Source organism: Cetorhinus maximus, unplaced genomic scaffold (genome assembly GCF_964194155.1).
Source record: "Cetorhinus maximus unplaced genomic scaffold, sCetMax3.hap1.1 HAP1_SCAFFOLD_1486, whole genome shotgun sequence".
Taxonomy (NCBI): domain Eukaryota; kingdom Metazoa; phylum Chordata; class Chondrichthyes; order Lamniformes; family Cetorhinidae; genus Cetorhinus; species Cetorhinus maximus.
Window position 1 is genome coordinate 333 of NW_027597427.1, and position 71,722 is coordinate 72,054.

Here is a 71,722-nt window from a genome sequence, read left to right on the forward strand (position 1 = left end):
AGTCCGTCTCTGAGCACGGAGGTCCGGCCCGGCCCATCGCTGAGCATGGAGGCCCGGCCTAGCCCGTCTCTGAGCACGGAGGCCCGGCCCAGCCCGTCTCTGGGCACGAAGGCCAGGCCCGGCCCGGCCCGTCTCTGACCATGAAGGCCAGGCCTGGTCCGGCCCGGCCCGTCTCTAAGCACGCAGGCCCGGCCCAGCCTGCCCCTGAGCACGGAGGCCCTGCCCGGCTTGGAGGATGCAGGCCCGGCCCGGCCCAGCTCGGAGGATGCAGGCCCGGCCCGGCCCGTCTCTGACCATGAAGGCCCTGTCCGGCCCAGCTCGGCGGATGCAGGCCCGGCCCGGCCCGTCTTGAAGCATGCAGCTTCGGCCCACTTTGCAGCATGGGTCCCGGCACAGCTCACAGCACAGGGAGCTGGCACGGATTCCAGCTTGGTGGCCCGACTTGCAGGATAGAAGCACAGCCAAGGTCACGGCCCAGTGGCCGGCCTGGCCTGGCCCAGCTTGGAGCCCCTGGGCTGGCGCGGCTCAGAGCAAGGATGCCCGGCCCGGCTTGCAGTATGGACACCCGGCCTGGTATGGCTCCCAGCACAGAGGCCCGACCCGGCCCAGTTTGCAGCATGGAGGTCCGCTGTGCTGGGCTCGCAGCACGCCCCTTCCAGCCCAGTTTGCAGCACGGAGACCCAGTCCAACCCAGCTTGGAGACCCAGTCTGACTAGGCCCGCAGCCTGGAGGCCCAGCCTGACCTGACTCGCAGCCCAGAGGCCCGGCCCGGCCTGACTTGCAGCACAGAGGTCCAGCTCAGTCCACATCAGCCCAGCTAGCAGCATGGGGGACCAGCGCTGCTCACAGCTTGGGTGCGCGGCTCACAGCACTGAGACCCGGCACAGTCTGGCTCACAGCACAGAGGCCTGGGCTGGCCCGGTTCGTATTACGGATCCCCGGCCCAGCCCTTCTTGCAACACGGCAGCCTGGGCGGCCAGCTCTGGTCCTGCGAGCTGTGAGCCTTTAGTGTGAAAAGCAGAAGATCCCAGGCAGAATCTTAGTTTAATCTCTTCCTATTGAAGAGAGTGTGATTGTCCGTGTCCTGAAGTTTTCCCTCTTGAATCAGTCTTACATTGAATGGGTTTCACAACCCTTACAGGCAAGTTATCGTAAGGATCACGGCACAGATAGCAGCAGCCGTCAGAAACTGCTTTCCCGATCTGCCAATGTGTGTGTCTTCCAGGAAAAAGACAAGCGAACACAAATATCCACAATGTCCTGCAAGAGAGCGAGGACACAGCTGGAGATTGAAGACTGGGTTAATGGGTTAATGGTTATGTTAATGAGACCATGATGATGATAATGATGTAACTGTGACATCAATAATCAGATGACCAAGAGGCTCCAAGAGAGCTCGATGCAGAATAGTCTGTATCCTGAATACCAGGTGCTTATCCTGAGGTCTTTGTAAATGGTTCTTAATAAAATGTTTGAAGTTAAACGACACCGACTATCTCAAGTCTGTCATAGGGAAGCAAAGCCTCATCAAGGTACGGTAAGACCAGAAAGTATGGGAAAAGTAAAATTTCACTAAAGCTCGGCAATAACATTAAAACAACTCCCTCCCCTCCTTTACTGAAGGTGCTGACTCCTCAGTTAGAGACTGTTCCACAGTGAGTGCCAGTCTGCTATCCCCCAGATGCAAGTCCTTTCCTTTTCCTCACTTGACTGTCACACACTCTCTGTTTCCACCAGGGACACTGGATAGTGACCAGGAGCAGACAACGTAGCTACTTTCTTTCCTCTGCCCAGTCCCCATCTTCCCAGGCACCGTGAGGACAATGGAAAAGACAGTCGGATAAAATGGGCTGTCAATTCACAGTGAGCTCAAATTGTGCTGGCAAAGACCAGTTTTACCCCAGGTTATGTGTTTGATATAAAAAACACTCAGGAGAAATGTTAATTCAATGGAGATTTTTAAATTTATCCCCTTGCTTTCCAAAATTATTTGAAAAAAGCACATTGGGCAGGAAGGGCTAGAAGCTAAGGAAAATATTGCTTCAGTGTAGCTGATTGAAGGGTTCTGGTTTATCCTGGGAAATTAGATACACTGCGCTCGCTCAGACTGCACATCCCAAATTCAGCTGCCAGACACAGTGCTGCACAAAACTATCAAATCCAAGCCCAGGCTTTTTGGAAAGATGGATGCCTTCAGATAACATCTATAATGAAGTCACGAAAAGAGATGTTTCCAGGTATGGCAGCCAAATTGCTGTGGTGCTGATTGGCATGAAGCTATTGATGGATATATTATTGGGAAATATTTTTCTTTTAAAATAAAAGTTTAGTCTGTGTGTGTGTGTTAATTGGATTAAAGCCAGCTAGTCTGGTTGCTTTAATGTGTATTAGTGCTGAGATATAAGAGAGGTAAGAGTGCATTTCATTTTTTGAATACAGCATTCAAGAAATGGGGTGAAATCTGGCACCTAGCTAGCAGAGACCAAGCAATATGTTTATATTACGCATAACATTGTTACTATGAAAGGGGTTTTATTGTTAGAAGAGGTGGGGCTCACAGAGACTGGTGATACAATGAGAATTTACATTCAATGGGATGTGCTGGATATGACTGATAGCAGTTTTGTATGTGCGGGCAGAGGCAATATAAGATCAAAGTAGCTGTAAGCCTACAACTGTCTCCACAGGAACCAAAATGTGAGGAACCTCGTTTTGAATTTGTAAGGTGAAAATGCTTTGCCTGCTGCCTGATTAAGCCTACGGGTGCTGTTGCCTGAATGGAGATTAGTTTGGGAATTTGTCAAAAGTTAAGACAGTAGTGATTTGCAGCCATGTATATATGTTTAATGTGCTGTAACTTAATAAAATGTTTCATTTAGTTTAATTCAAAACCTCTTGAGAACTGGTGGTCTGACTCCTGAATTTAGAGTTGCATCTCAAACATGCCAGTTAAAAATAGAGGTTAGGACAGCATATCCTTCTGTTCCTTTCTCCCTCATGTGCTTATCTAGTTTCCCCTTAAAGGCATCTATGCTATTCACCTCAACCACTCCATGCTGTGAAACTGAATTTAATACATTTCGGAATTTTTGAACACAATCAAAATAAAAACATTAAAACTTTCAGGTTGTCCTAAAAAACCCAAATATTGTCCTTCAGGGAAGGGAACCTGCTACAACTGTTTGGTCTGGTCTACATGTGACTCCAATCCCACAAAACATTGTTGACACTGAACTGCCCTCTGAAGTGGCTGAGCAAACGACAAAAAACAATGACAAAAAAGTCCAATAATAAGAGGGAAATCAGATAGATCTGGACAATCCTGGCATTGTGTCAGAATAAGATTAAGGTGATCTCAGCCCAGTGAAATCTGTAAAGTCTCTCTTACCAAGGTCTGAGGACAAGTACCCAAGTGAGGAGAACTGCCCCACAAGCTGGTCAAGTAGCAGTGATACTCGCTGAACCGTATCAATCTGTAAACATCCCAGACTCCTCCGTCACCATCCCAGGGTATGTCCCATCCCACTGGCAGGTGGGGAAGTCTCAATATTGTCTCCATGGAGTCCCATGGCTTCAGGTCAAACAAGTTCAAGGAAAACTACCACTCTCCTCCCAACTGATGAATGAGTACTTCACCATGTTAATCATCACTAGGGAGGTAGACTAAGGACAGGTCCCAAAACTGGGTATCCATGAAATGCAGTGAGCCATCAGCAGCAGCAGGATTGTATTCCACCACAATCTCACAGCCCGGCACAGCCCTCATTCCACGGTTATCATCAAACCAGTGGATAGACATGCCATGAACGTATTGCCGAGGGCTACATGCAGACTGAACACCAAGAGCAGCAGGTAATAGAGTTTCTACTTTATTCATAACATATCTGAAAGAACATTGCAAAACATTTCTAAATGGCCATCACAAAAAGCGCAATCATATTCAACTGTTTCCACATAGATCATGAGGTGCTTCAATACAATCAATGAATATTACAGACATTTCAATATGGTCATTACAGACACTCAGACAGTGCAATGGTATTCAAGTTATCTACATAGCTCATGTTGCACTCTGAGGTGCTTCAATACAATCTCCTTTTCCCTTGGGGCCTATAGGATGTTACGTGCTGACCACTGCCTGATGGACTTGTGGTCAAAGGTGTTTCTCTGCACAAATTTTTCCACGAGGGATAGGTGGTACGGCACAGTCCAACTACTTGGAGCGTTCCGCGGCAGCGTGGTCAGACCCATCCTTCACAACACCGGGGACAGGTACAACCTCAGATCCCACATACTGCAGCAGCAACACATCATCCCTTCTGCCATATCTAACTTAGTTTATTTAATTTATGGATGAATTACTCCAGTATCCCCGCTCTTTACACTTTATTGTAATTAATTATTTTACACAGGATCAATCTTATACTTAAAAAGCTATTTTTAAGAAAGAGAAAATAAAGACTAGAGACCTAAACACAAACTATAAACCTTAATTTTACTTTAAAGATTAGAAATACTCACCAATCCAACTCACCAATCAGCTGCTCTCCCTGCTCTTTGTTTACAATGAAGTCTCTGCACTGCAGTGGATGAAGTGTGAAGATTGAATTGAATGAGTTGGTGGGTTAATTAGCTTGAGCATGACAGCTTAGAAGAAAAACCCTTGCTGAAGTTTGAATAATTCAAACTGTCAGCTCTGTTCTTTAATTTGTAAATCAGGGTAAAGCACATACACAGTCCCCCACTAGCACAAATTTTGCAGTCAAGTATCCCACATTTGGGGACATTGCAGGAGTCAGCACACCCCGAGTGCAATGGGATAGCTTGGGGCAGCCGCCGCAAAGGCGCAACGGGGAAGGGTCGCTGTCTAAGACCTTTCTGCCATAGTGCACCGAGGGGCTGGGAACTGTTCAGAGCCCCTCGAGCTGTACAGCCCAAAATGAATGTCTGCAAATGATTGTAATATTCATTGATTGTATTGATGCACCTCCTGATACATGTTGCAAAAGTTGAACCTGATTGTACTTTTGTGATGGTGATTTTGAAATGGTTTGGAATGTTCTTCCAGATATTTTATGAATAAAGTATATTTTTCCAAAAAAAAAGCCAGCCCATATCAAGCACTGCCTCTCACAGTCACACACACTCATTTTCAAATCATAATGTCGCTCTTTTCGGAACCTGTTGCCACTTAGACAGGTCAATTCTTTCCACTGATTTCATGCTTGTCCATTCCTCTAGAGAAAAGGCTGCCCTTATTTACAGATTACCCTTGAAAGGAAATGAATGTTGTTTGCAATACGATTACTGTCCATCTGGTACAAAAAACAAAAAATGCTGGAAAAACTCACCACGTCTGACAGCATCTGTGGAGGGAAAGGCAGAGTTACCTACTCAAAACGTTAACTCTGTCTTTCTCTCCACAGATGCTGTCAGACCTGCTGAGCTTATCCAGCATTTTTTGTTTTTGTTTCAGATTTCCAGCATCCGCAGTATTTTCCCTTTACCTTACTCTCCATCTGCTGTGGCTGCTCCCTCACCTCTCAGGCTCACTCCTCACTCCTGACATGGCAAAGGAGCAGAAAAATCTCAATCTGTTTTTACATTGTTTTCACAGAAATCACAGAATGGTGACTGTGTAGAAGGAGGCCATTCGGTCCATCGTGTCTGTACCGGCTCTCTGAGTATTTTAACTTAGTGCCAATCTCCTGCCTTTTCCCCATACCCCTGCACATTGTTTCATTTTAAATAATCATCCAATTCCCTCTTGAATGCCTCAATCGAACCTGCGTCCACCACCCTTCCAGGCAGTGCATTCCAAACCCTAACTACTCGCTGTGGGAAAAATAGTTTTCTCACCTCGCATTTGCTTCTTTTGCAAAACACTTTAAAACTGTGCCCTCTGGTTCTTGATCCATTTATGTGCGGGAAGAGTTTCTCCCTATCGACTCTGTCCAGACCCCTCATGATTTTGAAAACTTCTATCAAGTCTCCTCTCTGCCTTCTCCTCTCCAAGGAAAACAGTCCCAACCTCTCCATTCTTTCCTCATAACTGAAGTGTCTCATCCCTGGAACCATTCTCATAAACCTCTTCTGCATTCTCTCCAATGCATTCGTATCCTTCCTATAGTCTGGCGCCCAGAACTGTACACAATACTCCATCTGAGGGCTAACAAGTGTCTTAAGTAAGTTCATCATAACCTCCCTGCTCTTGTATTCTATGCACCTATTAATGAAGCCTAGAATACTGTATGCTTTAGAAACAGCTCTCTCTACCTGCCCTGCCACCTTTAATGACTTATGTACAGATACACCCAGGTCTCTCTGCTCCTGCACACCCTTTAGAATAGTATCCTTTATTTTATACTGTCTCTCCATGTTCTTTGTACCAAAGTATATCACCTCACACTTCTCCGCATTGAACTTCATCTGCTACCTATCTGCCCACTCCACCAATGTGTCAATGTCCTTTTGAAGTTCTACGCTCTCATCCTCACAGTTTACAATTCTCCCAAGTTCTGTGTTGTCCGCAAGCTTTGAAATTGTCTCCTGCACACCAATGTCTAGATCATTCCCTTCCAAGTCACTCACCATCCTGACTTGGAAATATGTCGCTGTTCCTTCACTGTCGCTGGGTCAAAAACACGGAACTCCCTACCTAACAGCACTGTGGGTGTACCTACACCACATGGACTGCAGCAGTTCATAAGGCAGCTCACCACCACCTTCTCAAGGGCAATTAGGGATGGGCAATAATATCAAGAAAAGCAAGTCCCAATACCAACCCCTGGGGAACTCCACTTCAAACCTTCTTCCAGCCCCAGAAATACCCATTAACCATTACTCTCTGTTTCCTATCCCTCAACCAATGTTGTACCCATGTTGCTACTGTCCCTTCTATTCCACGATCTATAACTTTCCTCACAAGTCTGTTGTGTGGAACTGTATTGAACGCATTTTGGAAGTCCTTATACACCACATTAATGGCCTTGCCCTCATCAAACATCTCTTACCTCTCTAAAAAACTCCAGCAAATTAGTTAGACACGATTTTCCTTTAACAAATCCACGCTGACTCTTCCAAATCAATCCACATTTTTTCCATCTGACTATTAATTCTATCCCGAGTAATTGTTTCTAGAAGTTTCTTCACTGCTGAAGTTAAACTGACTGGTCTGTAACTGCAGGGCAGATCTTTACAACCTTTTTTGAACAAGGGCATAATTTTGATATTCTCCAGTCCTCCGGCATCTCTCCCTAATCCAGGGAACATTGAAAGATTATTGCCAGTGACTCTGCAATTTACACTCTCACTTCCTTCAATATTCTTGGATGCATCTCATCCGCTCCCAGTACCTTATCAACTTTAAGTACCGACAGCTTATCCAATATCTGCTCCTTATCAATTTTAAACCCTGCTAGTGACTGAGTTTCCTCCTCTGTCACCATGGCCTGGGCAGCATCTACCTCATAGGTAAAAACAGATGCAAAGTATTCATTTAACTCCTCCGCCTCTTGCCTCGATGTGTAAATCCCATTTTTGGTCCCTAATCAGCCCTACTCCTCCTTTTACCACGGGTTTACTGTTGATGTGCTTACAGAATACTTTGGGATTTCCTGTTATGTTAGCTGCCAGTTTTTTCATAATCTCTCTTTGCTTCTCGTATTTGCTTTTTCACATCCCTTCTGAACCTTTTGTATTCAGCTTGGATCTCAATTGTATTTGCTCCCTGACACCTGTCGTAAGCTCACTTTTTCTTCTTTAACATAATTTCTATCTCCTTTGTCATCCAGGGACCTCTGGGTTTGTTTGTCCTGCCTTTCCCTTTTGAGGGAACATACCTTGACCGTGCCCAAACCATCTCCTCTTTGACGGTAGCCCATTGTTCAGCTACTGTTTTTCCCACAAACCTTTGGTTCCAGTCTATCCGGCCCTGCTCCGTTCTTGCCCCATTGCATGCCGCTCTCTGCTTGTTGATTATTCTTACTCTGGATTGACCAATGTCACATTTAACCGTCATCCTAAACCTTAAGATACAATGATCACTGACCCCTAAATGTTCCCTCACTGTCACTTGATCTACTTGGCCTACCTCATTCCCAAGTACCAGGTCTAGCAGTGCCTCCATTCTTGTTGGACTGGACACATATTGCTGCAGGAAATTCTCCTGAACACAATCGAGGAACACTTGTCCCTCAATGCCCCTTACACTACCATTATCCCAGTCTAAATACGGGTAATTAAAACCCCCATTATAACTACTCCAAGATGTTTACATCTCTCTGTAATTTCCTTGCAGATTTGTTACTCTACATCCTTCCCACTGTCTAGTGGTCTATATATTACACCGAGCAATGTAATCGCACCCTTCTTATTCCTTAGCTCGAGCCAAATCGATTCTGTCCTTGAATCCTCCGACACATCCTCTTTCTCCAATACTTCAGTACTCCCTTTAACTAAAAACGCCACCCCTCCCTCTTTTCCCTGTTTCCTATTTTTTCTGAACATCTCGTATCCAGGTATAATTAACTCCCAGATCTGCCCTTCCTTAAGCCTGATCTCCATTATTGCCACAACATCATAATCCCACAAGGCATCTGTGCCTGTAACTCCCCAATTTTATCTATATATACCCTGTGCATTCACATACATGCAGTGTAACCCCTGATTTAATATAGAGACAGAACAGTTCATACAGCAACTCTGCTTAAGCAACATGGACAAAGGACATGATAAACCTCAATCTGTTTTTACATTGTTTTTAATGTAGAGACAGAACAGTAAATACAGCAAAAACAGAATTACCTGGAAAAACTCAGCAGGTCTGGCAGCATCGGCAGAGATGAAAAAAGTTGACGTTTCGAGTCCTCATGACCCTTCAACAGAACTGAGTAATATGAATACAGCAACCCTGCTTAAACCACACGGACAGGCAGAATTGCTTTGAACCGTATGCTTGTAAAAAGCTAACCCCTTGTTCACATTGTCAGGGATAAACATTGGGGAAGGATGTGAAACTTTAGATAATGGAACAAGATTAACACTTTCAGCTCGGGTTGTATTCCCTAGGGTTTAGAATGTCGACTGGTGATTTGTTTGAGGCTTTCAGGATATTAGTAGCAACATCTGGTGTCTTCTATCCATATGTAGAAGCAGACTGAAAGAATGCTGTTATTCTTGGTGTGGAATCAGTAAATAAAAGCTGAGAAATGAAGAAAGACTTGACTTCAGTGTTCTGTCATTCACCACCTGGCTATCTGAGCTTTGACAGCCTGGCTGATAGATACAAGATGGGACGACTTGTCACAGAGTCGTCATGTTCTGGTAGAAATGTCGGCAACATGAGGTGAGAGTGGGGTCACTCCAGTCTCTTCAATGAAAACGTGACCATTTCCTGAGAGAACATTGTCAGTTCCAGGGAGTTCGAGGTTCGGTTCTATTGGAATGTGACTCTCCTGGAGCCTCAAGGAGTAGGAGAGGAATTGTCGAGAGTTTTCCTGAAATGGTCACATTCCAAGAGACAGCATTCCTAGGTGGTGGGACAGCAGCGAGCATGTTGATGTTGTCTGCCAGATGAGACAAGCTTGATGGGTCTGATAGAAATGTACAAAATGATGGGTAATTAAGAGTATGTGCAGACTGTGTATTGTATCTGAGCCCTGCCTGGTGTGTGGTCCAGAGATTTCACCCAGTGTGTAGCTGAGCCCTGTGACAATCCCCAGACTGTAATTCCCCCATTAGCGAATTCAGCTCTTCCCCCATCTGTTCCTCACTAGGATCCGTGTACAAATTGGCTGACACACACAGTTCGTTCATTTTCCTTCCATGTTTAATTCCCGATCTTAAACTTCTTATGTTTAAGTCAAATAAAACATAAGAACATCTGAAAAATGACAGGCAGGAAAAGGTCCTCTGCTCCGTCCAGCCTGTCCCACACAAATGCAGCAAAATATATTGAATTCTCCAGCCCAACCGAGACTGTGTGACCTCCTGGGAGAGACCAGAAAACAGGTTCAAAACCAACGTTCATTTCAGAGAAAACTTTCTGCAAATTAGTAATCTGGCCTAGGTTTTATATTTTATTTTAATCGGCTTTAGTGTGCTTGCTTAACTCGGCCATTTTATACTAACATCAGGTGAACAGAAAAAGAAGCCATGTTGATGCTGTTGACCTTTTACAACAAACTAACCCAAAACAGTGTTACGAAGCAGTCACCAACTAGCAACAGATGATTTCATTAGAAGGAAGTGCCTCAATTACTCAGGTAATTGAAGGATAAGTAATTAATAATTGGTAGTTAATTAGAAGTCTGTTTATGTTATTTCTACATTTCTTATGAGAGAATTAAAGTGCTGTAACAGCTGGGAGAGAAAAGCCATAGGCCTAGGACTCCCTTCCTATCAAGAACATACCCTGTCCTTGGCTGTTGAGTCTGTCTAAACGAATGGGACTCCTGTAAAGACATCACGATAAGAGACAGGGCTTAAAGGAAGGCATTGTTTCAGTTCAAGACAAATGCGTAATTAGCTGGAACCAATGGAGTTAACTCAGCACATTATTGACAAATTATAAACCAATTAGCCATTTCCAAAAACTTGGCTAAACTGGGATTACAATATCTCTTCAATATAATAAAAGGATTGCAGGAACCATCTTTAGGAAGTTAAGGATTGTATAAGATTAAAAGAAAAGGCTTATAAAGTTGCCAGAATTAGTAGTAAACCTGTGGATTTGGAGGTTTTTAGAATACAGTAAAGGAAGACCAAGAAACTGTTAAAGAAAAGGAGAGTAGAATCTGAATGCTATCCAGCAAAAAACATTAAAACGGACTGTAAAAGCTTCTATAGGTATGTAAAAAGGAAGCGTTTGGATAAGACAAACGTGGGTCCATTGCAGGCAGAGTCAGGAGAATTCATAATGGGGAATAGAGAAACAGCAGAGAAGCTAAACGATTACTTTGTGTGTTTTCACTGAGCAAGATACAGGAAATCTCCCAGATTTAGAGATCCAATGGACGAGGGAGAATGAGGAGTTGAAGTACATTAGTATAAGTAAGAAGGTTGTATTGGAGAAATTAATGAGACTGAAAGTTGATAAGTCCCCTGGACCTGATGTTCTGCATCCCAGAGTGTTGAAAGAGGTTGCCATAGAGATAGAGGATGCATTGGTGATCATTTTCCAAAATGCTATAGATTCTGGAATGGTTCCTGAAGTTTGGAAGGGAGCAAATGTCACTCCACTATTTAAGAAGGGAGGGAGAGGAAAAACAAACTTCACATCAGTAATAGGGAAAATGCTAGGATTTATCATAAAGGATGTGATAAATGGATACTTGGATAATCTTGATCTAATTGGGCATAGTCAGCATGGATTTGTGAATGGGAAATCATGTTTGACGAACTTGTCAGAGTTTTTTGATGATGTTAGTAACAAAAATTGATAAAGGAGAATCAATGGACGTCATATACTTGGATTTTCAGGAGGCTTTTGCTAAAATCCCCCACAGGAGATTGATTAGCAAAATAAAAGCACATGGGGTACGAGGCAATATTGTGGCATGGATTAAGGATTGACTAACAGACGGAAAACTGAGAGTAGGAATAAACGGGTCATTCTCGTGTTGGCAGGTTGTGACTCGTGGGGTACCGCAAGGATCAGTACTTGGGCCCCAACTGGTCACAGTATATATCAATAATTTGATGTGGAGACCAAATATAATATTTCCAAGTTCGCGGATGATGCAAAGCTAGGCAGGAATGTGAGTTGTGAGGAAGATGTAAAGCAGCTACAGGATGATTTGGACAGACTTAGCAAGTGGGCAAGAACATGGCAGGTGGAATATAATGTGGAAGAATGTGAGGTTATCCACTTTGGTACAAGGAACAGATGTGCAGAGTATTTCCTAAATGGTAAGAGATTAGAAAGTGTAACTCTTTTTGGGGGTCAAATAATTAAACTAAATTAACAAAATAAGGGATAAAACAAACACAGCCCCTAAGTCAGGTCAGCTGTAAAACCAAGGACAAAGTTTAAAGGAAACTTACAAACATCAAACCAAAATGTGATTAAAGGGGTCGTTAAAACACCCCAGTTCCCACGGTGCCCACCGGGCACGGAAGGCCTCGAGGGTGCCAGCAGACGCCACATGCTCCCTCTCCAGGGACACCCGGCCGCGAACGTAGCCGCGGAAGAGGGCCAAACAGTTGGGCGGGACCACCCCCTCGATCGCCCGCTGCTTGGACCTGTTAATGGCCAACTTGGCCAGGTCCAGGAGCAGGTTCACGAGGAGGTCCTCCTCCTTCCCAGCCCCTCTCCGCACCGGGTGTCCGTAGATCAGGAGCGTGGGACTGAAGTGCAAACAAAACAGTAATAAAATAACTGAAAAGAAAGTGCAGCCTACCACACCCTATATAAGCACGGTCCACGGACTCCACAATACCACAAAAAGGGCAGGTATGCTGGGAGTCCGTAAACCTACACATTCTCCGATTATAGAGGACTGCTGCGTGCAACACCCTCCACCCTAGGTCCCCGATGGAAATTGGGAGGACACTTCCATAGAGGGCCTCCCAGTGGGGGCCTCCGCCGCTGGGCGGCAACAAGGCACGCCAGGGCGCGTCCGAGCGGCGGACGAGGGCGAGAAAATGGAAGGTGTGCAGCTGCAGTCCATACAGGAAACTCCTCCGCGCCGTGCCAAATGACACGGAGGGCATGTCCCCGAGGCGGCTGATATTGCGGGGCACCGGCACCCGAGGGAGGGTTCGGGGCTTGGGGCCAATGTGGAATTCCGTCCGAACAGGGGAACGTTCAGCAGGAAGACCACCGCGCACCTGGGCCACCTCAAGACCTAAAATTACATCGGGTCCGAGCACGACCGTCCTTAGGTTTTGGATGGCATCGGCCACGAACCGGACACTCACAGACGTGCGAGGCACCAACTCCTGCGGGAGCATCCAGCCCACTCCTCCACCACCCAGCACATCCCCGATCCTAGTCACCCCGGCAGCCACAGCCTTCCTCTGAGCCAGCCACTGAAAAGGACGGAGGGGCGGATTCTTGAGCAGCGCCTCTGTGACGATAGCCGCTACTCCTGACGGGGGAGAGCTGCGTCGCAAGTCGACCACATTCCAGACATTGATCAGGTCCAGGTAAAAGACGGGCAATGCCTGCAAGGAGCCACCGAGGCCCCTCTGTTCTATAAACAGGAGCTGCACGTCATAATTCAGGCCGTGCACCTGGCAGAAGAAATACGTCGCCAGGGCACACCATCTCGGAGGGGGCTCGACGTAAAGGTATCGCTGCAGGGTCTGAAGACAGAAAGTGGCCACCTGTATGCATAGACACACTAGCGCCTGACCGCCCTCCCTAAGCGGGAGACTCAGAACCTCAGCAGCGACCCAGTGCAATCTTTTGTCCCAGAAGAAGTCGACTAGCAGTCTTTTGATTTTCATGACAAAGTCCGGGGGAGGGGTCAAAGTGACCAGCCAGTACCACAACATGGCGACGATCAGCTGGTTTATAACCAGAACTCAACCCCGGTAAGACAGCACTCGGAGCAGTCCTGTCCAGCGTCGCAGGCGAGCAGTGACTTTCATCTCCAGTTCCTGCCAATTCGCAGGCCAGGATTCCTCGGCAGGACAGAGATGGACCCCTATGTAGGGGAGGCTGGTCCTGCTCCAGGTGAAAGACCTGAGCTCCTCGGGTAGGAGATCCATCTGCCAAGGGCCGACCAGGAGTGCAGAACATTTATCCCAGTTGATCCTGGCAGAAGAAGCGGCAGAGTAGACCTCCTGGCACTCACGCATTCTCCGCTGGTCAGCCGGGTCACTAACCACAAGTAGCACGTCATCGGCGTAAGCTGAAAGGACCACCCCGATGCACGGCCTGCGCAGAACCAATCCCGACAACCTCCTCCGCAAGGGGTGCAGGAAAACAGAAAGTTCCTTGACTGTCACAGAATGTATTTCCAAACCAAACTTTACCCAACCCCAGATGGGAATTGAACCCACAATCCCTGGTTTAGGAGACCAGTGCCTTATCCATTAGGTCACTGGGGCTGGACAATTAGAAAGTGCAACTCTTGTAGAGTTAAAACAATTAACTAAATTAACAATAACAAGGGAGAAATCAAGCACAGCGCGAGGGAGGGTTCGGTGCAACACCCTCCAACCCAGGTCCCCGATAGAAAGCGGGAGGACACCTCCGTAGAGGGCCTCCCATCGGGGGCCTCCGCCGCCGGACGGCAACAAGGCACGCCAGGGCGTGTCCGGGCGGCGGACGAGGGCGAGAAAATGGAAGGTGTGCAGCAGCAGTCCGTATAGGAAACTCCTCCGCGCCGTGCCAAATGGCACGGAGGGCATGTCCCTGAGGCGGCTCATACTATTGCGGGGCACCAGCACCCGAGGGAGGGTTCGGGGCTTGGGGCCAATGTGGAATTCCGTCCGAACAGGGGAACGTTCAGCCGGAAGACCACCGCGCACCTGGGCCACCTCGAGACCTAAAATGACATCGGGTCCGAGCACGACCGTCCTTAGGTCTTGGATGGCATCGGCTGCGACCTGGACACTCACTGACGCGCGACGCGCCAACTCCTGCGGGAGCATCCAGCCCAGTCCTCCGCCACCCAGCACGAGATAAGGGGCCTGGAAACAGGAGAAGCGCCAAGGACCATGATTTCTCTCCATGGCCCTGACTGTACCTACACCACATGGCCTGCAGTGATTCAAGAAAGTGGCTCACCGCCACCATATCAAGGGCAATTAGGGATGGGCAGCAAATGTTGGCTTGGCCGCAAAAGCTTTACCACAAACCTCACACCTCAAGGGTTTCTCCCCTGTGTGAATCCTCTGGTGTCTCAGGAGGATTGTCGATGTTGCAAAAGCTTTACCTCAAACCTCACACTTGAAGGGTTTCTCTCCGGTGTGGATTGTCTGATGGACCAGGATGCTTGATAACCGTGTGAAGGCTTTTTCACACACCTCACATCTGAACAATTTTTCCACTGTGTGCATACTTCCATGTCAGCAGAGATACGATAAACTCAAGAATGAATTGTCTCACACACTGCACATGAATGGTTTCTCCCCTGTGTAAATACGTTGGTATTCCCGGAGCGTTGAGGACTGCGAGAATGATCTATCACACACCTCACACATGAATGGTTTCTCTCCTGTGTGAATGTGTTGGTGTAGTCGGAGGTTCGAGAAGGCAGAGAAAGATTTGTCGCACACCTCACAAATGAATGGTTTCTCACCTGTGTGAATGTGTTGATGTTCATGCAGGGTCGATGACTGTGAGAACGATTTGTTGCACACCTCGCATGTGAATGCTTTCTTCCCTGTGTGAATGCGTTGGTGTACACGGAGGGTCGATGAATATGAGAAGGATTCATTGCTCACATGTGAATGGCCTCTCCCTAGTGTGAATGCGTTGGTATTTCACCAGTTCTGATGAATGTGCAAAGCCTACATTGTACACTTCACAGTTGAACGTCTTCTCCCTGGTGTGAATCCTCTGGTGCCTCAGGAGATCGAAGGAGTGGGTGAAAGCCATCTCACAGTCCTCACATCTGAAGGATTTCTTGCCCGTGTGAATGCTCTGGTGTATCAGGACGATCACAGATGTTGCAAAAGCTTTATCACAAAAGTTGCAGATGAATGGTTTCTCTCCTGTGTACACGCATTGGTATTTGAGGAGGATCAATGACTGTGAGAATGATTTGCTGCATGAATGGCTTCTCCCCAGTGTGACTGCATTTGTTCATGCAGAAGTACAATGACCCTGAGAATGATTTGTCACACACCTCACACTTGAATGGCTTCTCCCCAGTATGGACATGTTGGTGTTGCACGATTGTTGATCACCGTGCAAAGTCTTGGTCACATACCCGATGCTTGAATTGTTTTTCTTCCATGTGGTGGTGCATGTTAGATGGACGTTGCATGTTAGAAGATCTTATGAACCTGTGAATCCCTCCTCACACACCTCATATTTGACAGCCTGTCATCTGTAGGAGTGAGTCAGTGGTTCATGAGGATCCATAAATGATTGAAGCTCTCACGCTTGAAGCCCATTCACATTTCTTCCCAGCCTCACCCTGACCGATTGCCCACAGCCGAACCTTCGGAAAGGTTGGTTCACTGCCCAACCTTCTCTGTGTTGAGCAATACTGTGAAGGGACTGGATGTCTTCCCACAGTTGTGCAGTTGGTCCTTGGATGATGGTTAGGATCTATCTGCGATGTCCATCCTCTCTGCATTCTCTGATGCAGTACGGTGCAATCCTTCCTTCAAACAAAAAGAGAAAACATGATTTCCTTCAACTTGCTCTCCTCCTTCACTCAGTTAGTGACTGTTCCACAGTGAGTGCCAGTCTGCAATTCCCCTGAGTGGGTGTTCAGGTGCAAGTCCTTTCTTTTTCCTCACTTGACTGTGACACACCCTCTGTTTCCAGCAGGGACACTGGATAGTGACCAGGAGCAGACACATGGCTACTTTCTTTCCTCTGCCCAGCCTCCCATATTCCCAGGCACTGAGAGCAATTGGAAAGAGAGTCAGGACTGTAAAGTGGGCTATCAATTCACTATGAGTTTGCGAAGACCAGTTTCATCTTCAGAGTAAATAAATTGTGACGTTTGTGCAATAGAATCAAAATAAAAACATGAAAACTTTCCAGTTGTCATAAACACCAAACATTGTCGTTCAACTGCTACAACTGCCTGGTCTGGGCTACGTGTGACTCCAGTCCCACACATGAATGATTGACTCTTAACTGCCCTCTGAAGGGATGATAAACAAAGTCCAATAAGAAAAAGAAAATCAGAAAGTTCTGGATAAAAACAAAAAAAGCTGGGAAAACTCAGCAGGTCTGACAGCATCTGTGGAGAGAAAGAGACAGAGTTGTTTCAGATTTCCAGCATCCACAGTGTTTTGCTTTTATCTTAGTTCTGGACAATTCTCGGATTGTGTCAGAAAAACTTAAGCTGATCTCTGCTCCTTCACTCACTGGATATTCAGTCCTGAACATTAATGTGGATATTATGGGATACAATCTGTATAAACTCTGCTCCTTCATTCACTGGATATTCAGTCCTGAACATTAATGTGGATATTATGGGATACAATCTGTATAAACTCTGCTCCTTCACTCACTGGATATTCAGTCCTGAACATTAGTGTGGATATTATGTGATGTAATTATTATAAATTCTATTTCTTCACACACCGTCTCTTCACTTGGTTTTCAGTCCCGACAAAGAGGCGGAGGAGGGAATGGGCTGAGTGGCTAGCTCTATTATTGACGTCACTCCCAGCCAATCAAGGGCAAGACTACATTGAACTCCAGCCCACAATCAACAGTCGATCATTCTGCTGATCCAATCACTCCGATAGGGTGGGACATCAATGATCAACTGCTCCTTCGGGTTCTGCGCAGGCCCTTGGGGACACACACCGGAGTTTGGGAGTTCGAATCTGAGGAAGTGCGAGACCGAGCGTTTGCCACGTGGGCGGGACTGGAATTGGAGGTGCGCACTCGTAAATCCCACCCCGGGATCGAAGCTGTTTAACCCCCAGTACCTCATCCCTCCTCCTTCACCTGCCCATTTACCCCCATCCCCCCCTTCACTCCCACGCATTCCCCCCTCCTTTACCCCCATTCCCCCTCCTTTACTCCCCCCTTTACCACCATCCCCCTCCTCCCTCCTTCACCCCCCCCCGCATTCCCCCCCTTCACCCCTCCATTCCCTCTCCTTCACTCCCATCCCTCCCTCCTCAGCCCCCCCCCCCCACCCCCGCATTCCCCCCTCCTTCACCCCCCCATTCCCTCTTCTTTAAGGGGATATTTAAGAGGACTCAGAATAAGTATATTCCTACTATAAAGAAAAATTCTAAGGGGAGGACCCACCATCTGTGGTGAACTAAAGATGTTAAGGAAAGTATCAAACTTAAGGAAAAAACATAAAATGAGCGACAGGACAGATGATCGGACAGAGCATAAAGAACGGCCGAGAATGGCAAAAGGTTCATCAGGGGAAAGAAATTAGGGCATGAGAGGAAGCTAGCTAGAAATGTAAAAACAGATAACAAGAGTATCTACAGGTATTTAAAAAGGAAAAGAGTAAGTAAAGTGAGTGTTGGTCCTCTAGAGCACGCCAGTGGGGAGTTAATAGTAGATAATAAGGAAATGGCGGAAGAAGTGAACAAATATTTTGCTTCTGTGTTCACTACAGAGGATACAAAAAGCATTCCAGTAATAGCTGTAAATCAGGAGGTGAACGGAGAAAGGAACTTGGTGAAATTGAAATCACTGGGGATTTCACTGAGCAAACTGATCAAGCTGCAGGCTGGTAAGTCTCCATGTCCCGATAGACTACATCCTAGGGTCTTAAAAGAGGTTGGCTAATGAGGTAGTCAATGTGCTGGTGTTAATTTTCCAAAATTCGCTAGATTCTGGAAAGATTCCATCGGACTAGAAAGTAGCAAATATAACCCCTCTATGCAAGAAGGGAGAGAGGCAGAAAACAAGAAACTATAGTCCAGTTAGTTTGACATCTGTCATGGGGAAGTTATTCAGATCAATCATTAAGGAGGTTATAGCTGGACGCTTGGAAGGGCTCAAGGCAATCGGGAAAAGTCAGCATGGTTTTGTGAAAACAAAACCATGTTAAACAAATTTATTTGAGTTTTTTTGAAGGAGCAACATGCACAGTGGATAAAGGGGAGCCTGTAGACGTACTGTACTTGGATTTCCAGAAGGCATTTGATAAGGCGCCACATCAAAGGTCATCACAGAAAATAAAAGCGGTGGTGTAGGGGGTAACATTCGCATGGATAGAAGATTGGCTGGCTAGCAGAAAGCAAAGAGTATGCATAAATGGGTCTTTTTCTGATTGACAGGATGTGACGAGTGGAGTCCCATAGAGGTCTGTGCTGGGGCCTCAACTTTTTACGATTTACATCAATGACTTAGATGAGGGTAGTGAAGACATGGTAGCTAAATTGGTAGATGACACAAAGATAGGTGTGAAAGTATTGTGAAGAAGACATGGAGGTTGCAGATGGATATAGATAGGTTGAGTGGGCAAAGATCTGACAAATGGAGTTTAATGTGGGAAAATGTGAAGTTGTTCACTTTGGCAGGAAGAACAAAAAAGCAGAGTATTACTTAAATGGAGAACGGCTGCATAATTCTGAGGCGCAGAGGGATCTAGGTGTTCTAGTGCATGAATCACAAAAAGTTAGTATACAGGTACAGAAAGTAATTAAGAAAGCTAATGGAATGCTATCCTTTATTACAAGAGGGATTGAACATAAAAGTAAGGATGTTATGATTCAGTTATACAAGGCCCCGAATACTGTGTGCAAGTTTGGTCTCTTTATTTAAGGAAGGATGTAAATGCATTGGAGGTGATTCAAAGGAGGTTTACTAGATTGATACCTGAAATGAGTGGGTTGTCTTATGAGGAAAGGTTTGACAGACTAGGCTTGTTTCCACTGGAGTTTAGAAGAGTAAGGGGTGATTTGATTGAAGTATACAAGATCCTGAACGGCCTTGACAAGTTAGATGTCGAAAGGATGTTTACTCTTGTGGGTGATCCAGAACCAGGAGTCACTGTTTCAAAATTAGGGGTCGCCCTTTTATGACAGAGATGAAGAGAATTTTTTCTCTGAGGATTGTGCGACATTGGAACTCTCTGCCTCAGAAGGTGGTGGAGGCGGGGTCATTGAATATTTTTAAGGCAGATGTAGATAGATTCTTGCTAGGCAAGAGAATCAAAGGTTATCGGGTTAGATGGGAATTTGGAAATCAAAACACACGAAGATCAGCAATGATCTTATTGAATGGCGGAGCAGGCTTGAGGGGCTGAATGGTCGACTCCTGTTCCTATTTCTTATGTTCACCCCCCCATCACCTGTCGTTCACTCCCCCCATCCCCCTCCTTGGATTGATGGTTGATAAATCCCCTGGACCAGATGAGCTTCATCTCTGAGTGTTGAAGGAGGGGGGCTGAGAGAGATAGCGGATGCATTGCTGGTTATCTTTCAAAGTTCACTAGATTCTGGAAAGGTCCCTGCAGACTGGAAAGTAGGAAATGTATCCCCACTATTTAAGAAGGAAAAAAGAGGGAGAATGGAGAACTACAGACCTGTTAGTTTGACGTCAGTAGTAGGGAAAATGTTAAAATGTATTATGAAGGATGTGATAACTGGACATTTAGAAAAGATTGGTAAAATTGGGCAGAGTCAATGTGGATTTATGAAAGGGAAATCATGTTTGACAAATTTGTTGGAATTTTTTGAGGACATGTCTTGCAGCATAGATAAAGTAGAACCAGTGGATGTGTACTTGGATCTTTGGAAAGCTTTTGATAAAGTCCCACACAGGAGGTTAGTAAATAAAATTTTTAAAAATTGGATTGGGAAAACATACTAGCATAGATTGAGAATTGGTTAACAGACAGAAAGCAGAAAATAGAATAAACGGATCATTCTCAGGATGGCAGGCTGACTAGTGGGGTACCGCAGGGATCAGTGCTGGGGCACGGCTGTTTACAATCTGTATAAATGATTTGGATGTAGGGATCAATTGTAATATTTCCAAATTTTCTGATGGCACCAAACTGGGTGGGAACATAAGTTGTGAGGAAGATGCAAGGAGGCTTCAAGAGGATTTGGACAGGCTAAGTGAATGGGCTAGAACATGGCAGATTGAATATAATATGAATAAGTGTGAAGTTTTTCACTTTGGTAGAAATCACAGAAAGGTAGAGTATTTCTTAAATGGTAAGAGGTTGGGAAGTGCCAATATCCAAAGGATGTCTTTGTTCATGAGTCAGTAGAAGTTAGCATGCAGGTGCAGCAAGCAATTCGGAAGGCAAATGGTAAGTTGTCCTTCATCGCAAGGGGATTTGTGTACAGCAGCAAGGATGTCTTGCTGCAGTTATAAAGAGCCTTGTTGAGACCTCACCTGGAGTATTGTGCACAGTTTTGGTCCCCTTATCTCAGGAAGGATATACTTGCCATAGAAGGAATGCAACAAAGATTCACCGGATTAATCCCTGGGATGGCAGAATTGTTTTACGAAGAGAAATTGAGGAGACTGGGTCTGTATCCCTAGAATTTTGAAGAATGAGAGGTGACCTTATTGAATCTTACAAAATTCTTACAGGGTGGATATAGATAAAATGTTTGCCCTGGCTGGAGAGTCTAAAACCAGTGGACGTAATCTCAGAATAAGGGGTAAGCCATTTAAGACTGAGACGAGGAGGAATTTCTTCACTCAGAGGGTGGTAAATCTTTGGATTTTGCTACCCTCGAGGGCTGTGGAAACTCAACCATTAAGCATGTTCAAGACAGAGATCGATAGATTTCAGGAGACCAATTACATCAAGGGAAATGGAGCTAGTCCGGGAAAGTGGCAGTGAGGCCGATCAGCCGTGATCTAATTGACTGGTGCACAGGCTTGACGGGCTGAATGGCCTATTCCTGTTCTAATGTTCCTTCACCTCCCATCCCTCACCTCCATCTGCCCAACTTCAACCCACATCCCCCTCATTCACCCTCCAGCATCTCTTCTTCACTGCCCCATCCTCCATCTTCACTGCACTCCCGCATCTCAGACACATGGATAACACGGGACTACATTCTACATTGGTTTTCTGTGACTGGTGAGAGACTGTTTTCTCCAGACTGTGGAGTAAAAGTACAAAAGTTTGACTCTCCCAGTTTTGAATTCATCTCACTTACTGCTGCTGAAGGGCCTGTCCTCCATTTAGCCCCTGGCCCAGTTAAGATTGTAGATCTAAGGTGCTCCACTCCATGGCCCGATCCTCAAATAATTTCTCTCCCTCTTGAAGCTGTCTGCTTGCCATTCCTTTATGAATAGTTTTGTGTGTGTCTGGTGGTGAGTGGCATTTCTTTCTGACTCGAGGTAAAATGGGACAGATTGTAAGAGACCCTCTGTGAATCTGACATCAGGTCATCAGATGGTTTTACACTGGGGCAGTGTGTGGATGAGAAATAGGTGGGGACTGAGGATAGACCCTTGGTCGGACTCCAGAGCGATGGGGGTGGGAAGATTAACCATTGCAGGAAATTCTCTGGCTACAACTGAAGAGGCAAAAGGGGGCCAAATGATAGCAGTCCGACTGACTGGAAAACAGAGAAGAGTTGGAGGAGGAGGATAGTGTGGTTGGACATATCAAAGGCTGCAGAGAGGTTGTTTCTCTCTCCACAGATGTTGCCTAACCTCAGTCTTTCCAGCAGTTTCTGAACATATATATCAGATTTCCAGCATTCATGGTATTTTGCCATTGTATTCAGCGAGCTGGGTGTGTACACTTCACACAGAATCACAGTGCAGAAGAGGCCCTTCGACCCATCGAGTCTGCACCGACACGCGAGAAACATCTGACCTACCTACCTAATCCCATTTACCAGCACTTGGCCCATAGCCTTGAATGTTATGACATGCCAAGTGCTCATCCAGGTACTTTTTAAAGGATGTGAGGCAAACCGCCTCCACCACCCTCCCAGGCAGTGCATTCCAGACTGTCACCACCCTCTGCGTAAAAAAGTTTTTCCTCACATCCCCCCTAAATCTCTTGCCCCTCACCTTGAACTTATGTCCCCTTATGACTGACCCTTCAACTGAGGGGAACAGCTGCTCCCTATCCACCCTGTCCATGCCCCTCATAATCTTGTACACCTCGGTCATGTTGCCCCTCAGTCTTCTCTGCTCCAATGAAAACAACCCAAGTCTAATCAACGTCTCTTCATAACTTAAATGTTTCATCCCAGGCAACATCCTGGTGAATCTCCTCTGCACCCCCTCCAGTGCAATCACATCCTTCCTATCATGTGGCGACAAGAACTGCACACATTACTCCAGCTGTGGCCTCACTAAGGTTCTATACAACTCCAACATGACCTCCCTACTTTTGTAATCTATGCCTCGATTGATAAAGGCAAGTGTCCCATATGCCTTTTTCACCACCCCACTAACATGCCCCTCTGCCTTCAGAGATCTATGGACACACACGCCAAGGTCCCTTTGTTCCTCAGAACTTACTAGTGTCATGCCGTTCATTGAATACTTCCTTGTCAAATTACTCCTTCCAAAGTGTATCACCTCACACTTTTCAGGGTTAAATTCCATCTGCCACTTATCTGCTCCTTTGACCATCCCATCTATATCTTCCTGTATCCTAAGACACTCAACCTCACTGTTAACCACCCAGCCAATCTTTGTGTCATCCGCAAACTTACTAATCCTACCCCCCACATAGTCATCTGTGTTGTTTATATAAATGACAAATAATAGGGGACCCAGCACAGTTTCCTGTGGTACGCCAGTGGACACTGGCTTCCAGTCACTGAAGCATCCTTCTGTCATCACCCTTTGTCTCCTACAACTAAGCCAATTTTGAATCCACCTTATCAAATTACCCTGTATCCCATGTGCATTTGCCTTCTTTATAAGTCTCCCATGTGGGACCTTGTCAAAGGCTTTGCTGAAATCCATATAAACTACATCAACTGCACTACCCTCATCTACACACCTGGTCACCTCCTCAAAAAATTCAATCAAATTTGTTAGGCATGACCTCCCTCTGACAAAGCTATGCTGACTATCCCTGATCAAACCTTCCTTCTCCAAGTGGAGATAGATACCCTCCTTCAGAACTTTCTCCAATAGTTTCCCTACCACTGACGTGAGATTCACTGGCCTGTAGTTCCCTGGCTTATCTCTACAACCTTTCTTAAACAGCGGAACCACATTAGCTGTTCTCCAGTCCTCTAGCACCTCCCCCGTGGCCAGAGAGGAATTTAAAAATTGGGTCAGAGCCCCTGCGATATCCTCCCTTGCCTCCCTCAGCAGTCTGGGACACAAATCATCTGGACCTAGAGATTTGTCCACTTTTAAGCCTGTCAACACCCCCAATACCTTGTAACTCCCTATATCAATTTGCTTAAGAACCTCGCAGTCTCCCCGAGTTCGATACCTTCATCCCCATTCTCTTGGGTGAAGACAGATATGAAGTACTCATTCAAAACTCTAGTGATGTCCTCTGGCTCCACCCATAGATTGCCCCCTTGGTCCCTTACTCTACTCTTTCCCTGGTTATCCTCTTCCCATTGATATACTGAAAGAATATCTTGGGATTTTCCCTACTTTTACCAGCCAGAGCTTTCTCATATCCCCTCTTTGCTCTCCTAATTGCTTTCTTAAGCTCCACCCTGCACTTTCTGTACTCCACTAATGCCTCTGCTGATGTGCTTCCCTTGAACCTGCTAAAAGCCTCTCTTTTCCTTTTCATCGTAACCTGAATATCTCTGGTCATCCATGGTTCTCTGGGTTTGTTACTCCTTCCTATCACCCTAGAGGGAACATGTTGAGCCTGTACCCTCCCCATTTCCTTTTTGAACACCCCCCCCACTGTTCCTCTCTAAATTTCCCCACAAGTAACTGTTCCCAGGCTACCTTGGCCAGATCCTGCCTTATTTGACTAAAATCCACTCTCCCCCAATCCAAAACATTTTTTTTGCAATTTGTCGATTTCTTTGTCCATAACAAACTTAAACTGTACCATGTTGTGGTCGCTATCACTTAAATGCTCGCCCACCACCACCTCAGCCACCTGTCCGGCTTCATTCCCCAGAAGTAGGTCCAGTAATGAGCCATCCCTTGTTGGACCCTCTACATATTGACCTAAAAAGTTCTCCTGTACACATTTCAAGAAATCCACTCCATCCAAACCCTTAACACTATGTCTATCCCAATTAATGTTGGGAAAGTTGAAATCACCTAATATAATTACCCTATTGTTATTGTTTTTACTCACCTCCACAAATTGTGCACAAATTTGCTCCTCAACTTCCCACTGACTATCTGGGGGTCTATAATAAACACCTAACAATGTGGCTGCCCCTTTTTTTATTCCTAAGCTCTACCCAAAAAGCTTAATTCAATGCCCCCTCCAAGATATCATCTCTCGTTACTGCAGTAACTGACTCCTTAACTAATAATGCAACGCCTCCTCCTCTTTTATCCCCTCCCCTGAAGATTCTATATCCCGGAATGTTGAGCTGCCAATCCTGCCCCTCCCTCAACCACGTCTCAGTGATGGCTACTATATCACAATTCCATGTGTCAATCCTCACCCTTGACTCATCCGTTTTACCTGTAATACTCCTGGCATTAAAGTAGAGGCCATCCAGCCTTGCCTTACTCCCTTGAAGCTTAATGCAGCTGTACTCCGTCTGACTTGATTGTTTTACTATATTATGACGTGTCCCTATTCTGCTAACATTGTGTCCCCTCCCCCTGCTGAATTAGTTTAATCTCCTCCCAATAGCACTAGCAAACCCGCCCGCAAGGATGTTAGTCCCACTCTGGTTCAGATGTGGACTTTCCCGCTTGCACAGGTCCCACCTTCCCCCGAAACGGTCCCAGTGATCCAGGAATCTAAAACCCTCCCTCCTGCACCAACTCTTAAGCCATTCATTAAGTATTCATCTGTGCTATTCCTCTATTTCTGAGCTTGCTAGCACATGGCATTGAGAGTAATCCAGAGATTACAACCCGAGAGGTCTTGCTTTTTAGTCTACTACCTAACTCCCTGAATTCTTGATGCAAGACCTCATCCCTCTTTCTACCTATGTCATTGGTATCAACATGTACCATGACCTCTGCCTTATCACCCTCCCCCTTTAGGATGCCCTGCAGCTGTTCAGTGACATCCCGGACCCTGGCACCAGGTAGGCAACGTACCCTCCTGGAGTCACGTTGACGTCCACAGTAGCGCCTATCTGTTCCCCTGACCTTAGAATCTCCTGTTACTATTGCTCTTCCTCCCTTCCTGTACAGACAGGCTGCTTGTGGTGCCAGAAGCTTGGCTCTATCCGCACTCCCTGGAGGAACCAGCGCCCTCATCAGCCTCCAAAACGGAATACCGATTTTTGTGCGGGACCCCAGGGGACTCCTGAACAACCGCCCTGTTTCTCATGGACTGCCTGGTGGTCACCCATTCCCTTCCTTCCTCAAGTCCCTTCATCTGCGGTGTGACTACCTCTCTAAACGTGCGATTCACAATGCTCTCAGACTCGCAGATGCTCCACAGTGTCCCCAACCGCTATTCCAGCTCTGAAACCTGAGCTTCCAGGAGCTGCAGCTGGACACACTTCCTGCACACATGCTGGTCCCGGGCACTGGAAATGTCCCCGGCTTCCCACATGGAGCACGAGGAGCACACCACGGCCTTGAGCGCTCCTGCCATGACTTATCCCTTTAAATTAAAACTTTTAAGCCAATTACTCTCTGCCCTTCTGTCTTAATCACACCAAGGCATCATTAATACTTAGAAACCCCATTTATTACTTGTTCACAAGGGAGATAATACAATGAGAGCTACTGTACCATCTTGTAGCAGAATACACGCAGACCTGTTAAAAGCATTTTTACAGCCAATCAGTAAATTTTGCACAAACCTATCTGCTTATTTGCATAAGTTAACTGACCAATCCATATTTCAGTAAATTTTCATTCCCAGCACAACAGATGTTCCGCAAATGCTTATCACGATCCTGATTATATTCAGCCTGAGAAAGAACAAAATGGAATGTCTCAGGGCTCATCCTACAACTGGGGTCAGACAAGATGGTATTGTTCTCAAGGTTGCAGTATTTTTCTCTTAGGCCTAGGCATATAATTCAACTTCCCCATTAACCCTTTTAGCATTAAATGGGTTCTCTATAGTTGCCTAGGCCAGCACACTTCCCCCCTTTTGTCTTGCAAGGACAATCCACCACCCTTAGCCAAGTTCTAAGTATCCTAGTTGCTGGACTTCATCCTCAGTGGGGTCCTGATTCCTGAGGAGAGGGAGGGAATAGATAACTGGCTTGCCACTAGGACGCTGGAGGTTCTGTAGGTGGCAGACAGATCAGATGCAACAGAGGATGAGCATACAAAACAATAAGCAGGGCAAGACCTATGACAAGGTATTTGAGGAGGGTTTTGAAAAGGCCCCCAAACCACCCACCGATATTAGGGAGCCACCCCCACCAGTCAAAGGATTTTTCCTGGGCAACTGCATGGAGGAGGCGCACTTGGTCCTGAATGAAATGTGCATCAGTCTCAATTCTCTGATCCTTGTTAACGTAGAAACAACATGTTTCATTAATAGTTGCACAGACTCCCCCCTGCGCTGCTAGCAGGAAATCCAGGGCCATACGGTTCTGGAGGACAACCTTGGAAAGGGACTTAGCTTCCAACTGCAAACTCTGAATGGCATCAACAGTCTTGTTCTCAATGAGTTCCATTGTAGCAGAAATATTAATAATGGCCTTTTCCAGCTATGAGACCCCTAGACCTGGGATGAGGGCCCGGAAAAATTTGTGGAATCCGGTGTTGCAGGTGACAAGCGGGTTCCAGGTTGATCGTTTATGGCGCTTCACAGGCCCTAGATGGTTGTGAAGAGAGTGAATAGTAAGGCTCTTGACCCCAAATGGGCGTTTGATGAATGAGGGCCCCTGTATTACCTAGGGACCATGTAGAATCTGAGAAGAAAACCAAAAAATGCATCTCTGAGGAGGAGGGGTTAACAAATCCAACATTTAGTCCGATTAACTTGCGAGGCTACAGCCTGCATTCATTGAACCGCAGAATTGGTAGTCCATGCCCCCGCAAGAACCACGCAGGACAGGATCCACATCAGAGTCCACTTTCTGACGGCTCAGTTAAAGTTCCTGCATAAGCACTTCCGTCCGAGGCCAGCGTCCGCTTGACGTATGATACGTGGATCCACAAGGGTCGTCCTTCAACCTTCACGGCCATATGGGTGGTGAGCAGGACTTGGAAAGGTCCTTCCCATCGAGGTTTCAAACAGTTCTTTCTCCTGAAGGTCTTAACCAGGACTAGGTCTCCGGGCTGGTATTGATGGCAATCTTCAATGGTGGGCTTTTTCTGAGTTTTTCTTTCTTTCCACCGCCCCAGTAGACTGGGAGTGGTATGGACAGGAAAGGTGATGGTTGCATTGTAAGGACTTCAACAGTTCCTTTATCACTTTAGCGATAAAATGAGGTCCATTATCACTTGATAAAATCTCTGGTTTCCAAAAACTGGGTATGTATTCACGTAACAACAATTTTGCAACAACAACAGCATCATTTCGTCAGGTGGGATACGCCTCCACCCATCGCGAGAACAAACATACTATAACTAAAACATAATTACATCCCATACATTTAGGCATTTGTATAAAGTCCATTTGAAGGTGTACAAATGGGCCCCATGGCTGGGGACCCATACCAGCAGTCACTGTGGGCATCTTGCCTGGGTTATGTCATTGGCAAAGCAGACATTGTGAAGGTATTTTAGCTGCCATGGTGAAAAACCCAGGCGCAACCCACATCTGCTGTGCCATTCTGTTCATCCCCCCTTTGCCCCAATATTTTCTACTCTATATAATGTCCTGACATAGGTATGACAGGTATTACTAATACAATGCCTATTAGTATATTACTATTCACTATACATTCAACATTCATTCTATATACGCGTGTCAAACCTCTGAGCTGGCAACCGGTCAAGTCATGATTCTTGTGTCGTGAGAGATTCAATAAATGCTCATTAGTTACCCATAAAGGGACTACTCCTTCATTAATTTGTATTAAATTTTCTCGGGCTTGTTCCGGTGCCCAAGATCCATAGGTGCTGCATACATCATTTCTGCTCGCTTCGTCTGTAATATCTTTCCCTATTTCAATTAATTTATTGATAGTCCCCACATGACTTTCGAGCAAAGTAGCCAGGCTTTGGATTAACCGTGTCACGTCCTGGTCCGTATCTAATTGGGTATCCTAGATTCCCCTGTCCCCGCTCTAGAATCTCCTTAAGCTTAAAGCTCAGGGTACAGACCTTCTGGTCAACAGTTGCCAGGTTCTGAATTAACCACTGATGTCCCTATACTGAATATCATAGCGGCATCATTTATCAGGCTGCGCTTAACGCGGTTCCCTCCCAAGCCTGATCGCATCTTGCCATTGAACTGAACTGCTTCAGTCATCAATTGGCACGTCAGAGCCATATAGAGTGCTTGTGTATGGGTTGAGCACCATTGGGGCAGAATGACACCGGATACATTCAAGACTATGGGTACCGGCTCCTGGTGTACACTATCATACAAAACTTCTGATTAACCAGTACCAAACCATTTGTCAGTCCTGGATGCATAGTCAGACAAGATGGATCAGTCGGTGTGGTTTGAGGGGCTTCAATTATCTCTACTCGGACTGTGGAAGTAGGTGTGGAAGGTGGCTGGGTAGTGGCGGACCTCCCATGCCCGATCTGAAGCAAACCCTTACTACAATTTGAAAGCATTTGTTCTCCCACTGTTACATTTATCATTCCCCATTGTGTGTCGCATTCAGCACTGTCCGTGCTGTACCAAGGTTCCTCCTGCAGTGCGGGATGAGCAGTGATGATCCCTGACCTTGTTGCCAGTACTGATACGCCCACGACCAGGATCATAGATCTGTGGAGACATTAACATTGGCTCCCGTTCTCCAGGTTACCGCTTGGTCAATTGTCATGTATCTTTAACTGTGTGTAATGCCTCCATTTACTTCCCGTTCTCATATCTACAAGTGCGCATGTATCACCTGTCATAATTACCTCATATGGTCCATGCCTGTTCGCTCCGAGCTCACCTTGACCATCACCTTATTCCCCACTTGGTCCATTGTTGCTCTTTGGATTTGCCTGTTTCCATATCCTTAATCACCTGTCGGTCTCTGACTTCCTTCCTTAACTCATGCAATTGCTTACTTAATTCCCTTACATAGTCCGTATTTTTCCTTTCAGTGGCCCTACATCTCCGTATCCCACTAAAATGCCTTCAGGTAATTGCATGGCCCTTCCTGTCATCAATTCAATGAGGTGAACCTGGTAGTTCTATTTGGTGTAGCCCTAAGGCACATCAGAATGCTGGGCAATACCGTGGCCCAACTGTTGCCTGTCTCCTGAATTGCTTGGGCTATAGATGTTTTTAAAGTTCAGTTCATCCTTTCCACCATCCCTGAACTCTGGGAGTGGTAAGGAATATGGAATTTCTGTTTAATCTCCATAAGATTACACACTCTTTAATGACTCTCCCTGTGAAATGAGTTCCCTGATCTGAATCCATCTGGATAGGCACCACCACTCCTTCCAGTTTACTCTCTCCTGCTGCTGTCTCATGTCAGACCTCAATTCCTTAAACAACTCTACTATGCACCTTCTTATCCTATCTTTCAATGGCTCAGTATCTTCACTTCCAGTGATGGTTCTCTCTGGGAACCACTTAACTCTGCCTGTCATCAAGGTGTTAATCCTGTGGTCTTCCTTTTTGTAGCTCGCAGGCACATTAATATAACCAGTAATACATCTATTTAGCCTTTTTCCAGCTTTCCATTTACCTGTATCCATCCTGTGCTAAATTGTTGTTAAGTATTATTTCTCCTTACATTTCAATTCCTGAACTACAGATTCCACATAGTTTTACCTCTAAGTTTTTTTTCCCTGACCATGATCATCCTAAGATTCTCTTGAGTTCAGTTTCTCTATTGTCAACGAGGATCTCTGTCTCTAAATCTTTGCTTATCTCCCCCTGTGCAGTTCCAATGCCTCAGATGATGGCCAAATTATCAAATTAATTTCCCTTAAAACAGTTTGTACATTATGTCCTCTTTCCCTGACTCATTCTCCTACTTGCCTCATACCATTTTACACATGCAACAGCTACCATCTTATCTTGTTCAGGTTGCCTGGAGAGACTTTAAAATAAATAAAATATTAAAATTAAAAACAGAAATCAGGTATTGACATGTTTTGCTTCCTTAACTTCTTCTCAAACATTTTATTGTCTCAAAAGTAACCCACTAAATTGTGTCTGACCCTTTTCTTTGAGAATTATCCCAGATTCATTAACTCGGCCAAAAATTGGATTTCTGCCAAACTTTGTCAAGGTCTTGAGCTTAGCTTCATATTTTGGGAACAGACTTTACAAATACAAAAGCTTGCAGCATTTGAATTAGTGCCAATTGTTGGCAAACCTTTTAAAATGAAAATTCCCTTTTGAGAACTTTATCAAGAACCAAACCTCAAAATTTTAAACTTTGTAAGAACTGTAATTTACACTATCAAAATTAAAACAACCTCTTTTTCATGTGTAATGATTTGTTTCCAAGTTATAATTTCCATGTTTATCAACACATTCTTTATCTGAGATAGCATCCTCGTTATTCAAAGTAACCTGTTAAATTACACTGCACTTTACATCTCAAGATTGTCCCAAATTCAAATTACAGTGCTGTTGGGATACAGATTTCGTTTAATATTTAATTTATCTCCTCAAAAGAAACCCCTTTTTTATCCATTGGAACCACCTAGACCGTGTGTTTATGTCTTTTGATTTTCCTAGAATCCTTCTGAATTTCAAGTAATTTTTTTTTCTCAGAATTTTAGAATACTAACTCATATGTGTCAATCCCAATCAGCTTGGAAGCTGATGATGAGGGTTATTCCCTACTAGTCTTCAAGGGGGTGGTACAAGGGTTGGTTCATCTCAAACAAAGGCAAGCCCTGTTTTATCTTTACACTACCTTCAAATTGTGATTTTGCCAGAAATCTCAACTCAAACCTTATACCCAAAACTTTGGAATGCTTGAATGTACTTTTCCTTTAATCTAATATGGGGTTTTTGACTCTAAAGTGCTCAACCACACACACAGACAATTTAGGGACCAAAACACATTAAAGCTCACATACAAATGCTTCCCTGCACACGAACACATATATAAAGGTATGTATTTTTTTTCCTATAATATTGAACTTAACTCTAAATGAAGCTTCGAGAAGCAGTGGGGAAATAAAGGGATCTTGAAGGGTCCACCTATAGGGACCTGCAAACTGACGAAAGTTCACATTTTCTCTGCTGCTGCTTGTCAATTGCTCATTAACCCCCTAGGGGTACCCTTTCTCTCTCTCTCTTCAGCACAAACAGCTCTTGTAACTTAGATCAATTCATTTTTTTTTAAAGTTACAGAAAATTCAGTAGCGGACCTTTCGGGTCCATAATGGACATACATATAAGCATTTGGGGTTCCCTTTGGAGGGGGAACCTGGGGTTTCTTTGATGCCATATTACCTATTTTCTATCTAATAACTAAAAAAAAGGCCAGTCCTTGGCGGGTCCTCGAACCCCAATCTGTTCGCTTTCACCAATCAGTCCACTCACACGCTCAAGGTGTCCCAGACCCCGAGCTGCAATCACGCACACACACAGCGTTCCAACTCCAGGGGCTACCGATCCTGAGCGCACACACTCAGCGCCAACTCCAGGGGCTCCAACCCCGAATATATTCTGGCCAGAGCGGTCCCGGACCGCGACAACTAATCTCCAAAACACTTAAATAGATGACTTACCCTAAGAGTCAGCCACAGGCAGGTGAAGGCAGATCGTGGGTCAACGAACCCCAGAAGCCCAAATCGGGCTGCCGCGGACTGAGAAGTCCTTGAACCGTGAGGTCCTAACGCTGGCGCCCCGTGACCCAACCCTAGGGGTTAGTCATCTCGGTGGGACCTCCAAGAAACTGTCGGAGATTAATCACACCAAGGCATCATTAATACGTAGAAACCCCATTTATAACTTGTGCACAAGGGAGATAATACAATGAGAGCTACTGTACCATCTCATTGCAGAATACACGCAGACCTGTTAAAAGCATTTTTACAGCCAATCAGTAAATTTTGCACAAACCTATCTGCTTATTTGCATAAGTTAACTGACCAATCCATATTTCAATAAATTTTCATTCCCAGCACAACAAATGTTGTGCTTACGCAAATGCTGATCATGATCCTGATTACATTCGGCCTGAGAAAGAACAAAATGGAATGTCTCCGGGCTCATCCTACAGTTGGGGTCAGACAAGATGGTATTTTTCTCTTAGGCCTAGGCATATAATTCAACTTCCCCATTAACCCTTTTAGCACTAAATGGGTTCCCTATAGTTGCCTAGGCCACCACACTTCTTTCCTGATCCTCGTTACTGTAGAATATCGTAGAATATACAAACTATAAACCACAAAAAGACCTTAAACTATAAGTAATTAAAGTAGTAAATATCTTACCCACTACTTACCAGTGATTCCTTTCCCTTGTAGCCTCTACTGCTGCAGCATGCTCTGAAGATTTAAGAAGTTGGATAGCAAGGAAAAAATGCAAAGAGCACCTTATCCCCTATGCACCGAATTCCCGCTTTGCACCAAATTCCCGCTTTGCACCAAATTGCCAATACCCACTCTGGCTGTGCCCCACTCAGGATGTGCTCTCTCTCCTGTTCGTGTGCAAGCACACTGGGAAGCGAACACTGTGAGGTGATTTAATGGAGATTTGAAACTAATAACAGTTTGTGTTCATGGCTTCATGTGGACAAATTATTTCAATTGGATAGGTTAAGGAGGACCAAAGGTCATATTTACAATTTGTGCAAGGGCAGAACTACAGATTCACCAATTGTTAAAAGTCACAAGATAGGTCAACAAGGTCATTTAAAAAAATCAAACAACAGCACTGGGGTCCATTTTTCGAGGAATAGAATTGAAAAGCAGAGAATTTATGTTGAACTTGTATAGAACCTTGGTTAGCCCACACTTGGAGAGCTGTGCACAGTTCTGTTCTCCAGAATGAAAAAGGACATAAAGGAACTGGAGAAGGTGCAAAAAACATTGGGGATGATAGTGAGAATTGAGAGATTGTAACTGCCAGGAAAGACTGAACAGGCTAGCACTCTTATCCCTAGAAAAGAGAAAGGTGAGAAGTGACATAATAGAAATCTCTAAAATGATGAATTATAAAATGAAGAATTTGGGGGTAAATGGAGAGAAGATGTTCCCACTTGTGTGGGGGGGGGCGGGGGGCGCAAAACTAGGGGTCAGAAATATAAGATGGTCAATAATAAATCCAGTGAGGAATTCAGGAGAAACTTCTTCACCAAGAGAATGATAAGAATGTGGAACTTGCTACCACAGGGAATGGTTTGAGGTAAATAGTTTCTATGTATTTGATGGGAAGCCAGGTAAGTAGATGAGGGAGAAAGGAATAGAAGGATCTGTTGATCAGGTGAGATAAAATAGTGGGGAGAAAGCTCATGTGGAGCATTAGCACCGGTAGAAAGCAGATGGGCCGAATGATCTGTTTCTGTGCTTTAAATACCGAGCAGGTTAGGCACTGGCCCGTCCCCTCCCCCCAAAGATCCCATGGTCAAAGTGTCCCTTATTTTTATTCCTCAGAGTTGGTCTCCCTGGAGTCACATTCACTCCCCAAGCAAGAGGAAATCCCCAAGCACAGTTTCAACCCTGAACAGAGTCACTCTCCAAGTCAGTGTTATTCCCCAAGTCAGAGTAACTCCACTAGCCCCAGAGCCACTCCCTGAGTAACAGAATTACTCCGAAGCACCTGCTTAATGTCCTCTCCACTGTCTTCTCTGTTCCTCCCTCTTGTACTCCCCTCTTCTTGGATGCTGTGGGTCTTCCTCTTCTGATCTGCTGTCAAACACATCGGAGGCTGCACATCCCACACTGATGTTGTCAGTTTGAAAGCATCTGAGGATGAAGAATGCTATTCCCAAACTAGAAATCTCAGTCAAACATTTACCAGGGGAACTGAGACAGCAGCTGCAATAAGTGAGGTTTTATTCAGATGGGCCAATGATAAGTTTAAATCCCCAGCTGATCTGCTGCTCAAAGTCGCCTCCGTTTCACCGGTCAGTTTCCCAACCTCTGGAAACTAAATATTTGGAGCCATGTGAATTTTAAACAAGGGCGGCGCAGGGGCACAGTTAGTGCTGCTGCCTCTCAGCTCCAGGGACCCGGGTTTGATCCTGACCTCAGGTGTCTGTCTGTGTGGAGTTTGCACGTTCTTCCCATGTCCACATGGGTTTCCTCCGGGTGCTCCGGTTATCTCCCACTATCCAAAGACATGCTGGTTAGGTGGATTGAATACGGTAAATTGACCCTCAGTGTGTGCACGTGTGATAGAGGATTGGTTAGCTAACAGAAAGCAGAGAGTCAGGATAAATGGGTCTTTTTCTGGATGGCAAGCTGTAACTAGTGGGGTGCCACAGGGTTCGGTCCTTGGGCCCCAACTATTTACAATCTATATTAATGACTTGGATTCAGGGATAGAAGGTACTGTAGCTAAATTTGCAGATGACACCAAAATAAGTGGGAAAGTAAGTTGCAATGAAGAAATAAGAAATTTACAAATGGATATGAACAGGTTAGGTGAATGGGCCAAAATGTGGCAGATGGAGTTTAACGTGGATAAGTGTGAGGTTATCCATTTTGGTCAGAAGAATAAAAAGGCGACATTATTTAAATGGAGAGAAGCTTCAAAATGCTTCAGTGCAGAAGGATCTGGATGTCCTCGTGCATGAATCGCTGAAAGCTAGTATGCAGGTACAACAGGTAATAAAGGATGGCAAATAGAATTTTGGCATTTACTGCTAAAGGAATAAAGTATAAAAAAAAAATGGGGAAGTGTTGTTGCAACTGTACAAAGCATTGGTGAGATCACACCTGGAGTACTGTGCAGAATTTTGATTCCCTTACTTGAGGAAGGATGTAGTTGCACTGGAGGTGGTTCAGAGGACGTTCACTAGATTGATTCGAGATGTGGGGCTTGTCTTATAAGGAGAGATTGAGCAGTTTAGGCCTATACTCGCTAGAGTTCAGAAGGATGAGAGGAGATCTAATTGAGGTATACAAGATGCTAAAGGGGATAGGCAAGGTAGACGTAGAGCAGATGTTTCCCCTTCTGGGGCATTCTAGAATGAGGGGTCATAGTTTTAGGCTAAGGGGTGGTAGATTTAAATCAGAGATGAGGAGGAATTACTTTTCTCAAAGGGTCGTGAATCTGTGGAATTCACTTCCTCAGAGTGCAGTGGGTGCCGGGACGCTGAATAAATTTAAAAAAGAGATAGATAGATTTTTAATTAGTAATGGGTTGAAAGGTTATGGGGAGAGGGCGGGAAATTGGAGTCGAGGCCGAAATGAGATCAGCCATGATCGTATCGAATGGCGGGGCAGGCTCGAGGGGCTGAATCGCCTACTCCTGCTCCTAGTTCTTATTATGTTCTTATGTAATCATAGCCAGAGAAGCACCAGCAATGATTTCTTTTCCCACTTCCACATTCATTAGACCTATGCTATCTATTCAGGATCTATTCTTGGTGCCCTTCCAGTGCTCATCCAGATGTTGCCCCTCAGAGATATCCTCTGAAGGCACAACATTAGTTTTCACAAGTATGATGGCACCCAGCTCGACCTCACCAACTCTCTCAATTCCTCCGCTGTTGCTAAACTATAAGATTACTTATTGCACTTCCAGTACTGGATGAGCGGATAGAAGCCATTGTCTTCAGTCCCTCCACAAACTCCATTCACTCACCATCAAAACCATTCCTTGCCCTGACAAATGCCTAAGGCTGAGCCAGAATGTGATATTTGAGCCTGAGCTGCACTTCTGACTGTACATCCGTGCCATCACCACCTCTAATGTTGCCCAACTCCGTTCCAGTCTCCACTCATCTGCTGCTGAAACCACGATCTTATTACAGCTAAACTTGGCTATTCCAATACACTTCTGGCCAGTTTCTCATTCTCTACACCCCCCCCACCACCCCCCACCCCCCCCCCACCCACCCCCCCCCCCCCACCCCCCCCCCCCACACCCCCCACCCCCACCCCCCACCCCCACCCCCCCCCCACCCCCACCCCACCCCCCCACCCCCCCCCCCCCCCCACCCCCCCCCCCCCCCCCCCCGCCCCCCCCCCACCCCCCCCCCCCCGCCCCCCCCCCACCGCCCCCCCCCCCCCCCCCCCCACCCCCCACCCCCCCCCCCCACCCCCCGCCCCCCCCCACCCCCCCCCCACCCCCCGCCCCCCCCCCCACCCCCCGCCCCCCCCACCCCCCGCCCCACCCCCCACCCCCCACCCCCCCCCACCCCCCACCCCCCACCCCCCCCCACCCCCCACCCCCCCCCACCCCCCCCCCCCCCCACCACCCCCCCCCACCCCCCACCCCCCACCCCCCACCCCCCCCCCACTAAACTTGAGCTCATCCAAAATCTGTGACCCTTGTTCTGCTGAACCACATTGTCGTTCGACTGGAAACCATTGCGATTTTTAAATGTTCATCCTTATTTTCAAATCCCTCGATGGCCTCACTCCCCCACTATTTCTTAACCTTTCAGCCCCACTACCTTCCCCATCTCTGTAACCCTTTTCAGCTCATCAACCTTCCCCATCCCTGATGATCTCAGGTTTGTAGTGGCTGCGGAAGGGTTACACTGCTCCTCTAGATCTGGATTTTTGTATTGGCAGCCATACCTTCAGCCCTATGCTCTGGAATTCCTTCCATAAACCTCTCAACGACCCCACCTCCCCCCTCTCCTTTTTAAATCCCTCCCTGAATATGGACCCAAAAATCCCCATTACCCATCCTCATTATTACCTCCCATTGCTCCTCCCCCCTCAACACCTCCCCATTACCCCATTTGGGGCAGATAATTTCCAGAATGTCCTTGGTAAATTTTCCAGAAGCTCCAATATAGACGGGAAGTCAGATTCTGAATTAGAACTTTTAAAACTGCAAGCTAGTTCAGAAACCAATTTTAGCAGAAACTGCCTAGCAGTGGTGGTTATTGATCAATCAAAAGTGGTTACATGAATAGTTGTTAATTACTGTACCAGAAAGCTAACAATTGCAGCTTGTGTGTCGGTCATCAGCCCTCTGGAAAAAAGACAGGTTTGGAGAAATTCCTTTTCACACCCTTTCTTCATCTCCAGTATCCGGTGAGCATTTTTTTGTCTCAGACTAGGAGACATGCTGGAACTTTGCGGGCAGGGGGAAGATTACCCATCCACTTTGTTCTGGGAGGCAGTCACACTTCTCAGTCTAGGTAGACCTTTGGAGCAGGTCAAAGGCCAGGATCAGGAGGTTAATACGAGGACTCAGGCAGGTATGGAAATTCAGCAGGTGCTGATGGAGGAGCCTTGGACCTTGATTTTAGCCAACAGGTACACGGTACTTGCTACCTGCGTAGATGTGGAGAAGGACAGCCAGCTGGATGAGCAAACTGACTGTAGGACCCTGTTGAAGGATTCCATTAAGTGGAATGGTGGGGGGGTGGAGTTGAAGAGAGAGAGAGAGAGAGGCGGGGCACAAATGGGATGTGATCGTGATAGGGGGATAGTCAGGGGTTGGGGGGTTGACACTTATCAGCAACCATGGCTGGAAGCTCCAAAAGGTTGAGCTGCCTGTCCGGTGGCAGTATTAAGGACATCTCCTCATAGCTGAGGTGGGATCCATTAGTAATCTCACAGTAAAGCATCCGCTGGGAACTAATTTGCAAGTCTGTAAACGTTAAAATCCAAACAAAAACCAGAAGCTTAATCAAAGCCAATTACATTAATCTGTTTCGCCAATATCCCCTCATACCTAAAACACATAAATAGTGGGAAATATTTAAAGAAACAATCAAAAGTGTGCAAGAAAAACACATTCCATTTAAAAACAAGAACTCAGCAAGGAAGATCCATTTTCAACTTACTCAGGGTGTTAAGGATAATGTTAGATTAAAAGGAAGAAGTTTATAATATTGCAAAGAATGGTTGCAAGTTTGTGGATTGGGAATGTTTTGGAAACCAAAAAGGACCATCAAAAAGCTGATAAAATACCAGTGCAAAATAGCTAGGAAGAACAAATTGCAAGAGCTTTAAAAGGAAGAGAGTAGCTAAAGTAAATGTTGGTCCCTTAGAAGGAAAGGAAGGATAAATTATCATGGGGAATGAAGAAATGGCAGAGACATTGAATAAATATTGTGTCTGTCTTCACAGCAGAAGACACCAGCTACACATCAGAAATAAATGGTAACCTAGGTGCTAAAGAGAGAGAGTGAAGAATTAGGGAAATTAATATCAGTAGATAAAAAGTACCCGAAAAGCTAAAGGGACTAAAATCAGATCCCCCGCCCCAAAGTAACTGATGGTCTATATCCTAGAGTTCAAAGAGATATAGCTGAAGAGGAAATGGATGTGCTGGCTATGATTTTGCAAAATTCTCTAGATTCAGGAATGGTCCCAGCAGATTGGAAGTTAGCAAAAGTAACACTTATTCAAGAAATGGAGATAGGGAGGGTGGGGGTGGAGGGTGAAAGAGCAGAGGAAACCTGGAACTACAGGTCAATTAGCCTGACAGCCATTTGGAAAGTGCTGGAATCAATTAAGGAAAATAAAGCATTTAGAAAGTCATAGTATGATCAGACAAAGTCAACGTGGTTTTAAAAAGGGAAATTCTATTTAAAGATTGATCAGAGTTTTGAGGATGTAACTAGTAGGTTAGATAGAGGGGAAACAGTATATGTAGTCTAACTGGATGTCCAAAAGGCATTTGATAAGTTGCCACACAAAAAAAGGTTAACAGGCAAGATAAGGGCCAATGGATTTGGGGGTAACATTAGTATGGATAGAGAATTGGTTAACAGACACAAAGCAAAGGGTAGGCATAAATGGGGCATTTAAGCTGGCAGACTATAACTAGTGGAGTGCCACAAGAATCAGTGTTGGGGCCTCAATTATTTATAATCCCTATTAATGACTTAGACAAGAGACAGGTACATAATTCTAAAACTTTCTGACAATACAAAGCTAGGTGGAAATATAAGCTGTGAGGAGGATACAGAGGCTACAGAATGATTGACAGGTTAAGTTAGTGGGCAACAAGGTGACAACAAAATGGCAGGTGGAGTATAATATTTGGAAGTGTGAGGTTATTCCTTTGGTCATAGGAACAGAAAAGCAGAATATTTTTGAAAGATGTGAAACTTCTAAATGATGACATTCAGAGAGACTTTGGCGTGCTCGCACTAGGAACCCAAAGCATGCATGCGCATTCAGCGAGCAATTAGGAAGACAAATGACATGTTATCCTTTCTTGCAAGTGGATTGGGGCACAGCAATAAAGAAGTCTTGTCACAGGGCATTAGCAAGGCTCCAGATTGTCCAGCACTCGATTGGGCAGCACTTGCTGAACACCATAAAGTGAGCCAATAGCAACACGAACGACCAATTTAAGAGCATGCAACGTGGCCCATTTATGTTTGCTAAAAACAACAGAGACCCATTCGCTGCAATGAGAAGGAATATTTTCAATCCTTGCGCTTTTTTTGAATTAGTTCTGTTACTTTTTCGATGGCAGTGCCTCAGCCAGAGTCAACATGCCAAGCAATCAGCACCCTTTTTCCTATAGTACACAGTTGTGATCATTTGAAATTTGGCATTCTTGCATTTATCCTGAGTGCAAGATTAAAAGCTTCTGCATCATGCCCCTTTTTTTTTTTAAAAGCAATATTCAACCTAAAATTTGTGGAGTGAGGTTATGTGTAAAACTGCATATAGTGCAGTTACAGACAATAGAGCAGGATTGCAGATGCTGTTTCACTGGGAACTGAGTAATTCACCTTGGTTACAGTCTGTTGATTCACAGTTCTCAGTAACTGGACTGTGATAGTTGAGCAGAGGGGTTGAGACATGAGTGGGGTGAGGGGGGAGTGGGTGGCGGTGTTACGGAGATGAAAGAGAAAACATGAGAAAAGCAATTTTGCTTTTTGACAAAGATGAAATTTATTAATCTTACATTTCATTGTAGAAAAGATGTGGGTTCCTCTAACAGATACACTGAAACATCAGCCCTGGAAACCGAGTGGACAGGGAGTGTGAATTGCATGGACAGTAGGAGTTTGGTGAATACACATTCCCTCACCCATTGGACTCACGCTAGCGATTGAACAATGCAGATTAGGGTGATTCTATTAATTCATTCTTCCCAGTAACGAGTATTTTTATTCATAGAAACCTAGGCTTGAGCAGCCAGAGCTGAATCAATCTTTAAAGACACAGTCAACTTAAGGAAACTACCACGAGAGGAGCACCATTGTCTCCAGTGTCATTCAAACAGGGGCAAAAGTAAGGGAACATTTTCTCGGTAAATGTCTCTGTGAAAGTGTAGAGATGAGACAAGTCAGCAGCATTGTAAAACGACACTTGGCCTCCCTCGTAGTCCAGGTAAACACCAAGCCGGCTGGGTTTCTCCCCCAGAGCCAGCGGGGTGACTGTCGGGGAGGTTAGAGCACAGTACTGCTCCCCATTGCTTAGAGACAGTGCCAGGTATCCATTCTCGGGCTTCAAGGCGATGTCTCCCTTCCTATTGATGGACTCTCTGGCCACACCCAAGTCCCATTTGGACTTGCCGCTCACCTCAACCTCCCAGTAGTGCCTCCCCACCGTGAAGCCCTCAGCAGCCAGGACGGAGACGCAGACGTCGAACCTGGCCGGGCTGTCAGGGAGCAGCTGCTTGGTTTCGATGGCAGTCACGCTGGTCAGGTCCTCAGTCAGCAGCAGCCAAGGGTTTGCTGTTCGAGGGTCCAGGGTCAGGGCGGCTGGAACTGCAGAACAAAGTCCATGGGTTACTGGAGTTCTCGGTCATCAGTGGATGATCAAGAAGGTGGGGGAAGGAAGCAAGTCAGTTTTCCCTTTACTAAACCTTGTCCAGTTTAATTGAGACATGGGCAGGGTGGGATGGAAAAAGGATAATAGCTCAGACATTTGCATCATTTTCCTGCCATCAAAGAGGGCAATTTTGGAAGCCGTTTAAGAGGATGTTAAAAAAATTCACATTGTTAAAACAGATTTCATTTAAAAAAAAAAGTTGTTCAGAAATGACCAAATGTTTCCAGCCAGATTGTTGTGACCCAATTCACCGAGAACAGGTAGAACAGCAGCCCCACCAAAATCTGCACCACTTCCAACTGGGCAAAGAGCACTGACCTTTGCTGCCATTCTTGGTTACCAAAGTCACTGCTTCATGCCTCTTTCAGTGCAGACATGGGATGTGGAGCGAGTTGAATACAGCTGGCTAAGTAGGTGCCTTGGGTAAGTTACACAACCACATCACCCGATCTCAGCTACAGATAACTCCCTCAACCAAGATCTTTTTGGTTTAAGCAATAGACTAATTTTTTTTCTGCTGATTTTGTCTAGACATCTTCTCCCCCTTGCCACGCTTCTGTGGAGCTCAGGGCCCTCTTCTGGACAATGTTGTGATTAAGTCACCAGCAGACAATAGGGACTTAAATCAGATCTTGTGTACTCACACCTGGGTGTGGCCACAGGACACACACCCACCCCCCCCCCCCCCACCCCCCTACACCCCCGCCTCAAAGGAATGTGTAGGCTCATTTTTTTGAGATTAGAATCACAGCTTTGGGGACAAACCATCCACTGAGTGTAGGGGGCAAATTGCATTAGCACAAACTAAGCAATAGGGAATGTGTTTCAAATGCTATGAAGTGTAAAACGGGATAAAAATCAAATTACTTACAACATCGCACATACAAGTACCATCAGACCATATTCATTGTTTACCCCTCCCGCTGTTCCCACTCCATAATAGTCCAAATCTCACACCCTCCACCCAGCTCACTAACCTAGCTTCGAATGGCGATAGCTTGTGTGTTGAACTACAGACTGCATCTGCAAGTGAATTCTATAGATAACTAGCAAAAAAAATGGAATAATTTACAGTTCAGAGGCTGGGTGTTAGATTACCCCTGTTGACCTGCATGGTAAAGTGGAGTACCATGTACCTTTAAGAGAATGCAAGTGTACTAACTATGTGACAGTACTGACCAATGTACAGCGCAGGTGACCTGTTAACTAAGTTTAGACCTGTAGCTGGTTGTGGGAGCATGCAAGGATTTAGCGCTCTGCCTTCTGTTGCAATAAACAGAGTTTGTTCTTAAATAAAAGCAAAAAACTGCTGAGGCTGGAAATCTGAAACAGAAACAGAAAATGCTGGAAAAACTCAGCAGGTCTGACAGCATCTGTGGAGAGAGAAAAACAAAAAGTTAACGTTTTTCATTAACTTTGCTTTTCTCCCTCCACAGATGCCTCTCCACAGATGCTGTCAGACCTGTGGAGTTTTTCCAGCATTTTCTGTTTTTGTTACAGTTTGTTCTTAAGTCGGTCTCTTTTCATTATCGATAGCGAGCATCAACTGACAAACGTATGTGAAGGCGTGTGATTCGCGTTTACTTGACTAGTGAACTCAGACACAAGACTCAAAAACCTGGCTCCAAGATCACTGGTGGGGGCAATGCCATTCATTCATTTACCTGGATGGACAATTTTCTTCATTTCCCTCCACAGTTTGTACTGTAAAGGGCCTCTGTACATCCCCAGGCACATATTCCTCGACAGAGTAGTGGGTGTCTCTTCAGAAAACCTGCCAACATTAATATCAGTTAGGAAGTACATGAGAAGAAGAACAAAGAAGTTAGAGCAGGAGAAGGGGCTACATCCCCTTCAGCCCACCCAGTCATTCAATGTGATCATGGCTGACCCGAACTCGACTTTTCTATGCAATCCCCATACACCCCAGCCATTAGATTCCCAAAATCTATATTTCAGCCTTGAATACACACAACGACTGTTCTGTGGGGTAGAGAATTCCAATGACTTACAACGGTCTGAATGAAGAAACTGAAGTGGCTAACCCCTTATCCAGAGGCTGTGACCAAGTTCTATACTCCACATTGAAGGAGAACAGCCTGTCTCTACCCTGTCACATCCCCCTAATTCAACAGGATTGAGGCCAGCTCACCACCACTCAGAGGCTAACCCTCTCCTACCAGAAACTAATCTAGTCAACTCTTTCTCCACCCGCCCCCATTGTTACGCAAATAGGTCCTTTGGCATGGAGACCAAAGCGGCACGCAGCGCTCAAGTGTGGTCTCACCAGAGCCCTGCATAATTACAACAAGGCTTGCTACTCTAAGCACCTGCAAAAGGCAAAATTTTGTATTATGCAAGTTAGCACTACAGGATTCAGGGTAGAGAACACAGTGGGATTTGGAACAGCTACATCAGCAATAGTCCATTATTGGTAATACATACCTGTCCCTCCAAGAATTAACCTCCTTGAAGAGAAAACAGAAACAATGTTAGCTTGTTACTGCAGCTAGCTGGAACATAAAAGGACACTTAAGTGAATTAAACTGAGCGAGATCAAAAGTTGGGATAGTGCATTCTCGATCCACATTCATTATACCTTGGCCAACCATTCATGAATGTATGCAATGAATACTAAATATATCATAATTGTATTGAAGCACCTCAGAGTGCAACATGATGTATGTCGATAACTTAAATACCGTTGCACTGTTTGCATTGACCATATTGAAGTGACTGTAATATTCATTGATTGTATTGAAGCACCTCATGATCCATGTGTAAAGATTGAAATGACTGTACTTTTTGTGATGGCCATTTAGAAATGTTTCGTAATGTTCTCAGGTATTTTATGAATAAAAGTATATTTTTCCAAATAAAAATTCACAATGGATTATCACTACACTGAAGTTTCACTTCTGGTTTGGTGTAATATTATTCCACTTTAGATCAAGTCCTCTTTGAACAGTTAAGAAAGAATATTGTTACAATCTCAGTAGGGAAGATGAATTCGCACACCCAGTGATTAACTGAAAGAGCCACGCCACAAGATTTCACATTTTTAAAATGGAAACAAACGTTACTGTATACAAGTTAAACAAAGCTAGCGCTAAAGTAATGCAAATGACAGGTCATAAATCTTTTTACCCCCCACCACTTTCCCACCCCCTCCCAGAGCTCCCTTCTCCTTTACAATATCTTGAAGATCCCTTAATTTGCTCTGGGACCAACCCATACTGTGCAACAGCTCCCTGGAATGTACTTTGATTTCTCCTCAATGTTCCAGTTATTCCTCAAATTATGATCTTACAGGGAGGACCTTTCCACTAGACAGCTAAGTAATGCTTCAACTTTCCTTCAAGACCTTCCAACCATGGACTTCTCAGCTCAAGCATAGGAACGCCCTTTGTTCCTGATGGCCCTCCATGCTCCCGGCCCTGTCTTTGAACATGCCCAGACTGCTTTTACCAGTCTGCTCCCACAGCTGCCCATTCAAAGCTAAAACAGCTGCCTGAGAGTAAACAGAAATTAAACAAAGGAGCTTCTCCATGGCAATGTGGCCTGCTTTGCAATGCTCCAAAGCAATTTTACCTTGAATACAGACTTTCCATTTTATGAGCCTCATGAATAATTGATATCACTAATGGATAGTTCGCCTCTCTCCAGACTTGCTGGGTCCAAGAAACCCGTTTTTTTATTTTGATCTGGGGCAACATTAATTCGCTCACCAGAATAACTGTACACGTGATGACTCTACCAAAACTCAAAAACATAGTTCAATGATTGTTTAAGATTCTCCCACCACTAACTCTGGCCTTATTGAACACACAGGTTACCTTTCAACTCTAAGATAAAAGCAAAATACTGCGGATGCTGGAAATCTAGAACAAAAATACCTGGAAAAACTCCGCAGGTCTGACAGCACGACTCTTCCAGACTAGAAACGTCAACTGTATCTCTCTCCACAGATGCTGTCAGACCTGAGTTTTTCCAGGTAATTTTATTTTTTGTTACCTTTTAACTGTTTGATTCACATTTACATCAGATGTTTACCAGCTTCCCCTACCAACTATATCCATTTAAGAAAAATCCAATTCCTAAACTAAATGGTTAATCTCGAAACACAAAATGGGGAGCAAGCTCGAAAACATTGTGAACCAGTGCACTTGCTCTTTGCTATTCCACTGCCAAATACGCCTGCCCTGCATGGGAAAGATCTACTCATGCTAAAATGGATGCCGTTCTGAATGCAAGCTGCCGACTTATCACAGGTTGTTTAAAACCAACAAACACCAACAGCCTATATATCCTGGCGGGTATCGCTCCCCCTGATATAAGAAGAACGGTAGCCAGCAAGAAAGAAAGAGCGAATCCGTCAAACATCAGATGAGAGGTACCCTCTACATGGTCATACATCTACACCCAGCCGCCTGAAGTCAAGGAAGAGCTTCATGAACAGTGTTGTTCCATTACAATCAACCCCATCTGAAGCCCGCATCGCCTTGTGGAAAGACCGGCTCGCCAGTCTCGAACAACCCCCAGCAATGGAAATTCTACAGGATGAAAGCCTTCCCCCAGGAGCTAATTGCAACTGGGCAACCTGGAAGTGCCTTAACAGACTTAGGACTGGTGTAGGTCATTCAAAGGTGTCACTAAGCTAATGGGGATATTCAACCAGCCAGACAATGTGAATGTGGAACTGAGCCACAGACTATGCATCATCTCCTGCAATGCCTATCGCTAGAGGAACACTGCACTGTTGCAGATCTTGCCGAATTCAACAAGGCGCAAAAACGGGTCCAGTTCTGGCTGGGCCATGTATAGACTGTCCGTGGACACAATAAGATGATCTTGAAAACATACAAATTCTAAAACTAGATTTTTTGCAACACCATGGGCACAAGAAATCATATTCTGGATTTGGAAAAAAGATGGGATGAGTGTGTCACTGGCAAGGCCAGCATTTATTGCTCTTGGGAAGGTGGTGAGCTGCCTTCTTGAATTGTTGCAATCCACATGGTTTTGGTACACCAACAGTGCCGTTTGGCAGGGGGATCCAGGATTTGACCCAGTAAGTAAAGGAACAGCGATATAGTTCTAAGTCAGGATAGTGTGCGACTTGCAGATGGTGTCCCAGGCATCTGCGGGCCTAGTCCATCCAGGTGGTATAGGTCCCAGGATCTGGTTAGATTTCCAGGACCAGCACAAAGCTGCTTTGTGCACATGAATGGTCAGATTGGCAGCTCAGCTCCCAGTCAGATGTAGAACTCAAGATGGGGAATCAGGGCAAGATGGTAAGCAGTCCAGTGTTGAAGGTTTGCTTGCTGCCAGAGGTGATACATTCATTCAGCAGGGCCAAGCCCTCTCGCCCTTCATTCAGCAGGGCCAAGCCCTCTCGCCCTTCATTCAGCAGGGCCAAGTCCAGCTCTCTCACTCCAGTACGGTAATTAAAATCACACCACGGAAGATTCTATTATACCACTGTATGCTGAAGTTATGCTAAACATCTAAGCCCCAGGCATAGTATGTGTGTCCAATTCTGGGCACCACACACCAGGAAGGAGATGAAGGGTGTGCTGACTGAACAGGACAGATTTACAAGAGTAGTTCCAGGGATGAGTTTGTTATAGTTACATGGAGAGACCGGTGAAGCTGGGGTTATTCTCCTTAGAGCAAGAAGCCCGAAAGGATATTTAATTGAGGCATTGAACCATGAACGGTAAATCAAGAGAATCTGTTTCCATTGGCTAAAGGACTGAACTGGACCAGCCATATAAATACTGTGGCTACTAGAGCAGGTCAGAGACTGGGGATCCTGCAGTGAGAACTCACCTCCCCAAAGTCTGTCCACCATCTACAAGGCACAAGTCAGGAGTGTGATGGAATACTTTGCACTTGCCTGGATGAGTGCAGCTCCAGCAACACAAGAAGCTTGACACCGTCCAGGACAAAGCAACCCACTTGATTGGCACCCCAACCACAAACATTCACTCCCCCAACCACCAAGGCACAGTGGCAGCAGTATATACTATCTACAAGATGCACTGCAGGAACTCACCAAGGCACCTTAGAAGTACCTTCCAAACCCACGACCACAACCACCTAGAAGGACAAGAGCTGCAGATACATGGGAACACCACCACCACCACCTGCAAGCTCCCCTCCAAGTCGTTCACCATCCTGACTTGGAAATATATTGCCGTTCCTCCACTGTCGCTGGGTCAAAATCCTGGAACTTCCTCCCTAACAGCACAGTGGGTGTACCTACACCACATGGACTGCAGCGGTTCAAGAAGGCAGCTCAACACCACCTTCTCAAGGTCAATTAGGGATGGGCAATAAATGCTGTCCTAGCCAGCGATGCCCACATCCCATAAATGATTTTTTTTTTAGTATTTCACACTGTTGCAATTTTTAAAGGACATTGGGTAAGCGAGTTAATTAATCTGGGTGAGGTGAAAGTGCATTCTCAGCTTCCTCTGCCTTCTCCTCTCCCCATCCATCAGCTCTCAGGGTTCAAGTGGATTTACTCTGCAGTTATTGGTATAATAAAGATTTTTTTTTAAAAAATGTATAGATTGACAATATTTTGATAAAGTGCACGTTCAATTAGTTTTGCAAAATTAAAAGGTGTCAATGGCTGCATCAATAGGTAATTGGTTGAGGGATTAAAAGCTGAGTAGTGCTATTTTTCAGTTTGGAGGTCAAGATACACAGTGGTATCTGCCAGAGTCTCTATTAGGAACCTATATTCATGACTGGTAATTGACTCTACAAAGCATTGTTTCAAAGTTTACCAATGACAGGGACGGATGAAATTCACTGCAAAGAAGTGCAAGTGTAAAGCCACAAATTTTGGCAACACAACATGAACCCAGAAAAACTAATGGACGTCAGCAACAGAAACCCTGGCTAAGGTTAGAAGCCAAATTACAGGATGTTCACAATCCCCATGATGGTAAGTCTCTGTGATGGGACTGATAGCTTCCAGAATCAAAAGGAGGAAGGAGGAGAAAAGCAAAGCGTATACCTTAAGGGAGGTCAGGTCACCTCGCTCCAGTTTGGCCTCTATGTTAGTGATGTCCAGCTCAGTAGAGAAGAGTATTCCACGGACTTTTGACACATTCCTTTCCATTCCTGCCAAGTTGCTTTCCACCTCAGCTTCCAGTTTTTCTATCAACCGTTGCTCTTGCTCATTGAGGAACTGGTGCAGCTCGGCAAACTGCTGTGCAACATGGCAAATCAGATTACAGCCCATTTCCTTAAGGAAAGAGGAAAGAGGATCAAACATGTACACGGACTTTAGAATTCAACAGGACCAACAAGAGAGATAAGTTCCTTCCAGTCAAGGCAGGCAATTAAAAATCTAGAAGTCCTTCAATATTCTCAGCATTTTCCACACCAAACAGTTATGTTGTCTCAAGGCCAATTGGTTGCCTCTCTGTTGAGTGGGTCTTGAACCCAAAACCTTTCTAGATGACCCGAGTACTGAGGGAGGACCATAACATCAGAGGGGCAGAACTGAGGGAGTGCTGCACGGTTTTTTGCCTAAGATATCAAACTAAGGCCCTGTCTGCTCTCTCAGGTGGGTGTTAAAGATCCATTGGCGGTATTGAAAAGAGCAGGGAGCCCTCCCAATGCCCCAGTCAACCACCTTCCTTCAGCTTCAGAAACAAAGTAGTGGTTCATTCCTTTGCTTTACCAGCACTGTTCAAAATGGCTACCACATCAAAGGAAGACTTGCATTTATACAACACTTTCTACAGGCTCGGGACATCCCAAAGCACAAAAGCACCGTCACAGTTGTCACGGAGCCATTAGCCTGAGAAACAGGCACACCACGTGACTGCAGAATGCAAATGCAAACTTGAGCAGGGATAGGTCAGGCCAACTTACTTTAGTTTGTGCAATCTCGAGTCCTTGTTTCTGCAGCACTTCTTTCAAAGAGACCACCTTCTGGTTTAGTGAGTTTAAGGAAGCGACTCCTTTGTTCTACAGGGGAGACAGGAAGGAAGGAAGTGTAATGAGCTGTGTGATACCTGGGCACCAGACTAAATTATGGAAAGCTGTTAAATAGGAGAGAAAGCAGAACTCCCACCACAATAAATTCTACAGAAGGGAGACAGGAGGTCCCAGTACACCTTCATGCACTGAGAGTTATACATTTGCTACTTCACCTTTCCAACATTCCCCCATCACCATCCTCCCCTTTGAACAGAGATCCCATACCTTACATGTTGTGAGGAATTCATTTCGCTCCCTAAATTTGTGCTGCTGGTGAAGCTTCGAGTCCCTACACACCGAACAGATGTACATCCCGTCTGTCTCGCAGATAAGGTTCAGTTTCTCTTGGTGCTCTTGGCACAGACATCTCTCCTTCTCATCCCCCTCCTGCGGGCTGGTCAGCCTGCGAATCTTATCCGCCACATTCCTCAATACACGGTTGGGCTGGAGGGTCAGGTCTGCAGTGTACTTGCCACACTGGGGACAACAGAGAGAGCCCCCCTGATCCTTCCTGTAGGACACAATGCAGGAACAGCAGAAATTGCGGTCACAGTCCACAAGGACAGGATCAACAAATAACCCAAGGCAAAGAGGACAGATGAGGGATTCACCATAATTCCCAGTCTCTGCACTGTAAGCCATAAAACAATCAATCCTGACTCTAGACAGTTAGTAACATCAACCCAACAGCTCTTACCCTCATCTTAAAAGACTGTGCACTCACAGCAAAGGAATGAATTAGGTTCATTCCTTCCACCTGAATCTGTTCTACATGCTCGTTCCATCTAATTGAGTTTAATTCATTCCTCAGTGCTGCAAAATTGGGCTGCCTAGTAAAGCAGTTCCAGGAACTGACTCCAACGATGATTGACAGGTGTAGCAACTTCCCCTTCATCCTGTCAGTACCTTGGACTGGAACTTCTTGAATCAACCCAACCCAATCTCTCTGGCACAGAAGCAATATACAACAGACAAGTGTTCCCTCCCTGAGATACAATTGGACCTGACAAACTAAAATGAGGTTGATGCTGTGCAGGTGGGTTTTCGAAAGGCATTTTGACAATTTCCACATGACAGATTTGATTACAAAATTAAAGCTGATGGGATTGAAGCTTGGATAAAAACACATTTCCCCAAGAACAGAAAGCAGAGGAGAGTGGTGGACAGTGTTTTTCAGATTGGAGTGAAGTATACAGTAGTGTTCCTCGTGGGTCAGCCTGAGGGCCACTGGTCTTTTTGATCTACTTGAATTACCTCAGATTGGTTATACGCAGCATAGTTTCAAAGTTTAAAAATGATACACTGTAGTAAGCAATAATGTAGTTATTGAGATAAAAACGAAATACTGCGGATGTCGGAAATCTGAAACAAAAGCAGAAAATGCTGGAAAAACTCAGCATCTAGCAGCATCTGAGTTAATGTTTCGAGTCCGTATGACCCTTCTTCAACGTAGTACTGATGTCAGAGAGGGCATTGGTAAACTATTGAAATGGGCAGACTCGTGGCAGATGGAAGTTAACACAGAGGAGTATGGAGAGATACATTTTGGTAGGAAGAATGAGGAGAGGCAATATAAACAAATGGCACAATTTTAAAGTGGGTTCAAGAACTGGGCCCAAAAGAACACCAATCTTTGAAGGTGGCAGGACAAGTTGAAAAGGCTGTTGGGGTACGAAGGCAAGGAAGTTATGGCAACCTTAATAGAACATTGCTTCTTTTTCAGCTGGAGTATTGTGTCCAATTCTGGACACCGAACTCTAGGAAGAATGTAAGTGCCTTGGAGAGGGCACAGAGGCGATTTGTGGGAATGGTGCCAGGGATGAGGGAGTTATGTGGAGAAATTGGACGAGCTGGGGTTATTCTTGTTAGAAAAGAGAAGGTTAAGGGGAGAATTTAATTCAGGTCTTAAGGATCATGAAGCGTTTTGATAAAGTAAACAAGGAGACACAGTTGCCACTTGCATGAGGGTCAGTAACCAGAGATCACAGATTCAGGTGATTGGTAAAAGAGTCAGAAATGACATGAGGAATATTTTTTTTAAGCACAGTCGGCTATTTTGATACGGAATATCTGCCAAAATATGGTGGAAGCAGATTCAATAGGAACACTGAAAAGAACATTGGATAAATGTTGCAGGGGAAATTAGGGAAAGAGCAGGAAAGTAATGATTAATTGGATAGCTCAACCAAAGGGCTAACACAAGTATGATGGGCTCAATGGCCTCCTGCTGTGCTGCTTCGTTTTGAGTTTAACCCCCTTCTGGATCTTTTTGTCAATTCTCTTAAACCTGTGTCCTCTGGTTATCAACACTGTTGCGATTGAGATCTGTTGTATCTGCCTGTGAGCGCAAACAGGACCTTGGTTAAAAAAAACTCATCTGTAAAGAAACAGCCCAGACGTTGCAGCACTTCCTCAGTACTGCACCTCCAGCAGTGCAGTGCTCCCTCTCACTACTGCCTCGTTACCAGAGCAGCACTCCCTCAGCACAGAGCCTCTAGTAATGCAGAGTTCTCTCAGTACTGCCCATATTACAGTGCAGCGCTCATTCAGAGTAACCCCTCTGACAGTGCAGCACTCCCTTGTTGCTGAGTCTCTGAGTGAAACATGCTCTCAGTGCTACCTCTCTAAAAGCGCATCAATTCCTACCTTGTCTCAAACAGTGCAGCTCTCCCTCAGTGCTCCCCCTCCGTACAGCACTCCCTTGGTACTACCCTTCTAACAGTGCAGCACTCCCTTTGTACTGACCCTATGATAGTGTAGCATGCCTTCAGTTACAGACCCTCTGGGAGTGCAGAGTTCTTTTAGCACCTCCCCTATAATACTGCAGCACTCCCTCATTGCTGAACGTCTGACAATGAAACATTATTCATGCTACCTCTCTAACATTGCAGAACTCCCTCAGTATTGACACCCTGACAGTGCAGCGCTCCCTCAGTATTGTTGCTCTGACAGTGCAGGACTCCCTCAGTATGACCCTCTGGGAGTGCAGTTCTATCAATACTGCAGCACTCCCTCATTGCTGACCCTCTGACAATGAAACACTATTCATGCAACACTCCCTCAGTACTGGCCCTCTGACAGTGCAGCACTTCCTCAGTACTGACCCCTTGACAGTGCAGCACTCCCTCAGTACTGACCCCCTGACAGTGCAGCACTCCCTCAGTACTGACTCTCTGACAGTGCAGCACTTCCTCAGTATTGACCCTCTGACAGAGCATCGCTCCCTCAGTACTGACTCTCCGACAGTGCAGCACTCCCTCAGTACTGACTCTCTGACAGTGCAGCGCTCCCTCAGTATTGACCCTCTGACAGAGCAGCGCTCCCTCAGTACTGACTCTCCGACAGTGCAGCGCTCCCTCAGTACTGACCCTCTGACAGTGCAGCATTCCCTCAATACTGACCCTCTGACAGTGCAGCACTCACTCAGTACTGTCCCTCTGACAGTGCAGCACTCACTCAGTACTGTCCCTCTGACAGTGCAGCGCTCCCTCAGTACTGACCCTCTGACAGTGCAGCGCTCCCTCAATACTGACCCTCTGATAGTCCATTACCGAACAGGGAGGGAGTGGGGGAAATTGAAGGGCGATGGTCTCCATTATAAGCTTATTAAAATAAAACATAAATATATAAATAATCGTTAATAACAATACATGGACACAAAAAGAGTTTTGGCAACTGCAGCATTTTGTTTCTTTTTCAAGAACAAGTTTATTTCTCGCTAAGCAGCTGAGAGTACGGAGGAATCGAACCAGTGGAGGAGGAGGAGAGACTGCGGCTGCTCCTCCCCCCTCCAGTGCTGCAGGGGCCGCTCTGAAATTCCTCCTGCCCCATTGTCAGCCGCTCCGCCTAGGATGGCCTCTCGACTTTTCGCTGTCATCTCCTTGGCCCCTCCCGGGTGGTCCTCCGGATGTCACCTCTTGTTTCTTTCCCCGCCGATCCTTGTCACATTGCGCCCCGCTGTAATTCCGAATAACACAACGACAGCCGCCCTGCTCGTGCGGACCGTGAAATGCATGCGCAGAATGCTAATGACGTCATTACACGGCGCGCCCCCTCCCCCCCGGCCAGCTACCGGGGTCAATGGTAGAAAACGCAGCTGTGATTATTGGAGCGGCGCCATGCTTTGGTCCTGGCGGGGCAGACTGACTCCGTCGCTCTCTGTGACGTCGAAGGAGCAACAGAAGCGACTGCGCATGCCCGACTTTGGCAGCCTTCCTTCCGGTCCTCCGATTGTCGTCTCCTGCTCTTCGCCAAGTTCCGAACAAGGAGTAGGAGTAGGCCATTCGGCCCCTCCAGCCTGTTTCGCCATTTGATAAGATCATGGCTGATTTGACAGTGACCTGAAATCTGCATCCCACCTACCCCCATAACCTATCACCCCGCCCCCTTGCTTATCAAGAACCTACCCACCTCTGCCTTAAAAATATTCAGTCCCTGCTTCCATCGCCTTTTCAGGACGAGAGTTCCAAAGACTCACGACCCTCTGAGTGAAAACATTTCACCTTAATTCTAAACAGTGACCCCCTAGTTCTAGATTCTCCCACAAGAGGAAACGTCCCCTCCACACCCACCCTGTCAAGACCCCGCCGCTGCTGCCCACCTGCCCGCCCTCCCTTGCCCTGGATTGAGGAGCCGTCTCACTCCCGGATTTGAGGCCAAACCAGAAACTGGAGCCCGCAGCGATTGGAGCCAAATCCTCTCGGGGAGGTGGGGGACTGGAGCCTGGAGCAGAGAAATCGGTCCACCTGTCCCTGAAAAAAGGGAAATATTTACAGGGTTGTGGGCAAGGGGGGGATTATTGGGATTGAATCTTTCAAAGAGCCGGTGCAGCCTGGATGGGCTGAATGGACGCCCCCTGTGTCTCTGCCATTCACTGATAGGCACAGATTGAGGGAAGATCTTTCCAATTGTGGAGGGAGATCAGAACCCAGTTGGGCCCGAATGGCCTGTTTCTGTGGCCGTAAATACTGTGTGATGCCCACTATAGCTGAATATCTCTGACGGCTGGAGGGGGAGGGTGGGTGCCGCAGGGAGAGGAGATTCGGGGTTTTCCTTGAATTTTAACCCAGAACCTTCTGACTCAGACTAGTGTCTGACCCAGTGAACTGCAGCTGACGCTGATGGGGTCGCTGTAAACATCAGAACTAGGGTGTCATCAGTATCAGATAACCTCTAATAAACTGAATTGGGAATTCAGGAGAAACTTCTTCACCCAGGGAGTTGTGAGAATGTGGAGCTCGCTACCACAGGGAATGGGTGAGGTGAATCATGTTAATGCATTTAAGGGATGATTGGATAAAGAGATGAGGGAGAAAGGATTAGAAGGATATGTCAATGGGGTGAGATGAAGAGGGGTGGAGGAGGCTCATGTGGAGCATAAACACCAGCATGGAGTTGTTGGGTCAAATGGCCTGTTCCTGTGCTGCGGCGTCTAATTCTATTAAAACAACTGTAATGGTTTGCTTTCTCGTCTGCCTTTTAGTGACGGTCCCAAAAACCCCTGGGGAGCTCAGTCCTCCCTGGACAGCTTCTTCACAAGCCCCGTCATGAAGGAGAGAGAGATGCCGGGTGTTGGCAGTAAGCGTCCTGCAGCAGAGGCTCCGTCCACGGGGCCTCCCGAAAAGTCAGCCAACCTGGAGGAGACTGCCGGGAGTTCGGGTGCCAAGGTGGAGACCATCAAGCTCGGCAGTGACACCTCCACGGTAAGTGCTGTTCTGTGCATCGTAGAAACTCAACAGTGCAGGAGGAGGCCATTCAGCAAGAGAATTTGTGCTCAGCACGGAATAGGATATGTTAGCGTAGTGGTTATGTTACTGAACTAGTAACCCAGAGGCTCGGACTAATGGTCCAAATCCCACCGCGGATTGTTGTAAAGAAAGCCCATCGGGTTCACTAATGTCCTTTCGGGAGAGAAATCTGCCATCCTTACCTGATCTGGCCTACGTGTGACTCCAAACACACAGCAATGTGGTTGAAACTTAACTGCTGTCTGAAATGGCCTAATAAGCCACTCAGTGATACAAAAAGGTGACTCATCGCCTCCTTCTCAAGGGCAATGAATGCTGAACTTACTGGTGACTCCAATTAGTTCCACTCCCCCTGCTCTTTCCCCATAACTTGATGAGTTTTTCCACTTCAAGTATTTATCCAATTCCCCTTTTGAAAGTTTTTATTCAATCTACTTCATCCACCGTTTCAGGCAGCGCATTCCAGAGCAAAACAACTCACTGTACAAAAAAACTGTTTCCTCAACTTCCCCTCTTTTGCCTTCTTTTGCCAATTATCTTCAATCTGTGTCCACTGGTTACTGACCCTCCTGCCGCTGGAACCAGTTTCACCTTATTTACTCAATCAGAACGCCATTAGTCTCTGAAAGACAGCAGAACTCAACCCTGAGCTCATTCCCACACCACATGTGAGATCAGGTGAACTCAACTCAGGCCACAGATGGAGCCGTGTCTTTGCTGCTCTGTGTGTTTAGAGGAGAGCCTCAGAGTCTCTCCTGTAAGCCCCAGGACCTGTAGTCACTGCTAAGCTGGTGGGCCCAGCTGACTCATCTGTTGCCCCTTCAACTCTCTGGCAGGAGGAGCTTGACATCCGGACTCTCCAGACTAAAAACCGGAAGCTTGCCGAGGTGATCGATCAGCGACAGAGCATTGAGGATGAGCTGAGGGAGCAAATCGAGAAGCTGGTGAAACGGCAAGCGACAGACGATGCCAACCTCCTCATCCTGAACCGCTACTGGTGCCAGGTACAGTGGGCGCTGCCCCTCTGCAAGTGTCCCATCAAACATTCATGGGACAGGCGCAGACCGGGGTTAGAGATAGAGTAAAGGTTTCCCTACACTGTCCCTATCAAACACTCTCAGGACAGGGACAGCATGGGGTTAGATACAGAGTAAAGCTCCCTCTACACTGGCCCATCAAACACTCCCAGGGCAGGTACAGCACGGGGTTAGATACAGAGTAAAGCTCCCTCTACACTGTCCCCATCAAACACTCCCAGGACAGGTACAGCACGGGGTTAGATACAGAGTAAAGCTCCCTCTACACTGTCCCCATCAAACACTCCCAGGGCAGGTACAGCACGGGTTAGATACAGAGTAAAGCTCCCACTACTGCTCCCACTGTGTCCTAACTGGATTTGCCCCTGGAGCGGTGAGAGGTCAGCCAGTGACTCCCAGCCTTGGTGCTAACCTGGAACTTGCTCCTACAGTTTGATGAGAACGTGCGGATTATCCTGCGGCGTTGGGATCTGGAGCAGGAGCAGGAGAGCCGGGATGTGCTGCCTGAGAAGAAGATGCTGGTCGTGTCTGATCCAGAGCCAGATTCTGACAGCAACCAAGAGCGGGAACGCCGGGAGGAGAGAGAGAAAGGTAATCCATGGAGAACTGTGGATCCCAAACTGTTATGAGAGGTGCCTTTAGCTGCCTGGGACCGAAGTTCTGGAAATTCCTCTCGATAGCTCTCTCTCACTCCCACTGTATCTCTCTGTCTCATTCTCTCCCTGCCTCTGACTCTCTGCCACCCCATCTCTTTCTGTCTCTCGCTCTCTCTCTTTGTCTCTCTCCCTATCTCTCTCTCCCTATCTCTCTCTCTCTCTCCCTGTGTGTGTATCTCTCTTTCTCTCTCTCCCTCTCTCTCTCTTTCCCTGTCTAACTCTCCCTCTTTCTCCCCCTGTCTATATCTCTCTCCCCCTGTCTATTTCTCTCTTTGCCTGTCTATCTCTCTCTCGCTCTCTGTTTCTCTCTCTCTCTCTCTCTGCATCTGTCTATCCCTGTCTCTCTCCCTCTCTGCCTGTCTCTCTCTCTCCCTCTCTGTCTCTCTCTGTCTCTCCCCTCCTATCTCTCTCTCTCCCCTCCTATCTCTCTCTCTCCCCATCTATCTCTCTCTCTCCCCGTCTATCTCTCTCTCTCCCCGTCTCTCTCTCTCTCCCCGTCTATCTCTCTCTCTCCCCGTCTCTCTCTCTCTCTCCCCGTCTCTCTCTCTCTCTCCCCGTCTCTCTCTCTCTCTCCCCGTCTCTCTCTCTCTCCCCGTCTCTCTCTCTCTCCCCGTCTATCTCTCTCTCCCCGTCTATCTCTCTCTCCCCGTCTATCTCTCTCTCTCCCCGTCTCTCTCTCTCTCCCCGTCTCTCTCTCTCTCCCCGTCTCTCTCTCTCTCCCCGTCTCTCTCTCTCTCCCCGTCTATCTCTCTCTCCCCGTCTATCTCTCTCTCCCCGTCTATCTCTCTCTCCCCGTCTATCTCTCTCTCTCCCCGTCTATCTCTCTCTCTCCCCGTCTATCTCTCTCTCTCCCCGTCTATCTCTCTCTCCCCGTCTATCTCTCTCTCCCCGTCTATCTCTCTCTCCCCGTCTCTCTCTCTCTCTCCCCGTCTCTCTCTCTCTCTCCCCGTCTCTCTCTCTCTCTCCCCGTCTCTCTCTCTCTCCCCGTCTCTCTCTCTCTCCCCGTCTATCTCTCTCTCCCCGTCTATCTCTCTCTCCCCGTCTATCTCTCTCTCCCCGTCTATCTCTCTCTCTCCCCGTCTATCTCTCTCTCTCCCCGTCTATCTCTCTCTCTCCCCGTCTCTCTCTCTCTCCCCGTCTCTCTCTCTCTCCCCGTCTATCTCTCTCTCTCCCCGTCTATCTCTCTCTCTCCCCGTCTATCTCTCTCTCCCCGTCTATCTCTCTCTCCCCGTCTATCTCTCTCTCCCCGTCTCTCTCTCTCTCTCCCCGTCTCTCTCTCTCTCTCCCCGTCTCTCTCTCTCTCTCCCCGTCTCTCTCTCTCTCCCCGTCTCTCTCTCTCTCCCCGTCTATCTCTCTCTCCCCGTCTATCTCTCTCTCCCCGTCTATCTCTCTCTCCCCGTCTATCTCTCTCTCTCCCCGTCTATCTCTCTCTCTCCCCGTCTCTCTCTCTCTCCCCGTCTCTCTCTCTCTCCCCGTCTCTCTCTCTCTCCCCGTCTCTCTCTCTCTCCCCGTCTATCTCTCTCTCCCCGTCTATCTCTCTCTCCCCGTCTATCTCTCTCTCCCCGTCTATCTCTCTCTCTCCCCGTCTATCTCTCTCTCTCCCCGTCTATCTCTCTCTCTCCCCGTCTATCTCTCTCTCTCCCCGTCTATCTCTCTCTCTCCCCGTCTATCTCTCTCTCTCCCCGTCTATCTCTCTCTCTCCCCGTCTATCTCTCTCTCTCCCCGTCTATCTCTCTCTCTCCCCGTCTATCTCTCTCTCTCCCCGTCTATCTCTCTCTCTCCCCGTCTATCTCTCTCTCTCCCCGTCTATCTCTCTCTCTCCCCGTCCATCCCTCTCTCTCTCCCCGTCCATCCCTCTCTCTCTCCCCGTCCATCCCTCTCTCTCTCCCCGTCCATCCCTCTCTCTCTCCCCGTCCATCCCTCTCTCTCTCCCCGTCCATCCCTCTCTCTCTCCCCGTCCATCCCTCTCTCTCTCCCCGTCCATCCCTCTCTCTCTCCCCGTCCATCCCTCTCTCTCTCCCCGTCCATCCCTCTCTCTCTCCCCGTCCATCCCTCTCTCTCTCCCCGTCCATCCCTCTCTCTCTCCCCGTCCATCCCTCTCTCTCTCCCCGTCCATCCCTCTCTCTCTCCCCGTCCATCCCTCTCTCTCTCCCCGTCCATCCCTCTCTCTCTCCCCGTCCATCCCTCTCTCTCTCCCCGTCCATCCCTCTCTCTCTCCCCGTCCATCCCTCTCTCTCCCCGTCCATCCCTCTCTCTCTCCCCGTCCATCCCTCTCTCTCTCCCCGTCCATCCCTCTCTCTCTCCCCGTCCATCCCTCTCTCTCTCCCCGTCCATCCCTCTCTCTCTCCCCGTCCATCCCTCTCTCTCTCCCCGTCCATCCCTCTCTCTCTCCCCGTCCATCCCTCTCTCTCTCCCCGTCCATCCCTCTCTCTCTCCCCGTCCATCCCTCTCTCTCTCCCCGTCCATCCCTCTCTCTCTCCCCGTCCATCCCTCTCTCTCTCCCCGTCCATCCCTCTCTCTCTCCCCGTCCATCCCTCTCTCTCTCCCCGTCCATCCCTCTCTCTCTCCCCGTCCATCCCTCTCTCTCTCCCCGTCCATCCCTCTCTCTCTCCCCGTCCATCCCTCTCTCTCTCCCCGTCCATCCCTCTCTCTCTCCCCGTCCATCCCTCTCTCTCTCCCCGTCCATCCCTCTCTCTCTCCCCGTCCATCCCTCTCTCTCTCCCCGTCCATCCCTCTCTCTCTCCCCGTCCATCCCTCTCTCTCTCCCCGTCCATCCCTCTCTCTCTCCCCGTCCATCCCTCTCTCGCTCGCTCTCTCTCCGTCTCTCTCTCTCTCTCGCTTATCTTGTTCTCTGCCCCTTTAAGATGCAGATTAAGATCTCCCTCTGACAGTGTTTTCGGTTATCTATCCTAAGCTCTCCTTATTTGGCTCAGTTTCACATTTCTGTCTGATTCAGCTCCTGTGAAGCACATGGGGATGTTTTGTAATGTTGAAGGTGCTATATAAATGTAAGTTGTTGCTGAGGGTATGAAAGCCTCTGTAGAAAAGTGAGTCCTGTCTTCCTTTACTGACAGGGTCCAGGGATGGACAGAGTGAGAGCGCGCTGCCATTCTTGGCTATGCTGGCCAGCAGCACCAGCGAGGAGATGGAGCTGCAGCTCCAGGAGCGGGTGATGTTCTCCAGACTGGCCGTGTCCAGCACAGTCGATGTCTTCGAAAAGCTGAGGTTCAGGATCAACCAGCTGGTCGATTGGGTCACCAGCAAGGGTAAGGAGAGTCCCACACGCTCCCCAGCCAGGTGCTGAGCTGATCCCTCACCCCCACCCAGTGTGGTACTAAGGACCACACACTCACACTCGATCCCCAGCCTAGTGCTGAGCTGATCCCTCACCCCCACCCAGTGTGGTACTGAGGACCACACGCTCACACTCGATCCCCAGCCTAGTGCTGAGCTGATCCCTCACCCCCACCCAGTGTGGTACTGAGGACCACACACTCACACTTAATCCCCAGCCTAGTGCTGAGCTGATGCCTCAACCCCATCCAGTGTGGTACTGAGGACCACATGCTCACACTCAATCGTCAGCCTAGTGCTGAGCTGATCCCTCACCCCCACCCAGTGTGGTACTGAGGACCACATGCTCACACACAATCGCCAGCCTAGTGCTGAGCTGATCCCTCACCCCCACCCAGTGTGGTACTAAGGACCACACACTCACACTCGATCCCCAGCCTAGTGCTGAGCTGATGCCTCAACCCCACCCAGTGTGGTACTAAGGACCACACACTCACACTCAATCGCCAGCCTAGTGCTGAGCTGATCCCTCACCCCCACCCAGTGTGGTACTGAGGACCACACACTCACACTCGATCCCCAGCCTAGTGCTGAGCTGATCCCTCATCCGGGCCCGTATTGAGGATTACCCCAGACTCTGTTTAAACTTGTGACTGTCAGGGTTCCCCCCCAGACCCTGTGTTTAAACTTGTGACTGTTCAGGGTTCCCCCCCAGACCTTGTGTTTAAACTTGTGACTGTTCAGGGTTCCCCCCCAGACCCTGTGTTTAAACTTGAGACTGTTCAGGGTTCCCCCCAGACGCTGTGTTTAAACTTGAGACTGTTCAGGGTTCCCCCCCAGACCCTGTGTTTAAACTTGTGACTGTTCAGGGTTCCCCCCAGACCCTGTGTTTAAACTTGTGACTGTTCACTACCCAGGTTCACCCCAGCTGGAAGAGGCATTGAGGGAGCTGAACTCACTCCTGTTGAAGGAGAACCAGAGGCTGCTGGAGCTGACTGACTTCCTCCGAGAGAAACATCGTAAAATGTCACAGGAGGCAAGGACGGGAAAAGGGAGGCTCCTGGGAGTGCAAAGGGCTGGTGAGGGGGGTGGGGTAGTGAGTGGGGGCTGGGAGGTGTGTGGTGTGGGAGGGGGCAGGAGCCGGGCCGGATGGGATGTGGGAAAGGGCGGACACGAGGAGGGACTGGGACCTAAATGAGGGAGGAGGGAGGGACATGCGGGTTCAAGAGGTCACGACTGGTCTAGGAGCCTTAATCCTCCCCATGTGCTGATTGATCCTGTCCTCAAATCTATTGTTATTTGGTGTTTCTCGGATCTCTCTTATTGTACCAATGAATTGATTCTCTCTCCTTTCACACCACCCCCCCTCCCTCCCCCTCCGTCCCTCCCCTCCCCTCTCTGTCCCGACCTTCTCTAACCCCCCCTCCTCCTCTTTCTCCCTCCTGTCCCCATCTATCTCCTACTCTCCGCGCCCTCAGTTCTCGGAGCTCCAGACGAAGCTGGAGGAGGCAGAGAGCCGCCTGTCGGACATGCAGACCACAATTGAGGATCTGCAGTGGGACACGGACAAGATTCGCAAACGGGAGCAGAGACTCAACAGGCACCTGGCAGAGGTGCTGGAGCGGGTGAGCAAGAGGCCGGACTAGATACAGTGCAAGGGGAATGGAGTTATACCCTGACAGTGAGTCCCCCACTTTATACCCAGTGTCAGCAGGTACAGCACAGAGTAAAGCGCCCTCTACCCTGTCCCCATCAAACACTCCCAGGACAGGTACAGCACGGGTTAGATACAGAGTAAAGCTCCCTCTACACTTCCTCATCAAACACTCCCAGGACAGGTACAGCACGGGGTTAGATACAGAGTAAAGCTCCCTCTACACTGTCCCATCAAACACTCCACGGACAGGTACAGCACGGGGTTAGATACAGAGTAAAGCTTCCTCTATACTGTCCTCATCAAACAGTCCCAGGACAGGCACAGCACGGGTTAGATACAGAGTAAAGCTCCCTCTACGCTGTCCCATCAAACACTCCACGGACAGGTACAGCACGGGGTTAGATACAGAGTAAAGCTTCCTCTATACTGTCCTCATCAAACACTCCCAGGACAGGTACAGCACGGGGTTAGATACAGAGTAAAGCTCCCTCTACACTTCCCATCAAACACTCCCAGGACAGGTACAGCACGGGGTTAGATACAGAGTAAAGCTCCCTCTACACTTCCCATCAAACACTCCCAGGACAGGTACAGCACAGGTTATTGTTACTCTCTCTCTCTCTTATCTGTTCCAGGTGAAATCGAAAGGTTACAAGGTTTATGGGGGATCGAGTAATCTCTACGGCGGGACAGTGACCATCAACGCGAGGAAGGTATTGCTCATTGCTGACACTATGAGACTGGGAGAGCCAGCGCTGGGTGGGGGTTTCGCATGGTTTGTCGGTTGAGAGATGTGTGGACTTGTGATTTTGAAGATGTTTGCTGTGGGAGAATTCCACTTTTCCAGCATTTGATCTGCACCCTGCAGATTACGGCCCTTCAAGTGCAAATCCAAACACCTTTTAAATGAAAGCAAAATACTGTGGATGCTGGGAATCTGAAATAAAAACAGAAAATGCTGGAAAAACTCAGCAGGTCTGACAGCATCTGAGGAGAGAGAAAAAGAGTTAACATTTCGAGTCCGTATGACTCTTCAGAGCTGTGAAGAGTCATATGGACTCGAAACCTTAAATCTGTTTCTCTCTCCTCAGATGCTCTCAGACCTGCTGAGTTTTTCCAGCATTTTCTGTTTCCATTTCATCTTTTAAATGAGTTGAGTGTTTCTGCCTCTACTACCCTTTCAGGCAATGAGTTCCAGACCCCCACCACCCTCTGGGTGAAAAAATGTTTCCTCATCTCCCCTCTAATCTTTCTGCCAATCACTTTGCCCCCTAGTCACAGATTTCTCTCTGCTAAAGTAAATAGGCCCTTCCCATCCATTCTATCCAGGCCGCTCACAACCTTTCAATAATTTTCCCACTACTAAGATTAGACTGACTGACCTGTAATTCATTCAGTCTATCCCACACTCCATTTTTAAATGAAGGTTCAACACTGTTTCCCAAGGTGAACTCTCAATCTCTGCTCCTCCTTTTGAAGCCCCACTGCTCTCACTGGTTCCTGAGGTGAACCCTTGATCTCTGCTCGCGAGGTCTCATTGGATCCTTTAAGTGTGTCCCTTGGGATCACTTCCTTCCCTTCTCACTGCCTTGAGTGTGTCAACACTGAACCAGCAGCTCTCTCACTCCGAATAATCCACCCCAGTGCAGAATCAGACAGTGCAGAAGGAGGCCATTCGATCCATCGTGCCTGCTCTGGATCTTTGAAAGACCTATTCATTTCGTCCCACTCTCCCCTGCAGAAATTTTCCACCCAAGGATTTATCCAATTCCTTTTTAAAAGTCATTATTGAATCTGCTCCCACCGTCCTCTGAGGCAGCACGTTCCAGGTCACAACAACTCGATGTGTAAAAACATTTCTCCTCATATAGCTCCTCCGGTTTCTTTGCTAATTATCTTCAATCTGTTTAATGGCTACTGATCCTCCTGCCACTGCAATCACTTTCTCCTTGTGTACTTGATCAAATCCCTTCATGATTTTGAACAGATTAATTAAACCCCCTCTTAACATTCTCCGCCCCAAGGAGAACAATCCCAGCTTCTCCAGTCTCTCCACATGAACTGATGTCCCTCATCCCTGGTACCATTCTAGTAAATCTCCTCTGCACCCTCTCCAAGGCCCTGACATCCTTCCTAAAGTGTGGAGCCCAGAATTGGTCACAGTCCTGCTGTTGGGGTCTAACCAGAGATTTATAAAAGTTCCGTAGAATTTCCATGCTTTTGTTCCCTGCTTAAAAAGACACCCAGGATCCAGAATCATTTTCATCAGCTCAGTCAGCTTGTCCTGCGACTCCGAAGTATTGCTGAAAAAAGAGACATCGAAGTTTTTTGTCTTGCACTCATCAGGACTCGTCACAAGAATATCAGTATAAAGGGGAAAACAACAATTTATACTGTATGTGAAGAGAGTGCTGATTGGTTGGCAAATGGGCTCTGATTGGTAAAGTTGTTTCCATGGAGAATGCGCACCAGTCTACCTCAGATTGCCCTGAAAGGATAGGGCATCTCAAAAATTTGAGCAACAGGTGAAATATGCAGTAGTGACACGAGTGGTATTTGCCACGAACAGGACACTGCCGCCAAGCCAAAAAGACGTTCTGCCTATCACACAAATGAGTGATGTGGTATATGAATTTCAGTGCCAGTGTGATGCTAGGTGTGTAGGCTGCACGTCCCAAAGACAGGTGGATCCTAGCAAACAGCATGTCCCAGCTGCTGTTCACAATGGGCAAGGTAAAGATCATACCCAACCAGCCCGTGTTCGCAAAACTCAAAACACAGTGTCCAGCATTAGAGGTAATTCCGCGATTGAACGACATTTGCTAAATAATCCTCATTGTGCTAAGAATTATGCTGACAACCGATTTTAGATTGTCAGTTGGGTGCACAGTGTGACGTGTTTGCTTGTACTGGAAGCTACATCTATTAATACACAGGGCCTTGTTCTTTGCAGGTGGAAAGAACAAGTACACACATTGCTACTCTTTCAGCTAAACAGTGACAGCATCCGCTGACTCATTCCTGAGGGCAATGCTTTGACTAATCAGGGTCAAGCTGCCTGGTTTAAATTCCAAACAATGGTTGGCAATTAACTGTCAGTCACCACCACTGGTGCATTCTCCATGGCCACATTTCTGCCAATCAGAGTCCACTTGCCACCAATCGGCACCCTATTCACATACAGTATAAATTGTGTTTTTCCCCTTATATTGGTATTCATGCGAAGTGTGCTCATTAGTGCAAGACGAAAAACTTTGACATGTCTCTTTTTCAGCAATTCTCAAGTTCTGTACTACCAAAAGACGACCTCAACGTCTTATGCAAAACGTTCCCAGTTTCAAATTTACTGACAGTACCATTACTGAGGGAGTGCTGCACTCAGAGGATCGGTAATGAGGGAGCGCTGCACTCTCAGACGGGCAGTGCTGAGGGAGGGCTGTACTCAGAGGGATAATGCTGAGGGAGGGCTGCACTTTCAGACGGGCAGTGCTGAGGGAGGGCTGTACTCAGAGGGATAATGCTGAGGGAGGGCTGCACTCTCAGACGGGCAGTACTGAGGGAGCGCTGCACTCAGGCGGGCAATGCTGAGGGAGGGCTGCACTGTCAGGTGGGGAAGGCTGAGGGAGGGCTGCACTCTCAGACGGGCAGTGCTGAGGGAGTGCTGCAGTCTCAGAGGATCGGTACTGAGGGAGCGCTGCACTTTCAGACGGGCAGTACTGAGGGAGGGCTGTACTCAGAGGGATAATGCTGAGGGAGGACTGCACTCTCAGACGGGCAGTACTGAGGGAGCGCTGCACTCAGGCGGGCAATGCTGAGGGAGGGCTGCACTCTCAGGCAGGCAGTGCTGAGGGGGGCTGCACTCTCAGGCGGGCAGTGCTGAGGGAGGGCTGCACTCTCAGGTGGGGAGGGCTGAGGGGGGGCTGCACTCTCAGGCGGGCAGTGCTGAGGGGGGGCTGCACTCTCAGGCGGGCAGTGCTGAGGGGGGCTGCACTCTCAGGCGGGCAGTGCTGAGGGGGGGCTGCAATCTCAGGCGGGCAGTGCTGAGGGGGGCTGCACTCTCAGGCGGGCAGTGCTGAGGGGGGGCTGCAATCTCAGGCGGGCAGTGCTGAGGGGGGGGCTGCACTCTCAGGCGGGCAGTGGTGAGGGAGGGCTGCACTCTCAAGCGGGCAGTGCTGAGGGAGGGCTGCACTCTCACGGGCAGTGCTGAGGGGGGGCTGCACTCTCAGGCGGGCAGTGCTGAGGGGGGGCTGCACTCTCAGGCGGGCAGTGCTGAGGGAGGGCTGCACTCTCAGGTGGGGAGGGCTGAGGGAGAGCTGCACTCTCAGGTGGGCAGTGCTGAGGGAGGGCTGCACTCTCAGGTGGGGAGGGCTGAGGGAGAGCTGCACTCTCAGGTGGGCAGTGCTGAGGGAGGGCTGCACTCTCAGGTGGGGAGGGCTGAGGGAGAGCTGCACTCTCAGGCGGGCAATGCTGAGGGAGGGCTGCACTCTCAGATGGGCAATGCTGAGGCAGGGCTGCACTCTCAGACGGGCAGTGCTGAGGGAGGGCTGCAATCTCAGGTGGGCAGTGCTGAGGGAGGGCTGCATCCTCTGATGGGCAGTGCCGAGGGAGGGCTGCAGGCCTGACGATTAGCATTGAGGGAGTGCTGCATTGTCAGTGGGGACAGTTTCTGTGGGCGACCTTGTAATTGTTTGTTCCCTACAGTTTGAAGAGATGAACTCTGACCTGGAAGAGAACAAGGAGCTGGCATTGAACCGTCTCTCGGAACTGGAGAAGATGCGACAAGATCTCCAGCTGGTTACCGGGGACAACGAGAAACTGAGGGTGACTTCAGACCCCTTTCCCCACTGTACACTCTCCCCCCACCCCTTGAAGCCCTCCCTCCCTTCAAACGTCTCCTGTTGCCCTTCCACTCAACTCTTCCCAACCCTCCGCCCTCCCTCCTTCCCTTTCCTTTCTTCCCTCTCCTCCCTGCCCAGGATCCCCTCAGTACCTTTCAGACTCTCATCTATTCACTCCTCCTCCCACTTCCCTTGAAAGGTGGAATTGGCTCAAAGGGCTGATTGGCCTCCTCCAGTTCCTGTCTAACAGGTTTGAAGGGCTGAATGGCCTCCTCCTATTCCTGTGTAATGGGTTCAAGGGGCTGAATGGCCTCCTTTCCCATGTTTGCTCTGATTGGTCAGACATGGTGTGGGACATTGAACTTAATCTCAGTCACCCCGTCTCTCCCTGTCTGCCTCAGGTTAACCCTGTCCTTGTTCGTTGTCTCCTCCTCTCCCCAGGATCAGCTGAAGACTCTTGCCAATGAGATGGCGAAGGATTCCCCGGAGTTTCGCTGCCTACAATCCCAGTTCTCCGTGCTTTACAATGAGAGTCTGCAGCTGAAGGCCCAGATGGACGATGCCCGCAACCTGCTCTTTGCCACCCGAACCACGCACCAGCGCCAAGTGGAGCAGATGGAGGTGAGAGTGGCCCCTCCCTCCCTTCCCCTCCCAACCTCCGATTCATACCCCTGGCCCCGCCCTCTGTGTGTGGGCCTCAATCGAAATAGGAGCAGAGGTGGGCCATTCAGCCCCTCGGGTCTGCTCCGCTATTCATTAAGATCATGGCTGTTCTTCTTGTGTTTCGATTTCCACATTCCCATCTTACTCTGATAACCTTTGATTCCTTTGCCTAACAAGAATGTATCTCCCTCCACCTTCAAAATATTCAATGACTCCACCTCCATCGCTTTCTGTGCCAGAGGATTCCGAAGTCACACAGCCCTCTGAAAGAAAAAAAATTTCTTATCTCTGTCCTAAAAGGGCAACCGCTAATTTTAAAACATTGCCCCCTCGGTCTGGACTCACCCACAAGAGGAAACATCTTTTCCACGTCCACCTTGTCAGTATTCTTCAGGATCTTATATACTTTAATCAAATCACCCCTCACTCTTCTAAACTCCAGTGTAAACAAGGCCAATCAAACCTTTCCACATAAGTCAACCCACTCATTCCAGGTATCAATCTAGTAAACCCCCTTTGAACTGCCTCCAACCCACTTAACATCTTTCCTTAAATAAGGAGACCAAAACTATTAGAGATGTGGCCTCGCCAATGCTCTGTATAACTGGAGCATAACATCTTTATTTTTATGTTCGATTCCTCTCGTAATAAAGGATAGCATCCCATTAGCCTTCTTAATTACTTGCTGTACCTGCACACCAACTTTTTGTGACTCATGCACTAGGACATCTAGACCCCTCTGCAGCTCGGAATTCTGCAGTCGTTCTCTGTGTATGTAATACTCTGCTTTTTTATTCTTACTGCCAAAGTGAACAACTTCATATTTTCCCACATTATATTCCGCCAGCCATATTTTTGCCCACTCACTCAACCTATCTATATATGTTTTCAACTTCCTTATGCCCCCTTCACAACATACTTTCCAACCTATCTTCGTGTCATCTGCAAATTTAGCTATCATGCCTTCGCTCCCCTCACCTAAGTCATTGATGTGAATTGTAAAAAGTTGAGGCCCCAGCACAGACCCCTGTGAGACTCCACTCATCACATCCTGCCAATCAGAAAAAAGACCCATTTATGCATACTCTCTGTTTCCTGCTAATCAGCCAATTTTCTATCCATGCTAATACGTTACCTCCGACACCATGAGTTTCTATTTTCCGCAATAACCTTTGATGTGGCGCCTTAACAAATGCCTTCTGGAAATCAGGTACAGCATGCCTGCGGGCTCCCCTTTATCCACAGCGCATGTTACTCCTTCAGAGAACTCCAATAAATTGGTTAAATATGATTTCCCTTTCACAAAACCATGCTGACTCTTCCCGATTACCTTGGGTGTCTCCAAGTGCCCAGCTATAACCTCCTTAATGATCGATTCTGACGTCTTCCGCACGACAGATGTCAAGCTAACTGGTCTGTAGTTTCCTGTTTCCTGCCTACTCTTTTTGAATAGAGTGGTTATATTTGCTACTTTCCAGTCTGATGGAGCCTTTCTAGAATCTAGGGAATTTTGTAAAATTAACACCAGCACATTTACCATCTCATTAGCCACCTCTTTTAAGACCCTAGGATGAAGTCCATTAGGAAGCGGAGACCTGTCAGCCCGCAGCTCCATCAGTTTGCTCAGTACCACTTCCCTAGTGATTGTAGTTTCACCAAGTTCCCCTCTCCCTGCCACCTCCTGATTTACAGCTATTATTGGAATGTTTTCTGTATCCTCTATAATGAAGACAGAAACAAAATATTTGTTCATTTCATTCGCCATTTCCTTATTATCTACTATTAACTCCCCTTTCTCATCTAGAGGACCAACACTCACTTTACTTACTCTTTTCCTTTTTAAATGCCTGTAGAAATTCTTGCTATCCATGTTTACATTTCTAGCTCGCTTCCTCTCTTACTCTAATTTCTTACCTCTGATTAACCATTTAGTCATTCTCTGCCATTCTTTATATTCTGACCAATCATCTGGGCTGCACTCATCTTTGTGCAGTTATATGCTTTTTCCTTAAGTTTAGTGCTTTCCTTAACTTCTTTAGTTAACCACGGATGGAGGGTCCTCCCTTTAGAATTTTTCTTTATAATAAATGCCTTAAATGCCTGCCACTGCTTCTCTATTGATCTATCCCCTAGCCTAGTATCCCAGTTCACTTCAGCTAGCTCAGCTTTCATGTCAACGTAGTTGCCCTTAATTAAGTCTAAAATACTAGTCTAAGACCCACTCTTCTCCCTTTCAGACTGGATGTAAAATTCAATCATATTGTGGTAGCTGCTACCTAGGGGTGTCTTCACTCTGAGGTCATTAATTAATCCTGTCACATTACACAATTGTTATGGTGCAGCGGATGATAAATGCTGAGGTGCTCATCCCAGAGGGAAACTTGAAACAGCTACCACAACAGTTTTGCAATTTGTATTTTATTTTGAGATGCATGCCTTGAATTCAGTCATAATAAGTCCACCGAGATGTAGAGGGTTTTTACAAAACTAAATTAAATATTTATTAATAGAAGAAAAGATTTAAGCACATACATAGGTCTACAAATTACTAGTATATTAACTGCTAACTCCTCTAATTAATCTAACCCCCAGTTACACCTCCGTTAAGGCAACAGCAAAAAAACAAATAGATTTAAACAGACCCAGGCGAAGCCACATGATACCCTGATAGGAGAATTCAAAGTGAGTTTTCTCAGCTTCAGTTCCTTGATGCACAGAGGCTGAAGGCTTTTCACACTTGTGTTAGATCTTAGACAGCCTTCTCCTCTGACACATAGCCTCATTTGCTTTATACATGTTTTCCCCTTTTTAATGTAAATTCCATTCTTCCAATATGTCTTTGCAACTTACTTTTCTCATAATCTTAATCTTTCATAGTACTCATAATCTGTAACCTTTGGGGAAAAATAAACACACTGTTTGGCTTAGTTTCTCATGGCTAGGTATAACATCTTACCATCTCTTTGAAAATCAAACTACTCTAAGTTATCTAAAAATGCAAATGTTTCTCACATTCTGAAATTTCAGCCATGTTTACATATTTAGCATTTCAAACCTAGCTTCCCTTTTGATAACTCAAAAGCTCCAGACCACCTGTCTCCAATTCAATTAAATACGCCCCCCCTCCCCCCACATACACACAAACTAATCCAAACCTCACTATTAACCCAATTTTTCAAAAAATCATGATAATATTATGAAAATTATTATATTTTCATGACACAATACCAAGTCTAATATAACTTGCTCTGGTTGGTTCCAGAACGTGCTGCTCTAAGAAACTATTTCGAAGGCATTCTATGAAATCTTCATCTAGGCTTCTACTGCCAATCTGATTTTTCCAGTTTATATGTAGATTAAAATCATCCATGATTACTGCCGTCCCTTTCTTAGAAGCACCCAATATTTCTTCTTGTATACTTTGTTCTACGTTGTTGTTACTGTTAGGGGGCCTGTAGAGCATTCCCAGTCGTGACTTCTTTCCCCTACCATTCCTCATCTCCACCCAAACCAATTCTACATCCTGATCTTCTGAATCAAGGTCATCTCTAACTATTGCACAAATGCCATCCTTGATCAACAGTGCTACCCCGCTAACTTTTCCGAGCTTCCTATTCTTCTTGAATGTCATATATCCCTCAATATTCAGGACCCAATCCTTGTCACCCTGCAGCTATGTCTCCGCAATGGCTATCAGATTATATTTGTCTTTTTGTTATCTTTGTAACATCTAGTGAGGAACATCTGGTACATTCTTAGGTTTTATCTCTCTGCCCCTTCCTGCTATTCCATGACCCTCATTTCCCATATTACTATTATGGTCTTCTGCCACATCTAGCCAAGCTTGACCCTACACCCACCCCCCTCTCCACTGTTTAGCTTAATGCCCTCTCTACTTCCCTAGCTATTCACAAGAACACTGGTCCCAGCACAGTTCAGGTGTGGGCCGTCCATACAGTACAGCCCCCACAATACAGCCCCCACTTTCCCCAGTACTGGTGCCAAGCGCCCCACAAACCTGAACCCATTTCTCCCACACCAGTCTTTGAGTCACACATTCACCTATCTAACCTTATTTGCCCTATGCCAATTTGCAATAATCAAGAGACTATTACCTTTGAGGTTCTGTTTCTTAATTTTGTACCGAGATTCTGATACTGACTATGCACAAAATCCTTCCTTGTCCTGCCTGTGTCATTGGTACCTACATGGACC

The 71,722-nt window shown here is 46.9% G+C and overlaps 2 protein-coding genes and 1 pseudogene across 2 annotated transcripts in view; 1 reads left to right on the top strand and 2 right to left on the bottom strand.

The window, feature by feature from the left end:
• Positions 1-14,760: 14,760 nt before the first annotated feature.
• On the bottom strand, positions 14,761-27,321 carry LOC144676297 (uncharacterized; annotated as a pseudogene).
• A 13,391-nt stretch (positions 27,322-40,712) lies between these two features.
• On the bottom strand, positions 40,713-50,257 carry LOC144676298 (zinc-binding protein A33-like). The gene is made up of 6 exons (XM_078536754.1): positions 49,841-50,257; positions 49,508-49,603; positions 48,642-48,872; positions 44,057-44,079; positions 43,276-43,385; positions 40,713-41,547 (listed from the first exon to the last, which is right to left on the bottom strand). The coding sequence occupies exons 1-6, from the start codon at positions 50,255-50,257 to the stop codon at positions 41,003-41,005; spliced, it is 1,422 nt and encodes a 473-aa protein (XP_078392880.1). The 3' UTR covers positions 40,713-41,002.
• Positions 50,258-53,921: 3,664 nt separating this feature from the next.
• Positions 53,922-71,722, top strand: part of LOC144676299 (E3 ubiquitin-protein ligase BRE1A-like) — a 25,927-nt gene continuing 8,126 nt past the window's right edge. The window contains exons 1-10 of the mRNA XM_078536755.1: positions 53,922-54,322; positions 55,098-55,317; positions 56,199-56,366; positions 56,831-56,990; positions 60,130-60,321; positions 61,267-61,385; positions 61,828-61,974; positions 62,642-62,719; positions 66,708-66,827; positions 67,286-67,465. Coding sequence (XP_078392881.1) covers positions 55,162-55,317; positions 56,199-56,366; positions 56,831-56,990; positions 60,130-60,321; positions 61,267-61,385; positions 61,828-61,974; positions 62,642-62,719; positions 66,708-66,827; positions 67,286-67,465 — 1,320 coding nt within the window. The 5' untranslated portion in view covers positions 53,922-54,322; positions 55,098-55,161. The remainder of the gene's footprint in view (positions 54,323-55,097; positions 55,318-56,198; positions 56,367-56,830; positions 56,991-60,129; positions 60,322-61,266; positions 61,386-61,827; positions 61,975-62,641; positions 62,720-66,707; positions 66,828-67,285; positions 67,466-71,722) is intronic.

What these genes read in the sequence shown, in the direction of transcription:
- LOC144676298 (XM_078536754.1), bottom strand. Translation starts at nt 50,257, where the DNA reads ATGGCTTACAGTGCAGAGACTGGGAATTATGGTGAATCCCTCATCTGT. An exon ending in AATTCCTCACAACATGTAAG is followed by an intron (nt 49,604 to 49,840) that starts GTATGGGATCTC and finishes TCTCCCCTGTAG; the next exon opens with AACAAAGGAGTCGCTTCCTT. An exon ending in GTTAATTCTTGGAGGGACAG is followed by an intron (nt 43,386 to 44,056) that starts GTATGTATTACC and finishes TAATGTTGGCAG; the next exon opens with GTTTTCTGAAGAGACACCCA.